The sequence below is a fragment of the Rhinoderma darwinii genome, chromosome 5, assembly GCF_050947455.1.
Source record: "Rhinoderma darwinii isolate aRhiDar2 chromosome 5, aRhiDar2.hap1, whole genome shotgun sequence".
In the NCBI taxonomy this organism is placed as follows: domain Eukaryota; kingdom Metazoa; phylum Chordata; class Amphibia; order Anura; family Rhinodermatidae; genus Rhinoderma; species Rhinoderma darwinii.
In genome coordinates, this window is record NC_134691.1 from 14,001,094 (window position 1) to 14,073,182 (window position 72,089).

Here is a 72,089-nt window from a genome sequence, read left to right on the forward strand (position 1 = left end):
AGTATTATAGTAGTTATATTCTTGTATATAGGGAGCAGTATTATAGTAGTTATATTCTTGTATATAGCGGGCAGTATTATAGTAGTTATAGTCTTGTACATAGGAGCAGTATTGTAGTAGTTATATTCTTGTGTATAGGAGGCAGTATTATAGTAGTTATATTCTTGTATATAGGGGCAGTATTATAGTAGTTATAGTCTTGTATATAGGAGCAGTATTATAGTAGTTATATTCTTGTATATAGGGGGCAGTATTATAGTAGTTATATTCTTGTATATAGTGGCAGTATTATAGTAGTTATATTCTTGTATATAGGGGGCAGTATTATAGTAGTTATATTCTTGTATATAGGGGGCAGTATTATAGTAGTTATATTCTTGTATATAGGGGGCAGTATTATAGTAGTTATATTCTTGTATATAGGGGCAGTATTATAGTAGTTATATTCTTGTATATAGGGGGCAGTATTATAGTAGTTATATTCTTGTATATAGGGAGCAGTATTATAGTAGGTATATTCTTGTATTTAGGGGCAGTATTATAGCAGTTATATTCTTGTATATAGGGGCAGTATTATAGTAGGTATATTCTTGTATTTAGGGGCAGTATTATAGTAGTTATATTCTTGTATATAGGGGCAGTATTATAGTAGTTATATTCTTGTATATAGGGGGCAGTATTATAGTAGTTATATTCTTGTATATAGGAGCAGTATTATAGTAGTTATATTCTTGTATATAGGGGGCAGTATTATAGTAGTTATATTCTTGTATATAGGGGGCAGTATTATAGTAGTTATATTCTTGTATATAGGAGCAGTATTATAGTAGTTATATTCTTGTATATAGGGGCCAGTATTATAGTAGTTATATTCTTGTATATAGGGGCAGTATTATAGTAGTTATATTCTTGTATACAGGGGGCAGTATTATAGTAGTTATATTCTTGTATATAGGGGCAGTATTATAGTAGTTATATTCTTGTATATAGGGGGCAGTATTATAGTAGTTATATTCTTGTATATAGGAGGCAGTATTATAGTAGTTATATTCTTGTATATAGGGGGCAGTATTATAGTAGTTATATTATTGTACATAGGAGGCAGTATTATAGTAGTTATATTCTTGTAGATAGGAGCAGTATTATAGTAGTTATATTCTTGTATATAGGAGGCAGTATTATAGTAGTTATATTCTTGTATATAGGGGCAGTATTATAGTAGTTATATTCTTGTATATAGGGGGCAATATTATAGTAGTTATATTCTTGTATATTGGAGCAGTATTATAGTAGTTATATTCTTGTATATAGGAGGCAGTATTATAGTAGTTATATTCTTGTATATAGGGGGCAGTATTATAGTAGTTATATTCTTGTATATAGGGGCAGTATTATAGTAGTTATATTCTTGTATATAGGAGCAGTATTATAGTAGTTATATTCTTGTATATAGGAGGCGGTATTATAGTAGTTATATTCTTGTATATAGGGGGCAGTATTATAGTAGTTACTTTCTTGTACATAGAGGGAAGTATTATAATAGTTATATTCTTGTATATAGGAGGCAGTATTTTAGTAGTTATGTATTTCTGTAAATAGTAGTATTATTATATTAGTTATTATAAAGAACTCGAAGAAATTACTTTTACTTCACCTTATTAATGCAAAAATATCCTGCAGAAAACATTTTAGAGTAGAATTTGTTAGTCAATATAATGATATATTCTCTCAAGAGTGTGAATAATTTTGCACAGCACTTTATGTGTTTACCAAAATATCTTGTCTACTAAGGGATCTAAATTATCTATCTCCTTCTGTTAAATCTCTATGACTATCGTTTGAGGCTTAGATTAATATTTTAAGGCTGTGAAAACTGAAGTTATGAGGGTATAACTATTATTATATTGTTAACGTTTTTGGAGAGGTCATTTTAAGGTCATTCTGGTCAAGAAATAATACATTTTAAAGACGAGATGTTTCTCTTTGAAATTGCCACTAAGACACAAGTTTTTTTAGGGTTACGATTTTTAGACACAGAATGGTTGGCCCTGGACAATTGCCCCTTGACCATAAATTGAATTGAATAGATGCACATACATAATTTCTTTACTAGGGGCTTATTTAACGACATCGTACCCAAGATGTTCCAGACTAGATCAGATCTAGCACACGGGTATTGTTAGACATCTCTGTTTTTCAATTATTATATCTACTTCGCATCCAAGAATATGAAGCAGTCGTTTATTTATATAGCACCAGCATATTCCATAGTGTTGTACAAAATGTCAGGACACTGGTGTACAGATGTAGCCATCTTTATCTTGACGCAACAAAAAGCATTGAAAAGTCATTGAAAAAGTAAAGTTAAAGTTTCTTGTGACTGTGTATTTAATGCGTTAAAAGTCAAGATAAAGATGGCTACATCTGTAAGTGCTTGAAATCTAAATGGAATTTGTAGAGTGATGAGAAATGTGTCCTAGACCACTGAGACCCCCACTAATCTGAAAGTGATGATATTTCCTAGTGGTATGCCATCGGTTTTTTTTGTGATGGGAATCACCCTTTTATTGATCTGGGGGCAGTGAGTTCCACGGAATAGGTGCAGCATGGGATAAGTCCTAAAGATGGAGTGAGAGGATGTAATGAGGGATGATAGTCATAGGTCATTGATGGAATTGGTAGACTGAGATGAGAGATATAGGAAGGTGCAGCATGGTGGACAGCTTTGCAGACTAGTGAAAAGGTTTTAAATATAATACTAGAAGAGACCGGTAACCAGAGAGCAGAGACATTAGTATAATCAATAGACAAAAATATCACCATGTCTGCTGTATTCAAGCACAAGCCGAAATAGTTAGTCAGTTACAGTAGTCTAGGCGAGAAATGGTTAGGGCCTGAAGGGCAAACATAGATTTTCCCCCTTTTTCTTAATGGTGCATTCTCCATAATGGGTCTTATAACAGAGATATTCTTGTGTTGCGTAGACTAAGTGTTCGACACCTGGGAGCTGGAAATACGGCTGTGGTAATGTATTGTGAGGTAAAGTGCGTCACCCTGTGACTAAACTGTGCCGCTCGCTCTCCCCAAAAAATCTGAGCTGGACTTCTTAGACATAAACCTGTTTATATTGACCAAAAATTACTTAGAAACAGGACACAGTGTGATTAGTGGCTCAGCTGTAGGGGGTGCAGAGTTTAGAAAATCCATTTCCATCCACCCTATTAGGGAATTCTGAGTTAATAGAGGGGGGGGTCTTCTGTTCAGGATCCTCATCTCTTGGCCAGAGTGGAGAGCGGTTAAAAAGAGTGTGTCTGGAGGATCTGTCCTGCATTACACAGACAACACATTGATAGGAATGGGCAATGTGTAATACTAAATTTCCCCTGTGGTGGCGCTGCAAGGAAATTGAACAGTTACTCCCACAGATTACAGCTGATCACTGGGGTCCCAGCCAGGGAAAACTTTGTGATCAGCTTATTGTCAAGAGACCCTTTTAACAAGTAGATTGTCCAAAGTGAAGAACCCGTTAAAATACACAAGACAAAATCTATACAGAGCTATAATGATTTAACCCTCTCCTGTCGCTAGATTGGCTATTTATGTCGGGAGAGGGTTTTTTATAAATGGCACCCACTCAGACACCGAGCGAACGCCACAGCCTCTGTTGTGTTACATCTCTAATCGCAAGCATTTAACCCCTCAGATGCCGTGGTCAAATGTAACTATTTTACTTTGGGGGCCAGTCACCGGCTCCTGTCCAGCAAGATCGCGGGAGCCGGTGTGTTCCTCTAGCAGCTGGGAGCCTTCTGAACACTCCCAGCCCTGCCATTGGAATATTGTGGCAGGTCTAAATAGCAATGCACTGATTTTACCATAGACTGTAATACTGTAATATTGCAGTCTATGGTATTAGCGATCGAATGATCGCAGGTTCAAGACCCCTCTGGGGGCTACAAAAACTGTAATTAAAAAATGTAAAAAATTTAAAAAATATATAAAAAAAATATTTTAAATCACCCCCCTTTCCCTAGATCACATATATATATATAAATAAATATACAAAAATAAACAAACACATTAGGTATCCCTTTGTCCGAACATGCCCGAACTATAAAAATATTTATCCAGTGAACGCCGTCAATTTTTAAAAGTTTGAAAAAAAACAAGCCACAATATACATTCATCACTGTGATCGTACTGACCCGCAGAATAAAGGTTACATGCCATTTTCACCGTACAGTGAACACCGTAAAAACTAAACCCATAATAAAATGGTGGAACTGGGAACTGCTGGTTTTTTCCAATTCCAATTCAACCCCATTCTGATTTTTTTTTTCCAGCTTCCCAGTACATCAAATATAATGTTAAATAGAGCCAATAGAAAGTACAATTTGTCCTGTAAAAATAAAACCCTAATTTACCTGTGTCAACGAAAAAAGAAAAAAAAGTTATGACTTCTTGAAAGCAGGGAGGAAAAAACAATAGCATTAAATTAAAAAAGAAAAGTAGTCTGGTCCTGAAAGGGTTAAACATAGCCTATACATTTGTCAGAGCAATACTGGTACATGTATACTTATTTTTACTTGTACAGTACCTCATTTAAAAATTACACTTAATAGAATGCAAGTCACCAGGGTATGTATTGTGCAGACACTAAGAAAGATGGGAATGAATGGAGATTTCATCTCTGAAGCTTGCAGAATTGTGACTAGAGCCTTGGAGTATAATACAGGATGTAACTCAGGATCAGTACAGGATAAGTAATGCAATGTATGTACACAGTGACCCCACCAGCAGAACAGTGAGTGCAGCTCTGGAGTATAAGACAGGATGTAACTCAGGATCAGTACAGGATAAGTAATGTAATGTATGTACACAGTGACTCCACCAGCAGAATAGTGAGTGCAGCTCTGGAGTATAATACAGGATATAACTCAGGATCAGTACAGGATAAGTAATGTAATGTATGTACACAGTGACTCCACCAGAAGAATAGTGAGTGCAGCTCTGGAGTATAATACAGGATGTAACTCAGGATCAGTACAGGAAAGGTAATGTAATGTATGTACTCAGTGACTCCATCAGCAGAATAGTGAGTACAGCTCTGGAGTATAATACAGAATATAACTCAGGATCAGTACAGGATAAGTAATGTAATGTATGTACACAGTGACTCCATCAGCAGAATAGTGAGTGCAGCTCTGGAGTATAATACAGGATGTAACTCAGGATCAGTGCAGGATAAGTAATGTAATGTATGTACACAGTGATTCCACCAGCAGAATAGTGAGTTCAGCTCTGGAGTATAATACGGGATGTAACTCAAGATCAGTACAGGATAAGTAATGTAATGTATGTACAGTGACTCCACCAGCAGAATAGTGAGTGCAGCTCTGGAGTATAATACAGGATGTAACTCAGGATCAGTACAGGATAAGTAATGTATGTACACAGCGACTCCACCAGCAGAATAGTGAGTGCAGCTCTGGAGTATAATACAGGATATAACTCAGGATCAGTACAGGATAAGTAATATAATGTATGTACATAGTGACTCCACCAGCAGAATAGTGAGTGCAGCTCTGGAGTATAAGACAGGATGTAACTCAGGATCAGTACAGGATAAGTAATGTAATGTATGTACACAGTGACTCCACCAGCAGAATAGTGAGTGCAGCTCTGGAGTATAATACAAGATGTAACTCAGGATCAGTGCAGGATAAGTAATGTAATGTATGTACACAGTGACTCCACCAGCAGAATAGTGAGTGCAGCTCTGGAGTATAATACAGGATGTAACTCAGGATCAGTACAGGATAAGTAATGTAATGTATGTACACAGTGACTCCACCAGCAGAATAGTGAGTGCAGCTCTGGAGTATAATACAGGATGTAACTCCGGATCAGTACAGGATAAGTAATGTAATGTATGTACACAGTGATTCCACCAGCAGAATAGTGAGTGCAGCTCTGGAGTATAATACAGGATGTAACTCACGATTAGTAAAATATAAGTTATGTATATACAAAGTGATTAGGAAATTTATATAAAATAGGATTTATATAGTTACATAGTTACATACTTACATAGTTAGTACGGTTGAAAAAAGACCCATGTCCATCAAGTTCAACCAAGAGATGGGAAAAGGGAAGGGAAAAATTTCTACACATTGACATAGGAGCTAATATTTTTTTGTTCGAGGAAATTATCTAAGCCTTTTTTGCAGCATCTACTGTCGCTGCTGTGACGGCTCCTGCGGTGACTATTCCATAGATTCACCGTTCTCACAGTAAAGTAGACTTGTCGCCTCTGCAGATTGAATATTTTTTTCTCCAGACGGAGGGAGTGCCCCTTTGTTTTTTGAGGGGTTTTACATGGAACAGGATTTCACCATATTTTTTGTGATCAGAGATGTAGCACAACAGAGACCCAGCGGCTGTGGCATCCGCTCGGCTTCTGAGTGGGCGCCATTTTTAAAATTCAATAAAAAGGAGTGAAACTTGCCGATGAAGAAGGGAGGGGGGATTGTGTGAGGACACTAGAGGAGACTGTGTCCACCCCAAATTTGCAGCATAAATGAATGAGGTTGCTTTACCACAGTGACCATGCTGCAATTTTGGGAACTGCTCCCTCTAGTGGCAATCACACAGAAATGTTATAAATTAGAATCTAATTTATAATATTTCCTGACTTGTGAAAAAATTAAAAAAAATTAAAACAATGTGTAATCACTTATATACTAATTGTTTAACTGAAAAAAATATATTAAAATTTCTAGCGACATATTCCCTTTAAGACAATGAAGACTTAGACAGGTTCCCTTTATGTTAGAAAAGTCCATAACAATAAGCTGATCACAGAATGTCCTGTTGCTGGGACCCTCAGTGATCCGCCATAGTGTGGAGGAACCTAGCAGCAAGTGTTCAATTTTCCTGCAGCGCCACCACAGGGGAATTCTAGTATTACACGGTACTCTTTGAAATCAATGGATATTTTGGGTCCTCCAGAACTACTGTCTGTAGCTGCTCTCCAATATGGCTATAAGATTAGGTCTTGGATGGGATCCCTTTCAGCCTCCGTTGTCTTTTTTGCGGGACTCAAGGTTATATAACAGGAGATTCGTTCATCAGAAATATGATCCTCTCCATAACAGCAAAGGACATCACATGCAATTATACTATCATATCAGTGATGGAGACCTCCAACTCGGAGCGAGAATCATGGACAGTCTAGTTACCCAGCTAATGCCCACTTCAAAACCCTATAATATAAACTCCCTCAGCGTCACTTCTGCTGGTGTAACCTAAGATGGTGCTGCCGGACTGTAATAAGAAACAGACGAGGTTTGATATGACAGCGGCCTACCACAGAGCGGCTGCACCTCTAATCTCCGTCCAATGCCTCCATCCACACAAGGCACGGGTTATCTGAAGCTACCAGATAAGTGGTAATATCTGTGCTCCTGTGATGTGCCGGGCAGAAGAGGGCACAGAAATGTTCTGCCAGGAACCCGTCCAGCACTGAGTAATCCCTAAGGAATGTAAATAATTGGCAAGTCCTGGATTTATGAGAGGAAAATAAGTCGTATTATAAACTGTATGGATAATTCTTCTCCAAAAATGTGCAAAATAGTCCGGTAATAGACAAAGCAAGGATTGTAAAAATAATATAATATAGAGATAATACAGAGAACATGGGATGCAAATATTAGTAATAAGTCATTTAAAGGAATCTTCCAGTTTTGTAGATAAAGCTCAATCTCTGTATACATGAAAAACTCTACAACTTTGTAATATACTTTGGGGGGAATTTATAAAGATTGGTTTTCCAGTCCTAAGAATGGATGGCCTATCCTCAGGATAAGCCATCAACAGCTGATCGGTCAGGGTCTGACTGCCGGGACCCCCGCCGATCAGTTGTTTTAAAGCGCTGCCTCCCCTTCATTCCGTTCACTACTCGGATTGTGAATCGCCGATACTGATGTAGCGGCGATCCATAGTATTACAACCTTCTCCCATTGAAGTGAATGGAAGAAGACTGTAATGCTGTGAACCGCCACTACTGCTGTGTCGGCGATTCACAGTACGAGCAGTGACTGAAATAAAGGGAAAGCAGCACGCGTACAAGCACTGTGGCCCCTTCTAAACAGCTGATTGGTGCGGTGACAGTCGGACCCCGACCGATCAGCTATTGATGGCCTATCCTGAGGATAGGCCATCAATTTTTAGGGACTGGAAAACCCCTTTATTCTAAATAGTGCTGGAGTGAGATACGCCTAATTTATTTACCCCTTCCCTCTTGCAGCCATTTTTTGGTTTTTCACTTTCACTTTTTCCTCGCCCAAAAGCCATAACTTTTTTTTATTTTTCCGTCGATCTATTCGCATGAGGTTTTTTTGGGGCGGGATGAGTTGACATTTTTTACGTCACCATTTATTGAACTATGTAATGCACTGGGAAAAACTATTTGTGGGGTGAAATTGGAAAATAACAGCGATTCCTTCATTGGTTTTTGGGTTTGTTTTTACGGCATTTAGCATGCGTTAAAAGCACCATGTTAACTTTATTCTGCGGGTCAATACGATTACAGCAATACATAATTTATATAATTCTAGTACTTTTACAAGGAAAAAAATAATTGTTAAAAATAATTTTGTGCCGCCATGTTCTGAGAGCCACAACTTTTATTTTTCCATCGATTCAACGGTGTCTGGGCTTATTTTTTGTGAGGCGAGCTGTCGTTTTTTTTGTACCGCTTTTGGGTAAATGCGACTTTTCAATCACTTTTTATTCCACTTTTGTGGGAGGTGAGGTAACCAAAAAAACAGCAATTTTAACGTTTTCATTTTTACAGCAATCTGTTATATTGTAATAGTTCAGACTTTTACGGACGCGTCCTTCATTAGGCCCCCAGGCTGCCATAACAACCATCGGCACGCCTCTTAATATATTAGGCACATCTCTGGCTATTTAGAGTAGATTTGCGCCATAACTTACGCCAGTTTCAGGCGTTAATTGTAGTAAATTTGTAGGCTGCGGAAGTATCAGAAAAGCCCTGCCGACTTTTTAATAAAGTGGCATGCACAGTACAAATGCCTCAAAAGTCACAACTTTCTTTAGCACAAATTGCGATTTTTTTTTTTTACATTTCTACGTCAGAAAAGTGATGTCAATTAATATATTCCCCCAGATAGTATAGACATCTCCATTAGGAATAGAGATGAGCAAACTGATTAGTCACAAATCAAATTCAGTCTGAATTTCACAAGTGTTTCGGATTTCCGAAATCCAAAACTTTTGGGGTTCGAAGCGCACAAATCATCCAAAATGGTATGACTGGCGAGCGCCAGCAATACTTTTGCAGATTATAGAAACAAGTTATAGAAAGGTTATAGAAAAAAAAGAGATTAAAAAAGAAAAAAAATTCCATACTCACCACTACTACCACCTCGCGAGATGACGCCGAATGAACTGTGTGAAGTGTAGAGAAGGCTGCTGTAGTTTTTCCCAGACCAAGATCTGGAGACCAGAGCGGGCTTGCTTTATGGCAGGAGGGCAGTGGAAGGCTGGAGACCGCAGCTTCTGAGGCTGGATACCAGAGGTTGACCCAGGTTTATGCGGAACTAAAGCAGAAACCACTGTGGGGTGGAGGAAAGCAAGAGGCCGGAGTCACGGAACAGACTACTTACATAAGATAGAACGGACAGAGGCAAGCTGTGGGAGAAGGTGGCCTGACGGGGTACAAGTGGGCCATTGCCAAAGTGATGCCGGTGGCAGAGTATTTGTTAGCCAGTGTGATAACTTTGAGGAGTCTGCTAGGGGTCGTAGGGTATGTCCGCTCTGGAGTGGGGACCAGGTAGGGAATGAGCGGTACTGTGCTCAAACCTGGGAGAAGACTGTAGTGGCTCTTTCTGGGGAATATAGATTCCTGGATTGTTGGGCCTGTAAGTAACACTACAATGGGGACTTGTAGGCTTGAAACGTGGCATAGTAATTGTAGTTCTGGGAAAGACTGGACTACTGTAATAGTTATTAGAGTAGGTAAGGGTAGGTGACCTAGGGGTCAGGGTCTTAGTGGATATGCTGCCGAGATCCTAGATTGACTAGAAGTGTGGGAGGGGACTTGGATAGGGTCCGGAGAACAGTAGATGCCGAACGGTTTAGATAGGCGTCCAGAGGGTGCGAATTAGAGGAAATTGACGACTGACAAAAAAGACGGGAAAGCTGTAGATGGAGAGGAAGGTTGTGTGATGTTACATGGCCTGGATGTGGTCTCTGGAAGATAGACGGACACCTGCAACAAGGAATAGTTTGGTGATGAAGTGTTTATCTGGTTAGATATTTGAGTAACATTCAAGAGACCGCACTACTAGAAGTGTTGTAACCATTAAGCCTGTTGTGCCTCATTGGGAGAAAGTAACCGCATGCTCGTGTGCCCCTGTAATATCAGTTGTGTCCAGTAAAGATAAATTGTTCAACATTCATTTGGCCAGTGATTGTGTTTTAATAAAGGGGAGCCACTCCAGTAACCCCACATCATACAGGCCACATCTTTAGGGCTGCATCTACTTATCCATTGTTTATTTCATCAATAAATATGTTTGGATGGAGTTGCTCCTAAGTTAGCACATTTCTTCCATTAATAATTACTGATGTCTGGGATCCTTCCTGTTCCTCTCATGTTCACATGTCCATTGGCAGTCACCGTGCAGCAGAACTTCTGATTAGAAACTTGTCTTTGATTATTTAATTAAATTAATATGTAAACTGTACATTTTTTACGGTAAAATCGTAAATCCATTCTTCCACAAATATCTAACTTTACTGTCAGATCGGCACGTCCTGATAAATTCACATTATAGAAGACTCTTCTACTCTTCTGCCGGTAGGAACTGGCCTTATATTTCATGTGGACTAAACCAAAAAACCCTATGCCTATCCTTATAGAAACAAAAATGAAACGTTTTCTTATAAAGTGCTCCTCCAAATTAAAGTACATTTTTGTTACTCACCCCTTCCCATTCCAGGGGGTGGTCCACGCTAGCGGCCTCAGCTCTAACCATCGGTTCATTTAGGTTACTAGCCAACCTGACTCGCCTCTCCCTGCTCCAGCGATGCCACTTGCTGTCAGTTGTCCGGTCTCCATGGCAACTGCTGCTCCTGAGTGACATCATCTCGGCGACCCAAAGTGGACTCCAGTCTCACATCGCTGCCTGCAGATTAGGGTACATCATAAGTGTGAATCTTCCTTCGTAACCCTGACCTTCACCTTAATTTTGACCTTGGCGCCGTTATTGGATTTCACATCTCTCTTGCTCCTTGTTTTAAGGAATTCTGAGTATACAGAGGAGGTCCCTTATTCAGGACTCTCATCTATTAACCAGAAACAGAGAGCGGTTGCAAAGATCATCTCTACCTGGAGGACCCAACACATCGTTGCATTGCATGCGAACTGTGTAATGCTTCATCTCTTCTGTGATGGCGCTGCAGGGAAATGTAACACTTTCTGCTTGGTTCCCTTAAAGATTATAGCTGATCGCTGGGGCTCAGAGCAGTTGGACAACCTGTGATTAGACTTTTGTTACAAGGGTCCCCCATCAATAGTCTTTTTCGAAGCATGTGTAGGAAGGGTGACCCAATTTGCCCCATCTGCAGCCTATGCACTGTGTACGGTACATATCCTTATTGTAAATAAGTTACCTTGCACTTTAAGAGATGGTCCGAACACCTGTTTATAAGGACTTGTGGATGCTTTGTTTGTCTTGATGTTTTTTCTTGCAGGTCCCTGGTGGAGTCGGGCTCTATGGCGCTGCCGATTGTAAGGTGCTGTCATCGGTGGAGAGGGAGGTTCCATGGGAGCGGTGACAGAGGAGGTGGGAGGGACTGACAGGCCCTTGAAGAGCCCAGTAATGGTAAGTAGGGTAGCATGGTGACGGGGTGAATCGCATGAAGTGTAGAGAAGGCTGCTGGAGTTTTTCATAGAGAAAGAGAGATATATCCGAAGACAGGAGACGCTTTGCCTTATTACAGGAGGGCAGTGAAGAGCTGGAAGCTGCGATTTCTGAGGGTGGATGCCGGAGGGTGACATAGGCCTATGTGGAACTGAAGCAGAGACTGCAATGATGTGGAGTAAAGAAAGAGACAAAAGTCATGGAGCACACGGTGAGCTATCAGACTTCTTATATAGTGGGAGTACTTGACAGTCAGATTGGTAACTCTGGGGAGTCTTCTGGGGCAATGGAGATAGTCAGCTCGGGGGATGAGGACCAGGGAGGAGATGACCAATACTATGCTCAAACTCGGGAAAACTCTTTATTGGGGGCTGATGTGGAATAGAGAGATATAAAAGAGTATCCGGCACACCAATTTAGAAAAAAAGGTATTTTTTATTTTGTTTTTGTTTTTAATGCCAGTGGCAGAGTGCGACGTTTCGGTCTAGGTGACCTTCATCAGGCACTGGAATAATTAAAGAACAGTAATCAATACGAGAATATATATCATACAATACAAGATATAGGGGAGGGGGGGAACAAAAGGGTATAAAACTAACTGCATAAATACATGTTACTCTGAACAAGTGTATAAAGACGTTACGTTTTATCAAACTCCAAAGGCAGAGAAAACAATAATAAGTGAAATAATAAATAAAAATAAACATAACTACAATCAGGAGTGGGTAGAAAACATCCAAATACAGCCTTCAGCTCCCTGCTCCAGCATTGGATTCAACTGTATTTGGATCCTGAAGACGCAGATACAGTTGAAACCGGGGCATGCCACCACTGGGGGACCATCTCAGTGGGCCCAGGCTCACTGCCCCCCCCCCCCCTGCATCCCTGCTAGCTGCGCTACTGCTTACAGGCAAAGCTTCCTGGGAGAAGTATAGTGTTACTATTAGCGCTATTATGTGATATTACTGTGGTACTATTCTACTACTTTTTGGAAACGGCAGGCAATTTCGTCTGAAATTATTGCTAAAATCCATCCTGGGCTTGATGGTAAGCAGTTTTAGTCTAAAACAAGCGATGTCTATAGATAATTTGCATTAGTTATATACATTGTCGACCTGGCAGAATAAATTAAAAATACAGATGCTGTTGATGTCTCAAAACAGTCACTCCTCACCTCAGAAATGACAAAAGTATTTTGATAAAATTTCCTTTGAAATTTTGAAATGATGCAATAAATCAGTCTAGCAGAAGTGGAAATGATGACAGGAGTTTGTGCTCCCGGCCAGAGGGTTATTTATGACGAATTCTGATGCTGTTTAACAGCCAGACAGAAAACTGTATTTGCCCATGTGCTGAATATAGACATTCTCTCAACTGTTTGCGAGGAGAAAGTCTTCCCCTAGAAGAGTAATAACGCTCTGATGGAATAAAGTGGTCGTCTACCTTCAGGTCATGAAGAGCCATGAGGCTTGACCGTCAAATCTCATGAAGATGTTAGATTGATGGATTTATTTATTTTTGAATCTACAATTATACACTATTTCACTGCTTGTATTACGTGAATAAAATATATACTGCTTGTGGTTGAATGAAAACAATGTGGTATAAAAACCACAGCAGCAGAAAATACCATATAATACCATAGATATAAGCTAACTACCAAGCAATTGTGGGAATTGCAGTCAAACTAAACCATACAGCTGGTAAACGCTAACAAATAGTAAATCTTCCCCAATGTATTCAGTAGCATGCTACTAAGACTGGCTACTAAGACCAAGACTACTAAGACTGGCTACTAAGACCAAGACTACTAAGACTGGCTACTAAGACCAAGACTACTAAGACTGGTTACTAAGACCAAGACTACTAAGACTGGCAACTAAGATCAAGACTACTAAGACTGGCTACTAAGACCGAGACTACTAAGACTGGCTACTAAGACCAAGACTACTAAGACTGGCTACTAAGACCAAGACTACTAAGACTGGTTACTAAGACCAAGACTACTAAGACTGGCTACTAAGATCAAGACTACTAAGACTGGCTACTAAAATCAAGACTATTAAGACTGGCTACTAAGACCAAGACTACTAAGACTGGCTACTAAGACCAAGACTACTAAGTCTGGCTACTAAGACCAAGACTACTAAGTCTGGCTACTAAGACTAAGACTGGCTACTAAGACCAAGACTACTAAGACTGGCTACTAAGACCAAGACTACTAAAACTGGCTACTAAGACCAAGACTACTAAGACTGGCTACTAAGACCAAGACTCCTAAGACTGGCTACTAAGACCAAGACTCCTAAGACTGGCTACTAAGACCAAGACTCCTAAGACTGGCTACTAAGACCAAGACTCCTAAGACTGGCTACTAAGACCAAGACTCCTAAGACTGGCTACTAAGACCAAGACTCCTAAGACTGGCTACTAAGACCAAGACTACTAAGACTGGCTACTAAGACCAAGACTACTAAGTGCTCTACACTGAGCGACAATATACGCCGGAGCTCAACGCTTACACATGTTGGGTCACAGAATGAGGTTGAGGCACCACATTTAGCGTCTCATCATCTCATCTTGTCTATTCGCTACCGTGCGGATCTCTGGGACATTAGCGCATGCCTACTCCCCCAATAGATGGAATTTGCTGAATTCAGATACACATTTTTAGCTATTCCAAGCTATGGAAGCGAAGACGTAGCTATCAGGGGAGACCAGTGCTGGAAATTATGTGTGATAGTTGGGGAGCTTCAGGTTACATCTAATTATGGAAGAGCCAAATTTTAGAAGTTAAATGTTATACTGGGGCATATAGAGGACGAGAACTAAAAACATAATTCCAGAGAGTGGTCAGGAAGACCAAGGACCACATTGGCTACAATATTCCCACAATGACTATACAAATTTTGAAGATACAACATGGATGAATATGGATAATTTTCAGAAAAAAAGTCCATTTATGATGTGTTTTCTAAAAGAAGCAAATCATAATTTATACAATAACGGTCAATCCATGATACAAGGACTACACAAAGGATGTCTACAGGAGAGGCATTTGAAATAGCGTTTTCAACCGTATTGGGAAACTTTAATGTCAAAGTGGTGAAGGCGAATGAATGAGGAGATAAGAGGACAGAAGAAGATGGAGAGGAGATGACCGGAGAAGATTAGAGGAGAAGGGAAGAGGATAGAAGGAGAAGAGGTGAAAAGAAAGTGAGAGGAGATAAAAAGAAGATAGGATAAAAGAAGAGAGGAAAGGAAAAGAGGAAAGGAAAAGAGGATCAGATAGAAGAGAAGAGGAGATGAGAGTAAAAGGGAGGAAAATTAAGAAAAAGAGAAGAGGAGATGATAGGTGAGGAGAAGAGGAGATGATAAGTGAGGAGAAGAGGAGATGATAGGTGAGGAGAAGAGGAGATGATAGGTGAGGAGAAGAGGAGATGATAGGTGAGGAGAGGAGGAGATGATAAGTGAGGAGAAGAGGAGATGATAGGTGAGGAGAAGAGGAGATGATAGGTGAGGAGAAGAGGAGATGATAGGTGAGGAGAAGAGGAGATGATAGGTGAGGAGAAGAGGAGATGATAAGTGAGGAGAAGAGGAGATGATAGGTGAGGAGAAGAGGAGATGATAGGTGAGGAGAAGAGGAGATGATAGGTGAGGAGAAGAGGAGATGATAGGTGAGGAGAAGAGGAGATGATAGGTGAGGAGAAGAGGAGATGATAAGTGAGGAGAAGAGGAGATGATAGGTGAGGAGAAGAGGAGATGATAGGTGAGGAGAAGAGGAGATGATAGGTGAGGAGAGGAGAGGAAAAGAGGATCGGATAGGAGGAGAGAAGGGGATAGAAAAAGAAGAGGGACAAAGGAAAGAGAAGAAAGGAAGGAAGTATAAAAGGAGAGGCAAAAAAGAAGAGGAGAAGAAGATCAGATAGAAGACGAGGGGATAAGGCAGGGGAACGGAGAGAGGAGAGGGGAGAAAAAGAATAAAGGAAATCGTAGGTAAGAAGGAAAAGGGAAAAGAATAGAAGAAGAGGAAAGGAGAATGGAGGAGAGAAAAAGAGGATCTGAGAGGATAGAGTAGAAAGGGATATGGGAGGAAAGTGCAGAAGAGAGGGATGATGAGGGGAGGGGAAGAGAAGACAGATAACAGAGTGGAGCTTGAATTTGGGTTGATATCTGGGAATTACTTATAGTGAGATTATGGAGGGGCCAGTGTTGAGGATTACTATCCTTTAAACTATTTAACCGTTTTCTGGCCAAGTCTCTCCCAAAAAAGCAGCGTTCTGTCCATCATACAAACCCTTCCTGATGCACCCAAAATGTCTCTCTTTCTGTAAGTATTGTAGGAGATTCCTGCTCTTATCCTCCGGTCATTCCCTCTTCCATGAATATCTCCAGACAGACCCAGCTGCATTATAATGATATATAGCACAGGCCTTCATTACTGGACAAACATAAACTAGATTTACGTCTTCTAACAAACTTTTGAAGCCTCTTCTGTAGAATGATGGATTGTAAGGTCGAGATTAAAATCCCTTAAACCATAACAAAGTTTAATCTTGTATTTGGACAAAACAGAAAAACTGAAACATCTTCCAAGAATGTGGATTAAATAATCATCTGTCTGCAAACTGTATCAGCAATCAACAACATGACTATTCCAAGGCTGGGTTACCAAGGTCTGAATGGTAATACGAGTGCAGGAGACTGCAAGGAAAGCTGTGGTTTATTCCTACATTGTATTAGTCACAAAGACGAATAATGCAGCGAGGAGTGGGAGAAAGTCTAGGAGGTTCATTAAAGAGCAATTGATGTTCACATCAGACATTCAGAATACAGAACTGGTAAAGACATTTTCTTGCATTCTGACTGTTTCCCCGTCATGTCTCATTGTCGCCCCCTACAGAGAAAAGCTTTTTTCTGGGGTAATAGAAAAAAAGCAGCAATTCCGCCATAGTTCTATGCATTTTAAATTTACGCCGTTTGCCGTGCGACGTAAACAACATGTTACCATTTTTCTATGGGTCGGTATGATTATGACGATACCTACGGTGTGGAGGTTTTTTATGTTTTACTACTTCTGCACAATAAAAACACTTTTGAACTACAATTATTTGTTTTTGCATCGCCGCTTTCCAAGAGCCGTAGCTTTTTTATTTTTCCGTCAATTTAGTTATATGTGGGCTTATTTTTTGTGGGGCGAGATGTAGTTTTCACTGGTACTTTTTGGGGTACATGGGACTTATTGATTAACTTTTATTATCACTTGTTTGGAGGGCAAAGGAAAAATATAGCAATTCCGCCATAAATTTGAAATGCTAATGTTTACATGTTAACTTTATTGTTTAGGTCATTACGGTCGCGGTGATACCATATATGTATACTTTTATTTCTTTTTTACACTTTTACTAAATAAAACCACTTTTTAACAGATCTGCATTGCATCAAAAGAACCCGAGACCAGGCCACAGATCAGGACCGATATCTATCATCAATTTGTTTTTTTAAGTTATGGGGTTTCCGTCAAGAACGACAACATTCACAGACTGACCATGGACGACAAGTCAATCAAAAAACGCCATCTGAAATCACTAATATATGGCCGGCTGTACTGGAGTCTTTAAGATTTAACCTCCAAAAACATCTGTTTTTCCCGATAATTGCCATCATTCACCCTCATTGTGATGTACCAAAAAGAACAAACAGATAATAAATTATATTCACAGCACGGCCGGGAGATTTTACAGCCTTTACCTCAACTCTAATCTTAAAGTTACTCAAGATCTCACTAAGATTCACAACCTGTGTTGACAAATGACAAAAAATCCAAAAAGAGGCGTAAATTTCACTCAACAAATTATGATGAGATGACAAATAAGTGTTCACAGATATACGTCATTTATAGAGCAGGTGACTATGATACTATTTATAGGCTGGGTTTTTATATACGTTATAGGCTGGGTTTTTACATACGTTATAGGCTGGGTTTTTATATACGTTATAGGCTGGGTTTTTCTATACGTTATAGGCTGGGTTTTTCTATACGTTATAGGCTGGGTTTTTATATACGTTATAGGCTGGGTTTTTACATACGTTATAGGCTGGGTTTTTATATACGTTATAGGCTGGGTTTTTACATACGTTATAGGCTGGGTTTATATAAATTTCTATGACTGTCTGATAAAATAATCCAGAATCCGGCACCTTTCCAGTCCCATTGATGCGGGATTAATGGAATTTTACCATACTTTGTGTCAGGATAAATGGGCCTAACAAATTATTTAAAAGAAAATCTGACATTTTTGCTCATAGGAACCAATCAGGACTTCCCATTCATATATTTAACCCCTTATCCACATGTGACGTAACTGTATATCATAGTCGGTAGGGGGGATTATGGAGCGGGCTCATGGGCTGAGCACGCTCAATACTCAGCAGGTGTCAGCATTTAAGCCATTGGAGCCCACTTTGTTACTTTATTGGCCCCTCAGCGACGCGATCAAGGGGTGCAGATGGCTGTCATGATAGCCTGGGGGCCTTATGAAGGAGATATTCTCCCTCTACGAAAGATTCATTTACAGCTCATGCACCCTGCTAAAGAATCTGGCACACGCTAGTCTGGGTGAATCTATCCAGAGGCGTAACTTGACACTCTTGGGCCACGGGGCAAGAGTTATAATTATGACGTGAATGGAGGACCCCGTCATTATCATAGCTACCCGCTCGGACTATTATACTCATGCATGTGGCGATTGGACACTTACTTCTGGCATCTTATTGGCCGCCGACAGTGTCGTTCATCTGGCGTTAAAGATGCCCGCTATATGACTATCACTCACTTTGACTGATACACGCGTGCGCATGACGCACGCGATGATTGGATACCTGGTCACAGTGTCTCATTGGCCGCCGGCTATGTCATTCAATTGGCTTGGAGGCTTGTCAAATGGGACCAGTTGATTGGCAGGAAGGAGAGATGACGCTACCACACGTGACAAACACAAGTCTATATAAGGAGCAGGAAACCAAACGCGAGCTTATTAGCCCCGAATTATCCCCTGAGGACGCTGCTTGTGCAGCGAAACATGTCGGGGGGGCTATCGCCATTTTAATATTCATCGACGGCCTGGTATCTCTCTTCACTCGTGTGGGACTGTACTAGCCTACGGCAGTCTGCAGCTGCCAAGTCAGCCTCTCTCACTGTGTTCAGCGACGTGCTGGATACACTTGCAAAATCCTCTATGACACACACTAGCCGTCCTTTGAAAACAATTGTAACCCTTACTTGTTGTTTGTCTCTATTTTGATACATTAATAAAAGTTATATTTTAACTGACATTATATTCGATGGTGGTTGGGAAATTGGGACCTTTTGTGCCTAGGCACATTATCTTTCATTGTTAATATATCCCTGCCAACCACTAGGGGTCTCCTCTTTATCTTTCTAGAGTTATAATTGGGGCCCCCACTTATCATGTGCCATTCATAATAGGAGTGTCTTCTTATGTACCAGAAGTTTCAGGCCCCGGGGCAAATGCTATCTCTGCACCCCCTATAGCTATGCCCCTGCATATTCCCCTATATGCTTCTTTTTTTCGGTGCAATTCGTGTGGAATCCACAGTGTGGATGTTTAGCACAACGGGTACAAAAGAAAGTGGAGCAGTTTCCCATTCTCAATAAAAGCAGTGGTTTGAATGGTTGCTATGGGTAACTGCTCCACTTTTCCCTTTGCACCAGTTTTGATAAATTGCCGCCATTTTGCTCAGTAAACGTTTCCCATTGGGGAAGCTTTATTAATGCAGCACCTCCTCTTATAAAATATAGACATTCTCATAAATGGACGGGAAGCACTGAGGCGGGAGGTTTGGGGAATTGAAACTGTTACCTTTCCAGGGTCCCGTGGGTATGACCATCGGCTCTACTAGGTCCCATACTAAATGGTACGATATACAGTACTTTATGTACGTCATTTCAGGAACACCCATTGGCTTCACATGCGAATGAGAGAATTTTTATCCAGATGCACGGAATTCCCGCCGGTTATCCTGTATACTCATGACTCATTTTTACCATGGAGTTTATATCTCAATTTAAATTCTCCATAGAGATTTTCTGGATCCCATCCCAGTTTAGGGGAGATAGCCATCACTGTGATATCTATTATTTGACAGCATCACTATTAACCCCTCCAGGTTATGAGATCCTCTGAATCGTTATGTCTGCTCAGCCAGTTTTACTCTGGACGTCTCCGACTTGTCTGTCACAAGGAGAAGCTACTTCCTGTCAGCCATATTAGCTCCCCTGTGGCTAATATCTCAGTCTCCCGGTCACAGAAAGCCTTTAAGTCTTTGTCTTTAGGTGAGTCTTTTCCTTCCCCTCATTCTGTCAACTCTCCCTGGCAACCAATCTCTGCGAGACTGTAACATGGGTACTGGGGTAGGAAAGACTTTGGACACAAATATGTTGTTTAAGTCTTGCCTTATTGCGGTGAAGGCAATCAATATACTACTTTTACACACAGGTGAAAAACTATAATTATCTTTCTCAGGTTTACATGAAACAGTCTCCATATCTTGTACATTGTTGTTAGCAAAAATAGAACGGGAGCCATAGTGCAAACAGTCTATATCCGATGTCACTACGCCATGTACTTCTGCAGAGCATTGTAACTTGTGTGTAATATGTGAACTGTATGCATTATACAGTATGGTGGCAGCTAGAGGACATTATACTGTGTGTGGGCAGCTATTTGGTATTTGTAACGCCCATGGCCACGGATTACGGGTGCAGCCATGGATCTGTGAGCGCTGGCCCGCATCTCCTCCTCAGGAGATGCCAGCGCTCACTTCTTCTTCGTTCTCCTGTGTCCTGTAGGGTGCGCGCACACATGAAGAAAATCAGTAATTAGTCCATACTCACCCTGGACTATATGAAGGGCCCTGCCCCTTCATTGCCTGAGCATTGTGTTTTCCCGTGTCAGTCCAGCAAATAGTCCCTTAGTGTTTTCCAGTTCCCAGTGTTCCCGTCCCTGCTACCTGTATCCTGTATCCCGTGCTACCTTGTTCCTGTGCCTTAAGAGAGTTGGAGTCGTGTTGTGTTACACCACGCCTGTTGTCTGCTGCCAAGGTCCCATCTGAGCCTAGTCATCGCTACTGTCTGTACTACCACAGGTAGCCTTGCTTGGACTGTAGACTTTACTTGGTACACAGTTTGGCCAGCTGCTATCCTGCTACGATGGTACAGCCCAATGGGTCCACATACCCCCAGATCGTGACAGTATTATACTGTGTGGGAGGCACTATGGGAGCATGATACTGTGTGGGCTGAACCAGGTGTGTATGGGTGGGGATTGGGTGGAATTAGAGGCGTGGCTTAAAAGAAAACAAAAATTGGCGCTGCATCGGTTGTCCCTCTTTGTGTTACTTGAAAGTTGGGAGGTATGTATTTATATGGTAAACTCATAAAAATGTAAATATATATAATTTTGTGAGCAAAATGTGAGGAGCAGTGAAAGCACTAATTAAATAATATATAAACATGAGTTCAGTTTCAGACTGGGATACCTACCATGGACCGGCCAGAGCAAATGATTCTGAGGGGCCGGTCCTATAGAAGTTTTTATAAGGACTAGAGGCATGACCTTGTGGCTCAGCCACGTTATAGTGTCAGAACCTGAGCCCCTGGTGGATCCTCATCCTCAAAGTGTTAGTGAAGACCTCAGGGCTGTGTTCATGTGGGGAACTATCATGCCATTTTTTTGAGTTGTATAGTACCGCAATTCTCCATGATCAGTCTTGCTTTGTAGGAATTCAACCAAGGTTTGTGGTGGACCTCAACCAGGTTAACATTTTTACACTTTTAATGTAATGCATGAAATACGATCCGTTTTTTTTGGTTTTTTTTTGCAAACCTCTTTTTATTGAGAGGAAATAAAAGTATAACAAAGAATGTCAATGCGGAAGACATGAGCTGGTTGTGCAACAAATAGAGCACGCAGGCCTCTGACAGAGACAATGAAAAAACATATGGCTTTCAATTATACATAAAAGGCAATATGAAGTCTTAAATACCAAGAACTATGTACACGGTTCCCAGAGAAATAAGCAATACAAGGAGAGGAGCACACAAATATTAATTAAAGACATGTTTAGTTAATGAGGTGTAGAAATAATGGAAAAAGGGGGGAAGAGGTGTTTTAGGATACCATGTGGTAGGGATCGTGTGTAACCCATATCTGACTGGATGGGAGGGTCCTATGTGGGGTCGACAACCATCCTACCTCCTATATGTGCTATTGGGATTAGCACCCACTGGAGTAACATATATAGCCTCATATAGTGTAGTAGAGACGGATGCATAACAGAAGTCTATAAGAGGAGTAGTAAGTGGGTATGCTACGCCTTATGTAGAGGTAATTAGGCGGGGGGCTAGAGAAGGCAAGGAGGATACTTGTCTCCTATAAATGAGCCACGGCCTCCAAATACGGTCTGTTTTTTTGCAGATGCAAAACGGACACGCTCGTCTGCATAAGGCCTTAAAGAGGCCCTGTCACCAGTTCATAACTTCCCTGTCTCCTTCCTAATCTAATAGGGGCTTTGGTGTAGATAACTACTGTTTGTTTGTTTGTTTGTTTGTTTGTTTGTTTGTTTTTTAAACTTTTATTATTGACCAAGTCAATTTGGCTTTTGCAAAATAGCAGAGTCGGGTTTGCGTTACAGTGGAATATCGAATAGAGTCAGGGAAAAAAAAATCAGGTTAAAACAATTTGAGACCGGGAGATACTAGTTAAACCATGTAGGGAAACATACAACTATAACTGGCCCAGAGGCCAGCGTGCCTTGCATTTTGACTTGTAGGACTGTCGTGCTCTCGGTGTCTTCCCTGCCAATCCACCTGAGACATTCGTTGCGGCGGTGGTCGGTGGGGAGGGGTGACGTTGGATCTCGGTGGGGTAAGTGTTACACATTGATAGGGTCAGTGCATTACAAGGTTACCTCTGAGTTAAAGGTTACTGGCCACATCCTTGATTCTTGTAGGACTGCAAGTTTCTCAAACAGAAGTCTGACCTCCACAAGTGTTTTCGATGGTGCTCCTCAGGCTATAAATTGCCCACGTGGTTTAATCCAAAAACTACATCTGAGTTTCATCAAGTGAATCAGCAAGAACACTACTTGGAGATTGGTTTTTGATTCATATTTGATTCGTTCTTCTTTGCAGGCAGCTGTTACCACTTATTGCTCTCCCACTGATTTAGTTTGTAAAGTTGTTAACACTTTTTTCTGAAGAGAAGCAGAGAAGTTTACACAGACCTTGTCAACTATATTCCTGGCTGCAAACAATAAGATAACCCAGTTACTTGGTGGGAATCGTAAGACGATGGATCTGAATGCAAGCGGCCATGAAGGTCCCCATCATGATCAGATCTATGTAATCCCCATCATCGTCAGTCGTATTGGGGGAAATGTATTAACTTGGCTTTCTCAAGACCATTTGGGCTTGAGAAAGGCCAATTTATGGTCAAAACTTCACCCTCACTGTATCTGCAAATTTACGGAGAAAATAATTGTAATGGCGGAAGGAGGTGAAGGGAACAAGTGAGCCCTAATCTACCCACCGCCCTGTCCCTGCCTACTTGCAACGACCCGCCCTAGGCGACGGGGTACAACTTGGCGGCGGTCCCTACGCTGACTAAGTGCAAGGGGATACAAACAGGGAACAAGCAAGGGAAGGGGCAGTAGCCCACGGAACACCGTGAGGGAACGGAGTGGTGAACGAGCAGTCAGGATCAGGATGTAATGAAGTATACAAACGCAGAGCACGGAGCAGGAAGCAAGCCGGGGGCAGAGCGAAGCAGGATAAGCGGGAACTGAAGCAAGGCTGAAGCACGGCAGAAGCAGGCTGGAGCAAGGCAGCAGTGGGGCCAGGAAATAAAGAAGAATCACAAGCAATGAGGAAGAGAGAACGGCAGGTATAAATGGACAGGGGGCGGAGCTAACTCCGACTGACCAGGCCGCGATAGGCTCTCCCACTCCTGAGCCTACCACCCTGATTGGTGGGAGCCGGTGTCAGTCTAAGAGGTCTGGCCTCAGGTGTCGGTTGATTAATCCTGGGAGTATCCACAGACGTAGTGCCTGGCAGATCCTTTACAATAATTATCTTTAATAATCTGGTGCAGTGGCTATCCAATTCTTCTTTTGGACTTTGATTTCTGGGATATGGCGGACACCGGAGCGATTTGATGCACAGAAGAAACCACAAGTGGTGCTGAGGGCCATTTTCAAACCTCTATAGTTTCTTGAAATATATTTTTTATCAAATAATGAAGTAAAATAGAATTTTCGTTTTAGAAATGATCTTTGCTGAGTCAGCAGAATCTTGATATGCGGCTGACATCATGAAGAACATTAGATGTTTATCACATTACCCTTGGGAGGGTTTTTGCCAGAAATAACCACAGCTTAGACATGAAATACGAACAAGCTCAGAACTCATATTTCCTAATAATGGAACGGAACATCTTACTATTATGTCATCTCTGAGGGATTAACCGTAAACCCACATTACACCGGGCTGAGTTATATGTCTGCGTTCCAGGAACCTATTAACTCTATGTTCTTCAGTGTTTGAAAATCAAGAATCTTTTTTTTGTGTGCTATAAATCCATTTTTGGGTTCTCATTAGCTCCCTGGGTTGTCCTATTACCCATGTTGTATTTGTTTGCATCATGCACATGGCAGAGCCCACCACCCTGTGCTGCCATATGAGGCAGAGTCTTGTTTACTTCTCTTCTTCCACCTTCCCCTGTATTCTGTAGTCTGCATTAGTCCAGGTTGTCCAGCAATCACTTGACTTCGCCTTTGGATGACCTTCATTCGATCATAGTAGTGATTACAGGATGTTTTATCTGCTATATAAGGGACTCCCTCCTAATGCTACACAGGATTGTTTTCGATTTCTACCAGTAGAGAAGACTATACAAGACATTGTGCAGCTTTTAGGGTTTTATTCATGACCATATTCAAAGGGTTGTCCAGGATTAGAAAACGTCACCAATATGACTGAGGACATATCAACCAAGCATTTCATCTAAGTCATATTGGTGACTCCCAACTATCCTAAGAACAGTAGAAAGCAATTCTTAATTTTCTCCTTCTATTGAAACCAACAGAAACACATGAGGTAACTTCTAGGGGGTATGTGGGATGTCAGGTGGGTGCCCCCAACTCAGTGTACGCTTGTATATTACTTCTTGAAAGAACAGAACACACAAAGGATGAATATCGGAGTAACATGGACCAACCAAGGAATCGCTTGTAGAGGGCAAGTAATAGTTCTGTAAATAGTTGTCGGTGACTGGGTAACCAAAGAATTCTCTCCATATACTCTAAAATGTGACTATGAAGGCTACTTCTTGTCTGCAGCAACAGTAAGAGGAGCAGCTCTGCAGCAAAAAACTGCTGTTCTTACAAGTGAAATACTGTGCAGACGGAGAGAATAAGAACATGGTTGTCCATTTGTTTTACTTGTGTGGAGATGCACTTTAAAAAGAACCATTGAATATCTATGTAATGACCAAATGCTCCTTTTATTTAGCACCGGATTCTTACAAAGTAAATGAATCTCACACTAACATTCCAGACAAGAACACATTTTGATACGCTATGTGTACTCTATAACATGTAAAGTACATTTTAGGAGATGGTATGTGTAGACATTAAAGTACAGGTATAGCAGAGCTCAAATTCCATATATGATTAGATTGGGACAGAACTTCACAATTTACATAACTCCAATGATGTTGTCTGGAAGGTCAAAGAGCATTTCCCCCAATAACATTGCGCGATATCCAGTTAAAGATAAATCCTATAATATGTAAAGGATCAATCAAATAGGATTATTTCAGGAGCTGTCAGGTCTACTATCTGGTTGCATGGAATAGAGGGGGAGATGCTGAGCCCAGGGACACATCGTTTTTAACTAAGGATTTTCATGTAAAAAGCTTTTTAGTTATTGCCAAGACTCACAAAGAAAGTGTCAGAATTTGAACCCAAAAACTCCTCCATCCCAGGCAGTAGCTCTTCTCACTGAGGCACTGATTCTGCTGGACAGCTCTACTGCTAAATCTATTGTCTCGGTTCTTTTGATTCTTGCCTCTCTGGATTCCTTACCTTGATTACCTAATTAGTCTCACTCTTTTGACTCCTATATAAGCCTGGCCCTTGCAATTCCTTCTGGACAGACTATTGAGCTTCCAGCCTCTAGTCTACTTCTTTGCTGCCTTTCTGCAAACTACTGCTGCTTATCTGTGTACCGAACTTGGATTGTTTCCTGACCACATCTTTGCCTTACTCTACAAACTGTTGCCGGTTATCAAGTAACAAACTTGCATTGTTTCCTGACCTTGTCTCTGCCTTACTCTACAAACTGTTGCTGCTTATCTGTGTACTGAACTTATATTGCTTCTGACCATGTCTTTGCCTCATGCTACAAACTGTTGCCTCTTATCTGTGTTACTTGACTACTCTTTCTATTATCACCCTCCTTCAAGATGGCTTCAGCCACTGGTCTCTGAATCAGCTACAGACCTTGTCACACTGGTGGGTAATTAGCATTGAGTTCATACTTGAAGCACACAGTGTATTAGGAGGGCATTTTTCTGGTCCAGTTGCCACCCACTAGCCTCTCTACATGAGGAAATGTTCTACTTTGCCTTATTTATCTTGCACTGACCTAGAGTTACTTCATGTCTTATGCTCCAGTCACAGCTAAAGCTGCATTCGACATTCAGCTAGTTGCTAATTGGAATTAGGCTTTGCTGACAGGAATTCTATGCAAACATGACAAGAACTTACAAACTCCACGCAGATGTTGCCCTTAGTCCTATTCGAACCATAGCCATTGAGCTGCACTTAAACACTACATTTTCCACAATGCATGACAACACAACATATTCCTAAGGCCCTGTTCACATCATCGTTGCCCTTCCGTTGGGGGTTCCTTCGGAGGTTTCTGTCGGGTTAACCCCTAAGCGGAAAGGCAAATGGAAACCACAACTTCCGTTTCCCTCATCATTGATATCAATGGCGACGGAAACCTAGCTAATGGTTTCCATTTGTCACCTTTGTGACAGGTTTCCGTCGTTTTGGTGGAATCAATAGTGCAGTCGACTGCACTATTGGTTCCGTCAAGAACAACGGAACCCTGTCACAATGGTGACAAACGGAAACCATTAGCTAGGTTTCCGTCACCATGGATGTCAATGATAAGGAAAACTATAGCTTAGGTTTCCGTTTGCCTTTAAGTTGATGGGTTAACCCGACAGAAACCTCCGATGGAACCCCCAACGGAAGGGCAACGGTGATGTGAACAGGGCCTTACAGATACAGACCCATCAGGGAGCCTCAGTCAAATGTGAGTTCCTGCAGATAAACAGTAACACATAGTACTTGCAAAAGACAAGATGTTTTAAAATGAAATTATGGAGTTTGCAAATCCAAAACAGACAAAACAAGGTAATATTGGGTTGTAATATGCTTAGATGCTTACACTGTTACCCTAACTTCATAGCTGCACATTGATATAGCAGGAGTTGTCTGTGCCAGAATATACCACCAGGTGGCTCTGCATTCTATTAAAATGACACCATCTAGTGGTCAAAATAGGAGAAGCTAAACAGGTGGAAGGAGACGCCAAAGGTTTCAGCCACAGATGTAGCATATCTGTCAGAATTCAGAAACAAATATTAACGAAATTTCTTGCTCACAATGCAAAATCTGTAACTGGGGTCCTCAACAACCATGAGCCATTTATAATACTGGTATTGTCTTATGTCTATAGCTATGCTCATTAATATTTGTTACTTGCTGAATTTTGTCCCCCAACAATTTAGACTTTTTGGAAAACAAAGATATTCACTACGTGAGGGAGAACCCCAACCCTTAACTCCTTCCCGACATTTGAAGTATCCATACGTCATAGTCGGGTAGGGGAAATATGGAGGGGGCTCACGGAGTGAACCCGCTCTATACGATGCGGGTTTCGGCTGTATATTACAGCCGACACTTCAGAGTAATGAGCGGGATCGCACTCGAGCACGATCCCGCTCGTTTAACCCGTTAACTGCCGCGGTCGATAGCGACCGCGGCATTTAAATCGTTAGAAAGGGGGGGTGACCCCTTCTAACAGCTCATCGCGCCCCGCGCAATGCAATCGCGGGGTGGCGATGGTTGCTATGGCTGTCTGCCAGTCAGAAAGACGATTACTGCAATGCAGTATATAGTGCAAGTGATCCAACGATGGTTGAAGTCCCCTACAAAAAGAAAAAGTTAGTAAAATAAAGTTGTTTTTTTTAATGAAAAAAATATCAAAAGTTTAAAAAAAAAACCTTTTCGCATTTTCCCCCTAGAGCATAGTAAAAAAATTCATAAATAAACATAATTGGTATCGCCGCATCCGTAAAAGTCTGAATTATTACAATGTATCATTATTTAACCCGCACGGTGAACGCCGTAGGAAAAAAAATGTCAACGCCAGAATCTCTATTTTTTGGTCACCTCATCTCATCTCCCACAAAAAATTAAATAAAAAGTGATCAAACCGTCGCATGTACCCCAAAATGGTATCATTAAAAACTACAGCTTATCCCGCAAAAAATAAGCCCTCATACCACTTAATCGACGGAACAACAAAAAAGTTATGGTGCTAAGAATTTGGCGACACAAAATAAATTTTCTTTTTTACACTCAGGTTTTTACTTGTAAAAGTAGTAAAATATAGAAAAAACTATATATATTTGGTATCGCCGTAGTCGTATTGACCCGCAGAATAAAGTTAACATGTTGTTTTAATTGCACAGTGAATTCCGTAAAAACGATGCGCAAAAAACATGGAGGAATCGCTGTTGTTTTCATTTTCTACCCCACAAATAATTTTTTTCCCGTTTCCTAGTACATTATATGGCACAATAAATGGTGTTACGACAAAATAAAACTCGTCCCGCAAAAGTCAAGCCCTCATAGGACTATATCGACGGAAAAATAAAAAAGTTATGGCTTTTGGAATTTGGGGAGGAAAAAACAAAAATTAAAATCTGAAAAATGGCTGCGGCGGGAAGGGGTTAAAGGGGGCTTTATTTATTTATAATGGCCAATAATTGTGGGATAGTTATATATTTTGTATCTATGCCAAAATATATGGTGCTTTTGTTATTCACTGTCTCTTTAACATGTGCTATTTTTGCTGCTTTTGTCCCCCTAGGTGGAGCTCTGCGGGAAGGGTGATGTGTGATTCACTGTAATGTTACTCTTGTATCGCTTGGTATGAAGGTTGGATTGCTGACCGGTCTAAATTGTTTGGCGTCAGGATGTACGGCCCAGACCCCCTCTTGACTATGTTGCTGTGCCATAACAGCACCAGGAGGGAGCAGCGTGGCTACGACGCGTCCTGATGCTGGGGGCTGCGCCTATTCTATAAAACGGCGGAGTTCCAGTCCAGCTGTGTTCAGTGTATCGGTGGAAGAGGATGAATCTGGGCTAGAGAGAGGGCTGCTGCAGAACCGTGTGAAGAGCGTGGAGCTGCTGTTAGAAACAATGGCACTTTCGGTCTGAGTCTGTTGTCCTGCAGCGAGTTGTGGGTGAGGGGCAGGAGCCTCCCTGTGATTGTGTAGGAGTGTCGTGTGAGTAGTGGTGGGTACAAGCGACACTAATTAAGCAGTAAGCCCGTTGTGGCCCACTACTGCATCAAAGACAGGGCCAATGGCACCCCCTGATACAAGGGTTAGTCTGGCAACAAAAGGCCAGGAGAAGCGTCAGCTCCAGGTGAGGAAGAGAGAAAGCTGTGCCCCTGTAGGGATAGTAGAGGTTGTGCCCTACTGCTTGCCCTGGAAGAGGCCTGGACTCCAGGTAAGTACTCGAAAGATTCGTCAGGTGAATACCGGTCCCTACCTGTATAGACTACACAGGTGGAGTCGGGTGAGACTGTCTTAGGCCCTATGCACACGACCGTGACCGTAATCATGGGCCATGATTACAGGCACGGCTGGCCGCGGACAGCCACCCATAAAGCTCCATAAAGTATGGGAGCACGGTCCGTAAAAAGCAAAAAATAGGACATGTCCTATCTTTTGCAGAGCCTTTCTACGGCACGGACACCTTCCCGTAAATATACGGGAAGGTGTCTGTTGGCCATCGAAATTGATGGGTCTGTAATTATGGACGAAATCTAAGGTCGTTTGCATGGGGCTTTACTGAGACAGAAGGAGGCCGCAATGTCTGTTGGTGGAAAAGATGGGATTGATCAGGTTACAACAGGCAGAATTGACCAGGTCGTAGCAAGCTGAAGCGGTATGGTTGGACAAGTTCCCACAACATGAGTCATTTCGCATTTGGCTGGAGCAGTTAATCTGGAGGAAGTTGATGGCCCCAGATAACCAAGACAAAAGAGAGCAGAGAGTGAAAGGTATGGTAGTGTGTTTCATCAGTCGGAGAGACTTCGGCTTCACCTTTAAATGCTACTAAGGAGGAGATGTTCATTCACCGGAGGTCCCTCCAGTGGGATGGCCTGTCTCAAAAACCTGCAAGCTGGTGAAGAGATAGAGTTTATCTTGACCGGTGGGACAAAAAATACTTGGGCTCCATGCATTACTAGGCCACAGCAGCCATTCGAGTTTGAAAGCCCGGCTGGTGCCTTTACCGGGGGGAGGCCTTCGGCACTACCAGAGGGATTGTGGGATGCTGAGGAGGAAGACGGAGCTGCCGCTTCTGTCATTACTGCTGTTTCGGAGAGAGGTCAACTACTCCTATCATGTGCTGTTTCATGTCCCATGACGTGCCTGTTTATGCCCAGCCAGTCGTCCACTTTTGTAGTGTATGACACCGGTTATCAGGCCTAGACTTCAGGATGATGCTGCTTTATTCTCCAGCTAGGCAATACACAGACTGAACCACATATACTACAACTCTGGACTGCGTTCTCTGAAGCGGAAAACCTAGAGGGACTTTGTCCTGTTATGTTATTGTGTCCCCTTGAAGATAAGAGGGACTGTTGCTGTTCTGTTGTTCCTGATAAGAAGGGACTGTTTCCGTTGTCCATCAGGGCTCTTTCAGTTGCTACTGCAAAGGGACGGTTCAGGAGTTGGCCCAGTTAGCCTTCCGGCCTACTTTCAGTTTGTTTCTGTGATGGGAACAGCACAGATTAAGCCTGCGGTAAGTAAGGGTGTGGGGGAGAACCCCAACCCTTAAATTAAACATTCTTTATTTAGAATAGCCAGAAATGGCAGGGTATTTTGTCGATTTTGGATATATGCCAAAATATATGGCCTATCATACACTGTCTTTTTATTATTGTTTTTATTTGCTATTGCTGCTATTTTTGTCCCCTCTGTAGCCAGTCTAGCCTTTGTATACTTCTGTTATGTTAGGCAGCGGATGTTTGATGCACTATAATGTTACACTTGTTTATTACGGGTGGATTTGCTAGCAGATCTGAATTGTTTGGCGCCGGAATATTCAGCCCGGATGCCATCCCTACTGTGTTGTCATGCCAGAATAGCGCCAGGACACAGTGTGGCTATGCTAATTCCTAAAGCTGGGGGCTGCGCCTTTTCTAAAAAACAGAGGTGTTCACCCAGCTGTGTACAGTGTTCGGGTAAAAGCGGTAGGACCTGGTCTGCGTGAGAGAGAGGGATAAAGAGTAAGTTGTGGGTGACAGGCAGGAGTCTGTCAGTGATTGTGTGCACAAGTGGTGTGAGCAGTGGCTGGTATGGTCAGGAACCTTCCCATGAGTGACAGTCAGCATAAATTGCACGACCAACCCCTGTATCAGAGAGGGGGCCCCCTTGGCCCTGCCTGCGACAGCAAGTAAAGTCAGCCAGCTATCATCCACCTGCCTGAGCCGTGTCTAAGACTTTGCCTGTTATGCGTGAGAAATGTTGCTGTTTTTCTGCTGTGGCCGCATGTACCGTCAACACCAACTAGTAAAGCTGATTTTGCCACAAATCTCATGTTTTCGTACCATCTTTGCTACGACATACCTGCAGTGGTCGTACACCCCCTAGGCCCACCTTACAACTGTAATCAGACAGACAGTCATATTAACAGACTGTCACTGTAATGTCTCACCATTTCCTCTAAAAGTGTGTTCCCCTTGCTTATTTCGTGTTATACTAAACAGGAAGGCGCTCCTCTGATGTTCCTCTTTAATATAAAACCACAGCCACATGAGCTGGTCACGTGTAATGCCCTCGACTGAGCCAGTGTAACTGTGCCAACCTGTGCTTGGCTGTTTTTCGAGTGTACATACATGGTCACCTGCAGGGGAGTAGGCAAGCTGTTCCTAGTAGCCGGAGTGCAGTGAGATCTGTGGGTCAGTCCCTCCGTGGCCGCAAAGCCAAGGAAAAGCCGCAGACAGGGGACAACGTGGAAGAAAGGTGAGCTAGGCTACTGGTTATGACCCTAACCTTAGCGACCACCTGATATGACGCCAGAAAGAAGCCAGTGACCTGGTATTGGGCACGACCAGTATGCCTGCAGCGAGATGAGAAAAGCGAGCCAAAAAAGCAAAATAAAATGGACATATGTCCAAAATATTTTCAATTAACAAAATACATAGTGAATGAATAGAAGAGAAATCTAATCAATATTTGGTGTGACCACCCTTTGCCTTCAAAACAGCATCAATTCTTCTAGGTATACTTGCACAAAGTCATGGAATTAGTAGAATTATAGTCAGGTGTATGATTAACAAATTATACCAAACAGGTGAAAATGATCATAATTTTTATATGTAGGTTGAAACACAATCATTAACTGTAACAGAAACAGCTGTGTAAGGGGCTTAAAACTGGGTGAGGAACAGCCAAATTCTGCTGCAAAGGTGAGGTTGTGGAAGACAGTTTCATGTCACAGGTCCACCATGGCAAGACTGAACACAGCTGCAAGACACAAGGTAGTTATACTGCATCAGCAAGGTCCCAAGATTTCAAAGCAGACTGGGGTTTCAAGATGTGCTGTTCAAGCTCTTTCGAAGAAGCACAAGAAACGGGCAACATTGAGGACCTTAGATGCTGTGGTTGGCAAAGAAAACTTAGTGAAGCAGGTGAAAGACACGTTATGCTTACTTCCCTTTGAAATCGGAAGATGTCCAGCAGTGCCATCAGCTCAGAACTGGCAGAAACCAGTGGGACCCAGGTACACCCATCTACTGTTCACAGAAGTCCGGACAGAAGTTGTCTTCATGGAAGTATTACAGCCAAAACGTCATACCTTCGACGTGGAAACAAGTCCAAGCAACTCAACTATGCACGAAAACATAGGAACTGGGGTGCAGAAAAATTTCAGCAGGTGCTCTGGACTGATGAGTCAAAATGTGAAATATTTGTCTGTAACAGAAGGCAGTTTCTTGATCCCGCAGCACTCCGTGTTTCAAGGGTGCATGAGTAGGCTTCCACGCCAACGTATAAAAAATGGGAACTGAGCACTCCAAGGTATATATGCAATAAGTGATATTTTATTTCACATATAGCGAAAAGTAGTAATCCAAAAATAGGTTTAACGTTTCGGTCTTTACAGCGCCATTGCCTAACAGTGACCGAGTTCACAAGCGCCGCATATCCTTATCCACGGACGTAAACCGTGTCTGAAGAAGGTCGAATGTATAGACCGAAACATTACACCTATTTTTGGATTACTACTTTTCGCTATATGTGAAATAAAATATCACTTATTGCATAAATATCTTGGAATGCTGAGTTCCCATTTTTTGTAACAGAAGGCAGTCTGTTTACCCAAGGGCTGGAGAGCGGTACAATAATGAGGGTCTGCAGGAAACAGTGAAGCATGGTGGAGGGTCCTGGAGAGCGGTACAATAATGAGGGTCTGCAGGAAACAGTGAAGCATGGTGGAGGGTCCTGGAGAGCGGTACAATAATGAGTCTGCAGGAAACAGTGAAGCATGGTGGAGGGTCCTGGAGAGCGGTACAATAATGAGTCTGCAGGAAACAGTGAAGCATGGTGGAGGGTCCTGGAGAGCGGTACAATAATGAGGGTCTGCAGGAAACAGTGAAGCATGGTGGAGGGTCCTGGAGAGTGGTACAATAATGAGTCTGCAGGAAACAGTGAAGCAGGGTGGAGGGTCCTGGAGAGCGGTACAATAATGAGGGTCTGCAGGAAACAGTGAAGCTTGGTGGAGGGTCCTGGAGAGCGATACAATAATGAGGGTCTGCAGGAAACAGTGAAGCATGGTGGAGGGTCCTGGAGAGCGGTACAATAATGAGTCTGCAGGAGACAGTGAATTATGGTGGAGGGTCCTGGACAGCGGTACAATAATGAGTCTGCAGGAAACAGTGAAGTTTGTTGCAGGGTCCTGGAGAGCGGTACAATAATGAGTCTGCAGGAAACAGTGAAGCATGGTGGAGGGTCCTGGAGAGCGGTACAATAATGAGGGTCTGCAGGAAACAGTGAAGCTTGGTGGAGGGTCCTGGAGAGCGATACAATAATGAGGGTCTGCAGGAAACAGTGAAGCATGGTGGAGAGTCCTGGAGAGCGGTACAATAATGAGTCTGCAGGAGACAGTGAATTATGGTGGAGGGTCCTGGACAGCGGTACAATAATGAGTCTGCAGGAAACAGTGAAGCATGGTGGAGGGTCCTGGAGAGCGGTACAATAATGAGTCTGCAGGAAACAGTGAAGCATGGTGGAGGGTCCTGGAGAGGGGTACAATAATGAGTCTGCAGGAAACAGTGAAGCATGGTGGAGGGTCCTGGAGAGCGGTACAATAATGAGGGTCTGCAGGAAACAGTGAAGCATGGTGGAGGGTCCTAGAGAGCGGTACAATAATGAGGGTCTGCAGGAAACAGTGAAGCTTGGTGGAGGGTCCTGGAGAGCGATACAATAATGAGGGTCTGCAGGAAACAGTGAAGCATGGTGGAGGGTCCTGGAGAGCGGTACAATAATGAGTCTGCAGGAGACAGTGAATTATGGTGGAGGGTCCTGGACAGCGGTACAATAATGAGTCTGCAGGAAACAGTGAAGCAGGGTGGAGGGTCCTGGAGAGCGGTACAATGATGAGTCTGCAGGAAACAGTGAAGCATGGTGGAGGGTCCTGGAGAGCGGTACAATAATGAGTCTGCAGGAAACAGTGAAGCATGGTGGAGGGTCCTGGAGAGCGGTACAATAATGAGTCTGCAGGAAACAGTGAAGCATGGTGGAGGGTCCTGGAGAGCGGTACAATAATGAGGGTCTGCAGGAATCAGTGAAGCATGGTGGAGGGTCCTGGAGGGCGGTACAATAATGAGGGTCTGCAGGAAACAGTGAAGCTTGGTGGAGGGTCCTGGAGAGCGATACAATAATGAGGGTCTGCAGGAAACAGTGAAGCATGGTGGAGGGTCCTGGAGAGCGGTACAATAATGAGTCTGCAGGAGACAGTGAATTATGGTGGAGGGTCCTGGACAGCGGTACAATAATGAGTCTGCAGGAAACAGTGAAGCATGGTGGAGGGTCCTGGAGAGCGGTACAATAATGAGTCTGCAGGAAACAGTGAAGCATGGTGGAGGGTCCTGGAGAGCGGAACAATAATGAGTCTGCAGGAAACAGTGAAGCATGGTGGAGGGTCCTGGAGAGCGGTACAATAATGAGGGTCTGCAGGAAACAGTGAAGCATGGTGGAGGGTCCTGGAGAGCGGTACAATAATGAGGGTCTGCAGGAAACAGTGAAGCTTGGTGGAGGGTCCTGGAGAGCGATACAATAATGAGGGTCTGCAGGAAACAGTGAAGCATGGTGGAGGGTCCTGGAGAGCGATACAATAATGAGGGTCTGCAGGAAACAGTGAAGCATGGTGGAGGGTCCTGGAGAGCGGTACAATAATGAGTCTGCAGGAGACAGTGAATTATGGTGGAGGGTCCTGGACAGCGGTACAATAATGAGTCTGCAGGAAACAGTGAAGCTTGGTGGAGGGTCCTGGAGAGCGGTACAATAATGAGTCTGCAGGAAACAGTGAAGCATGGTGGAGGGTCCTGGAGAGCGGTACAATAATGAGGGTCTGCAGGAAACAGTGAAGCTTGGTGGAGGGTCCTGGAGAGCGATACAATAATGAGGGTCTGCAGGACACAGTGAAGCATGGTGGAGAGTCCTGGAGAGCGGTACAATAATGAGTCTGCAGGAGACAGTGAATTATGGTGGAGGGTCCTGGACAGCGGTACAATAATGAGTCTGCAGGAAACAGTGAAGCATGGTGGAGGGTCCTGGAGAGCGGTACAATAATGAGTCTGCAGGAAACAGTGAAGCATGGTGGAGGGTCCTGGAGAGCGGTACAATAATGAGTCTGCAGGAAACAGTGAAGCATGGTGGAGGGTCCTGGAGAGCGGTACAATAATGAGGGTCTGCAGGAAACAGTGAAGCATGGTGGAGGGTCCTGGAGAGCGGTACAATAATGAGGGTCTGCAGGAAACAGTGAAGCTTGGTGGAGGGTCCTGGAGAGCGATACAATAATGAGGGCCTGCAGGACACAGTGAAGCATGGTGGAGAGTCCTGGAGAGCGGTACAATAATGAGTCTGCAGGAGACAGTGAATTATGGTGGAGGGTCCTGGACAGCGGTACAATAATGAGTCTGCAGGAAACAGTGAAGCATGGTGGAGGGTCCTGGAGAGCGGTACAATAATGAGTCTGCAGGAAACAGTGAAGCATGGTGGAGGGTCCTGGAGAGCGGTACAGTAATGAGGGTCTGCAGGAAACAGTGAAGCATGGTGGAGGGTCCTGGAGAGCGGTACAATAATGAGTCTGCAGGAAACAGTGAAGCATGGTGGAGGGTCCTGGAGAGCGGAACAATAATGAGTCTGCAGGAAACAGTGAAGCATGGTGGAGGGTCCTGGAGAGCGGTACAATAATGAGTCTGCAGGCAGCAGTGAAGCATGGTGGAGGTTCCTGGAGAGCGGTACAATAATGAGTCTGCAGGAAACAGTGAAGCATGGTGGAGGGTCCTGGAGAGCGGTACAATAATGAGTCTGCAGGAGACAGTGAATTATGGTGGAAGGTCCTGGAGAGTGGTACAATAATGAATGTCTGCAGGAAACAGTGAAGCATGGTGGAGGGTCCTGGAGAGCGGAACAATAATGAGTCTGCAGGAAACAGTGAAGCATGGTGGAAGGTCCTGGAGAGCGGTACAATAATGAGGGTCTGCAGGAAACAGTGAAGCTTGGTGGAGGGTCCTGGAGAGCGATACAATAATGAGGGTCTGCAGGAAACAGTGAAGCATGGTGGAGGGTCCTGGAGAGCGGTACAATGAGGGTCTGCAGGAAACAGTGAAGCATGGTGGAGGGTCCTGGAGAGCGGTACAATAATGAGTCTGCAGGAAACAGTGAAGCATGGTGGAGGGTCCTGGAGAGCGGTGCAATAATGATGGTCTGCAGGAAACAGTGAAGCATGGTGGAGGGTCCTGGAGAGCGGTACACAATAATGAGTCTGCAGGAAACAGTGAATTATGGTGGAGGGTCCTGGAGAGCGGTACACAATAATGAGTCTGCAGGAAACAGTGAAGCATGGTGGAGGGTTCTGGAGAGCCTCTGGCACGTCCTAATAGGCATATGCCATGGGCAGAGCAGGGGGCTAGTATCAGGCCCCCGGATGCCATGACACCCCATTGGCGGCCTGCGATTGTATTTGTGGGCCGGCGATGGGTGAGAGAGGAAGCTCCCTCCCTTTGTAAACAAGTTAAATGTGGTGGTCGCTATTGACCGCAGCATTTAACGGGTTAAACGGCCGCGATCGAAGCAAATTTCGATTGCAGTCATTGGAGCAGGAGCCCGGCTGTCATCAAGAAATACATGGTGACACTGAGTCCGACAGTCCCCTTTTTTTAATGGCTCTCTGCTCTGGCTTATGATGACAGGGTCCTGAGACTGGCACCACCTTTTATGACTTCCATATGGTTTTTATAGGGCATACCGTATGAAAAGTGGTTGTCCATATAGGCAACACAACAAACCCTTTTTAAAGGCTTATGAAAACCCCCGCTGATACAACTTTAAGAAGTGGTGGCCAGCTGGACCCACATTATCCCTTCAGCGGGCGCTACAGGAGTAATTTAGTATTGTAATGATTTCAGATTTATGGTGACCATGTGATACATGGCTCAGTTGAATCCACCATTGTGGGAGGTGCTCTCCAATGGGTCTCCACGCTGGCTAATAATGGGGCACCCACTTCTTTGACTTCTAGTAAGCTCTAATAGTTTAGACCAGACCCCCTAAAAAAATGGAGACCATAGAACAGACCCTCTAAATAAAATACAGATCCCAGAACAGAGCAAAAAAAAAAATTCAAAGCCTACATCATACTACACCATTTACTTACCGCACCTTGCTCCCGGGTGCTGTTCACCTCCAAGTGCCGCTGCAATAGACCCTGACGACAGAACTTCATAAAATCTTTAGGACAATTTCGGGGGTTAAGACCTGTCGGACCCCCATATGTGCACCACTGCTAATACAGATGTGTCCTTACTTACCTTTCATCGTATCTCAACATTTCCTGAGATGTATGGTGACATTATTTCGCGATACTCTGTCACGAGATGTCCATACTATATGTGTCTATGTGTGGCCACCCAGTAGTTTGTGATGTGATTTGCAGCCTGTCAAGGGTTTTGCTAGCATGTCGCGATATTGTATTGGATTTGTAAAGTCCAGGGTGGACACATCTGTAGAACATATGGAAGGTAATCATCCAGATGGGACGACCCCTTTAACAAGACCCTATGAACTAGCTCAGACATTAAAAACATCTCCCACCTTGCTGTCCTAGGCCTATTTGTGTACGAAAGACTGCACTTATTATTTCATGCCAATGATTGGATTTTTTTGTAACAATCTTTTTACAATCCGATTGAAACAAATTTCGAACTTCAAAAATATATAGCGCTCGTAAAGTCTTGATATGTTTGGGGAAATTCGTATTTTTGTGGCATGGGCTCTGTGATCTGTGAACTCCACAAGGCGTGTACTTACTTAAAGCTAAAAAATGCAACATTCTGTAACAATCCTATTTATACTCGGAGCACTCGGTGGTGAAGAACCAGACTCTGCTCAACGCGGACCTGTTCCCAGTAGTGTAGAGATATTCTGGAAGGAAACCAACTCCTAATGAGAACCACACACACAACTGTTCTTTCTTGGCCGCTTCTTCCGTTTCCTTTAGTCCTATCATTTACTGAAACTTTGGAAAGAGACGGCGTTCTTAGGTATTTTCAACCCTCACAACCTGCAGCTTCACAATGACACCGCTCCAACTGGTCAGGATTAAAATTGATCCATAGACTAAGCAACATTACGGGGGAACCGGGGTTTTATGATGGCTTCCACTTACTAAATAAACCACTTGGGGAAAGATACAATTCCTTTAAGTGTTCTGCAAAATGGCAGAAGATCATGAGAAAACAATGTAGCGGGAAATCCGCCGAGAGGATGAAGATACGTGATAGGACTCTAGAAACAGCAGGGCTTGGTAAGGTATTGGGGGAGATTGTCTTATTTCATGGACAGATGAAGCAGAGTTGGTCATTGCTTATAATGTAGTGTGATATTAAAAATGGAAGGCCCCCCTTCCCGCCGCAGCCCTTTTTCAGATTTTCATTTTCGTTTTTTCTTCCCCACATTCCAAAAGCCATAACGCCTTTATTTTTCCGTCGATATAGTTCTATGAGGGCTTTATTTTTGCGGGACGATTTGTCGTTTTTGTAGCTCTATTTATTGTGCCATATAATGTAATAGGAAACGGGAAAAAAAATATTTGTGGGGTAGAAAATGAAAAAAAAACAGCAATTCCTCCATGGTTTTTTGCGCGTCATTTTTACGGAATTCACTGTGCAGTTAAAACATCATGTTAACTTTATTCTGTGGGTAAATACAATTACGGCGATACCAAATATATATAGTGTTTTCTATATTTTACTACTTTTACATGTAAAAACCTAAGTGTAAAAAAGAACATTTATTTTGTGTCGCCAAATTTCGAGAGCCGTAACTTTTTTATTTTTCCGTTGATCAAGTGGCATGAAGGATTATTTTTTGCGGGATAAGCTGTAGTTTTTAATGATACCATTTTGGGGAACATGCGACGGTTTGATCACTTTTTATTTCATTTTTTGTGGGAGATTAGGTGACCAAAAAATAAAGATTCTGGCGTTTACAATTTTTTTTTTTACGGCGTTCACCGTGCGGGTTAAATAATGATATATTGTAATAGTCCAGACTTTTACGGACGCAGCGATACCAATTATGTTTATTTATTTATTTATTTTTACTATGCTCTAGGGGGAAAAGTGTTTTTTTTTTAACTTTTAATTTATTTTTTTTGACATAAAAAAAACACTTTATTTTACAAATTGTAACTTTTTTTATTAGTCCCCCTAGGGGACTTCAACCAGGGATCGTTAGATCGCTTGCACGATATACTGCAATACTAATGTTAATTCTGGGGGGCATTCAAAAGCTTGCTATAGGGTCCAGCACTTTCTAGTTACGCCCCCGCAGATAGGAAATTTAGATTGGGAGCCCCTCTGGGCAAAGTGAACGATGACAACTTGTGTACAGCGGTGAAGAATAAGTTGTCGCTATATAAGCAACAGAAATAAATAATTATTAACTTTGGCAAAGTGCACTGGGCCATTGCATTTATTTATCTCAAGCTGCAAACCACAAAAAAAAATTTGGATTTTTCTTTCTTGATCTAAATGTTTGTTTTTTCATTTTATTTTTTAGCCAGACAGGATCCAAATGGATGGCAGAAAGGAAAAATAAATAAAAGCTGAGGCCAGTAGTTCTCCCAGCTTACACACAGTTCAAATGAGCTATTCCTGGTCATCAATATTTTTGCAGTTTTTTTATTTCTGAAATCCAAATTTTTGTACCTCATTCGAAGGATCATCACAGGAGTAACTTTTTGTAAAAAAAAAAAAAAAAAAAAAAATCACATATCTCAGTTGGCAGCTATGATTGTCTTTGTAAATGGAATAAAAGATGTAAAACTTGCTTCTCCTGCTGCGCGGACTCTCAACCTCAGTTGGCGAAAGGTAGAAGTGCGGTGCGCCTAAGGGTATGTTCACACGGCTTATTTTCGGCCGTTTTTCGGAAGCAGAACGCCTCCACACATCTGCCCATTGTTTTTAATGGGAAAACGGCGTTCTGTTCAGACGGGGCGTTTTTTACGCGGCCGTTTTGGAAAATAGCCGCCTTAAAAAACGCCCGTGAAAAAGAAGTGCATTGTACTTCTTGAGCCGTTTTTCATCGACAGCTCCAAAGACGGCCAAAAAAAAACGCAGCGTAAAACGCTAGTTAATTAAAAAACGTCTGAAAATCAGGTGCTGTTTTCCCTTAAAAACAGCTCCGTATTTTCAGAAGATTTTTTGCTAAGCGTGTGAACATACCCTAAAGGTAAGTAGCCCAGAGCTAAATCCAGCCACCTCTCATATGTGCTTCTTTATGCAATGTTGAAGATGCTCCAAGAGGAAGATGTGACAATTTAAAAAAAATAAATAAATATTAAATTAGACAAAAAAAATAGAAAAAAAAAATGGAATTTGAATATAGAACTGGTTATTGGCGTTCACGTGCGGATTTTTCAACTGTGACTGCATTTTGTTTTTAATTTTTTTATTCACATTTTGCATTTTTAAACATCTTGTTTGTAGGACATGTTATTTTTTGTTTTATTTGCATTTTTTGTGATGTTTTTTCCCCATAGACTTAGAGGGAAAAACCACATGTAAACATTGATGATACTAAGCTCAGTAAAATCATCAACAAATAGGAGGATAATATAATATTACAGGGGGATTTGGGGAAGCTGGAGGCGTGGGTGGAAAAATGGCAAATTAAGTCTAATGTGGATAAATGTAAGGTTATGTACTTGGGCCTAGAAAACAAATTTTATAATTAAGCATTAAATAGTAAAACACTGGGTAAAACTGTTAAAAGACTTGGGGTGTAAAGGATCTGCCAGACACAACTTCTGTGTCGACGCCCATAGGTAATCAGTCTGCACCTGCTTCTATGTCTGTGAGACTGACTCCATCTTCCACCACCCAGGATGGCAGGCTTAGGAGTGGGAGAGCCTATCACAGCCTGGCCAGACAAAGCTAGCTCCCGCCCTCTGTCTATTTATACCTGCCTTTCCTGTGCCTCCTTTGCTTGTGATTCTTCTCTGTTTGTTTCCTGTCCCTGCTGCAGCTTCTTGAACTACTGATCCTCTGCTTGTGATTGACCTTGGCTTTTCTGACCACTCTTCTGCTCTGCGTTTTTGTACCTCGCTCATCTCCTGGTTTGACTCGGCTCGTTCACCTCGCTTGTTGCTCACGGTGTTCCCGTGGGCAACTTCCCCATTTCCCTGGCTTCTTTGTACCCTTGTCTGTTTGTCTGTCGTGCACCTATTGAGTGTAGGGACCGTCGCCCAGTTGTACCCCGTCGCCTAGGGCGGGTCGTTGCAAGTAGGCAGGGACTGAGGTAGATTAGGGCTCACTTGTCTGTTTCCCTACCCCGACATTACATAATCACAAGCCCATATACCTAGTCTACCCTGGTCCCTGACACTACTATGGACCCCCTTGAGACCCTGGCTCAGCAAATGCAGGGCCTCTCCCTACAGGGCCAGGCCCTGGCTCAGAGGGACAACCAGCCTGATGCTACCCTGGTAGTGCCCCTCACCTCACCTCTTGAACCCCACCTCAAGGTGCCTGACCGGTTCTCAGGGGACCGGAAGACTTTTTTCTCCTTTCGGGAGAGTTGTAGGCTCTATTTTCGCTTAAAGCCCCACTCCTCTGGTTCTGAGAGCCAGCGGGTGGGTATAATTATGTCCCGGCTCCAGGACGGGCCCCAAGAATGGGCCTTCTCCTTGGCTCCTGACGCCCCTGAACTTTCCTCCGTTGATCTTTTCTTTTATGCTCACGGGCTCATTTATGACGAGACTGACAAGACTGCCTTTGCCGAGAGTCAGCTGGTGACCTTACGTCAGGGTAAGAGACCTGTTGAGGAGTATTGTTCTGACTTTAGGAAGTGGTGCGTAGCTTCTCGGTGGAATGACCCTGCCTTAAGGTGCCAGTTTAGATTGGGTCTGTCGAACGCCCTGAAAGACCTGCTAGTTAGCTATCCCTCTTCTCACTCCCTAGATCAGGTTATGGCTTTAGCGGTACGACTTGACCGACGTCTCAGGGAACGACGACTTGAACGTGTTTGTGTTTTCTCCTCTGACTCCCCCATGATGCCTCCCGAGGTTCCGTTGCTTCGTTCTTCCACGGAAGACTCGGAGGTACCTATGCAACTCGGGGCCTCCGTGTCCCCCCAACAGCGTAGAGAGTTCCGCAGGAAGAATGGTCTCTGCTTCTACTGTGGGGATGACAAGCATCAAGTGAACAACTGTCCTAGGTGTAAGAATAAGCAGCCGGAAGAACTTCCGCGCCTAAGTGACCATCGGGGAGGTCACTTGGGCGCACAGGTATTTCCCGTAAATATGAAACGTAATAAAATCTTGCTTCCCTTTCAGGTCTCTTTTGGTGGTAGGTCTGCTACCGGCAGTGCCTTCGTGGATTCAGGGTCTTCTGCTAATATTATGTCTGTGGAATTTGCTATGTCTCTAGCTATGCCATTGATTGATTTGCCTAAACCTGTCCCGGTAGTGGGTATCGACTCCACTCCTCTTGCTAATGGTTATTTTACACCGCATACCCCTGTTTTTGAATTCCTTGTTGGCTCCATGCATTTGGAGCAGTGCTCTGTACTGGTGATGCAGGGATTATCGTCCGATTTGGTTTTAGGCCTTCCCTGGTTGCAGTTGCATAATCCCACTTTTGACTGGAATACTGGGGATCTTACCAAATGGGGTAATGAATGCATGACGTCATGTTTTCCTGTTAATTCTATTTCTCTCCCTGAGGAGGTGAACACTCTACCTGAGTTTGTTCAGGACTTCGCTGATGTTTTCTTTAAAGAGGCCTCCGAAGTGTTACCACCTCATAGAGAATATGATTGCGCAATTGAATTGGTACCAGGAGCTAAGCTCCCTAAGGGTAGGATATTTAATCTCTCTTGTCCCGAACGTGAAGCCATGAGAGAGTATATCCAGGAATGCCTGGCCAAGGTTTACATTCGCCACTCTACTTCTCCAGTAGGTGCTGTCTTCTTCTTCGTAGGGAAGAAGGATGGTGGTCTTAGGCCATGCATTGACTACCGAAACTTGAATAAGGTCACTGTAAGGAACCACTATCCCCTTCCTTTGATTCCTGATCTCTTCAATCAGGTTCAGGGGGCCCAATGGTTCTCTAAGTTTGATCTACGGGGGGCTTATAACCTTATCCGCATCAAAGAGAGGGATGAGTGGAAGACTGCGTTTAACACGCCTGAAGGTCATTTCGAATACCTCGTCATGCCCTTTGGGTTGTGTAATGCTCCCGCGGTCTTCCAGAATTTCATAAATGAGGTTTTAAGAGACTACCTGGGGGTATTTCTTGTAGTGTACCTTGATGACATACTTGTGTTTTCCAAGGACTGGTCCTCCCACATTGAGCATGTCAGGAAGGTGCTCCAGGCCCTTCGGGAAAACAAACTGTTTGCTAAGACCGAAAAATGTGTGTTTGGGGTGCAGGAGATACAGTTTTTGGGTCAAATCCTCACTCCTCATGAATTCCGCATGGACCCCGCCAAGGTCCAGGCTGTGGCGGAATGGGTCCAACCTGCCTCCCTGAAGGCGTTACAGTGCTTCCTGGGGTTCGCTAATTATTACAGGAGATTTATTGCTAACTTCTCGGTCATCGCTAAGCCTCTTACGGATCTCACTCGCAAAGGTGCTTATCTCCTCCACTGGCCTCCTGAGGCTGTCCAGGCTTTTGAGGTCCTTAAGAAGTGCTTTATCTCGGCCCCAGTGCTGGTTCAGCCCAACCAAATGGAGCCATTTATCGTGGAGGTTGACGCGTCCGAGGTGGGAGTGGGGGTTGTCTTGTCCCAGGGTACCAGGTCCCTCACCCATCTCCGCCCCTGTGCCTAGTTCTCCAGGAAGTTTTCGCCCACTGAGAGTAACTATGATATTGGCAACCGCAAACTCTTAGCCATTAAATGGGCATTTGAAGAGTGGCGCCACTTCCTGGAGGGGGCTAGGCACCAGGTTACGGTCCTTACCGACCACAAGAATCTGGTTTTCCTAGAATCTGCCCGGAGGCTAAACCCGAGACAAGCTCGATGGGCGTTATTTTTTACCAGATTCAACTTTTTGGTCACCTATAGGGCTGGGTCTAAAAATATTAAGGCTGATGCACTGTCGCATAGCTTCATGGCCAGCCCTTCTTCTGAGAAAGACCCTGCTTGTGTTTTGCCTCCAGGTATAATCATTTCCTCTATTGATTCTGATTTAGTCTCTGAAATTGCGGCTGATCAAGGTTCAGCTCCCGGGAACCTTCCTGAGAACAAGCTGTTTGTTCCCCTGCAATTCCGGCTAAGGGTACTTAGGGAAAATCATGACTCTGCACTATCTGGTCATCCAGGCATCCTGGGTACCAAGCACCTCATTGCCAGAAACTATTGGTGGCCTGGATTGCTCAGAAGACGTTAAGGCCTACGTCGCCGCTTGTGAAGTTTGTGCTAGGTCCAAGACTCCCAGGTCCCGACCAGCGGGCTTACTATGTTCTTTGCCCGTTCCCCAGAGACCTTGGACCCATATCGCCATGGATTTCATCACCGATTTGCCTCCATCTCAAGGCAAGTCGGTGGTGTGGGTTGTAGTAGACCGCTTCAGTAAGATGTGCCACTTTGTGCCCCTCAAGAAACTACCCAATGCTAAGACGTTAGCTACCTTGTTTGTCAAACACATCCTGTGTCTCCATGGGGTCCCTGTCAATATTGTTTCTGACAGAGGGGTACAATTTGTTTCATTGTTTTGGAGAGCCTTCTGTAAAAAGTTAGAGATTGATCTGTCCTTCTCCTCTGCCTTCCATCCTGAAACTAATGGCCAAACTGAGAGGACTAATCAGTCTCTAGAACAATATTTAAGGTGTTTTATCTCTGACTGTCAATATGATTGGGTCTCATTCATTCCCCTCGCCGAATTTTCCCTTAATAACCGGGTCAGTAACTCGTCAGGGGTCTCCCCCTTTTTCTGTAATTTTGGGTTTAATCCACGGTTCTCCTCCATTTCACCTGGTAGTTCCAACAATCCCGAGGTAGATGTCGTTCATCGGGAACTGTGCACAGTCTGGGCCCAGGTTCAGAAGAACCTAGAGGCGTCACAGAGCGTACAAAAACTCAGGCAGATAGAAGACGTTCTGCTAACCCCTTGTTTGTGGTCGGGGATCTGGTGTGGCTATCGTCAAAGAATTTGCGCCTTAAAGTCCCGTCCAAGAAGTTTGCTCCCCGGTTTATAGGGCCATACAAGGTCATTGAAGTCCTTAACCCTGTCTCCTTCCGACTGGAGTTGCCCCCGTCTTTTCGAGTACACGATGTGTTTCATGCCTCCCTCCTTAAACGCTGCTCCCCGTCCTTGGCTCCCTCGAGGAAACCTCCGGTCCCTGTTCTCACCCCTGAGGGGGGTAGAATTCGAGGTGGCCAAGATTGTGAACAGCAGGATGGTCCAAGGCTCCCTCCAGTACCTGGTCCATTGGAGGGGATACGGGCCTGAGGAGAGGACTTGGGTACCTGCCCGGGATGTTCACGCTGGGGTATTGCTCAGGAGGTTCCACCTTCGTTTCCCCAATAAACCAGGTCCACCTAGAAAGGGTCCGGTGGCCCCTCATAAAAGGGGGGGGGGGGTACTGTAAAGGATCTGCCAGACACAACTTCTGTGTCGACGCCCATAGGTAATCAGTCTGCACCTGCTTCTATGTCTGTGAGACTGACTCCATCTTCCACCACCCAGGATAGCAGGCTTAGGAGTGGGAGAGCCTATCACAGCCTGGCCAGACGGAGCTAGCTCCCGCCCTCTGCCTATTTATACCTGCCTTTCCTGTTCCTCCTTTGCTTGTGATTCTTCTCTGTTTGTTTCCTGGCCCTGCGGCAGCTTCTTGAACTACTGATCCTCTGCTTGTGATTGACCTTGGCTTTTCTGACCACTCTTCTGCTCTGCGTTTTTGTACCTCACTCATCTCCTGGTTTGACTCGGCTCGTTCACCTCGCTTGTTGCTCACGGTGTTCCCGTGGGCAACTTTCCCATTTCCCTGGCTTCTTTGTACCCTTGTCTGTTTGTCTGTCGTGCACCTATTGAGTGTAGGGACCGTCGCCCAGTTGTACCCCGTCGCCTAGGGCGGGTCGTTGCAAGTAGGCAGGGACTGAGTGGCGGGTAGATTAGGGCTCACTTGTCTGTTTCCCTACCCCGACATTACATGGGGATATTAGTAAACTAATTTTTACTTTAGCAACTAGTGTCAGGCAGCTGCTGCCAAGGCAAATACATTTATGTAATCCATCAAAAGAGGCCTAGATGCGCATGACAAGAACATAGTTTTGCCTCTATACAAATCATTAGACAGACCACATATGAAATATTATGTACAATTTTGGGCACCTGTGTATAAGAACATGGCTGAACTAGAACAGGTGCAAAGGAGGACGACTAAGATAATTAAGGAAACGGGTGGATTGCAGTACCAAGAAAGGTTATCAAACCTGGGGCTATTCAGTTTAGAAAAAAGACGACTTGGGGGTTGGGGGGGGGCGATCTAATTATAATGTACAAATATATAGTTGGACTGTACAGAGATTATTCTAATGATCTTTTTACACCTAGGCCTGTAACAAGGACGAGGGGGCATCCTCTACGTCTAGAGGAGAAAAGGTTTCACCACCATCACAGACGAGGATTCTTTACTGTAAGAGCAGTGACACTATTAAACTCTCTGCCACAGGATGTTGTGATGGTTGGTTCTTTGATCAAGTTCAGGAAGGGCATTGATATCTTTCTTGAAAATAATAATATTACAGGTTATGAGTCCTAGATTCTGGAGATGGGACGTTGATCCAGGGATTTATTCTGATCGCCATATGTGGAGAGTAATTTTTTCCCTAATTGGTATCCGCGTCAATGGAGTTTTCGCCTTCCCCTGGATCCACAAGGTAGGATTAAAGTTTGGACTTGTTTGACCTGCGTCTTTTTCAAACTTATGAACTATGTAACTATGTGGTTGATCCTCCATGTCACCATGGATTTGCTGAACTGAGAAAAAGGGACTTGAACTTTTGGCCTCATGCACACAGCTGTATTATGGTTGGCCTTACTGGACCTCTTTATGCCGACCATTACATGGAGACATAAAGAGGTTTTGCGTTTACACATATTGTTGAATGCTCCATCGAATGGCGTAACGTATCACAGAGGTATTCTCCTCCAGATGCATAGTGTTGGGAGGAGAATAGTTTCGTAGATATGGCACCTGAACGAGCATGGTCATAGTCATTAAACAAATGTGAAAACTTTGGCTAACTTAAGGGTCAATGTCCATCTAAAGGACAAAATAAATCCATGCCAATGTTGGGGTCTCAGAAACAATTCTAATGGGGTTATACACGTGCAGAAGGCTTTATATAGAGTCTATCATACAGTAGCCAGGTGACCGCTATGAATAGTAGATCTCCTATCAGGAAGAAAGGCATGTGTACACGTGGCCATACAGGACGAGTGGGGGCAGTGGCCAAAAGACCCAAAATTTATCACGCCAAGTGCAGGATCATGATTAGGAATCGAGTTAGTGGTCAGATGAAGAAAAGAGGTTACAAATATCTTCAGGTATCATAGGTGGTAGCAGTGAAGAGCAAAAGTTCTCAATGCTAAGTACATGTGTGGCGGCAGATGGCGAAGGACACAATGTGAGGGGCAAGTGCCCCTAAGGATAGTCGGGCAGTCAGAGATATTTGCACGGACCAGACAGCAATAATAACCTAAAAATGTTGCATTATTTACCTGGTGGCAGTGAATTGATCTTGATACCTTGACATGTAGTTTGATCTTTCAGGTTAGAACCCAATAGTGATGGCAAAGTGAGAAATTACCCAAGACGAGAGTCACTACGGTAAATACAAGCGCAGGTAATCTATTAATCTGTCGTTTAAAATTATTTAATATGGATAACTACTCCTCTCCTCCGTCTTCCTGATGAAAGGTTCCTTATTTAAACTATTGGGGGGAAGGTGAGGGTTAGGCTTGGTCTATCCGGTTAACCCTATAGCCTGGGTGCCATAACTACACCCCTGCCCAATGCATAACAAAATTCTCATGTCTGACCCATGCAAATATTTTATTATTAAGCTCTCCATTAGGCGAGGTTGTGGCAACCGGCGTGGCCATCCCTGCTGATTAACTCTTAGCCTGCTGGCTCTCCTTCGTAGACTAAACAAACCTCATTCTTTCTTTTTTGCTCTCATAAACCGGGGAGGATATGTAAACATGTAAAATAAAGGGGTAAGAATCTAGGTCTGCTTCACACATTCATATGACAGCCGCCAAGGTGTGAATAATTTCCTGACAATACAGCTGTGCAGGAGGAACACAGCGACGTTCACCGATCTGTATAATACATTGCATAAAGAATAAGCTGCACCGGTAAGAAGAGGACAACGTTCGCCAGGTGCTGAATCTCGGTAATGTAGGACAGGCGCTATACACCGCAGAGACTTCCTGCCATACACCGGTTTCTACAAGTTGTAGATTGTTTGAATGATATGTTGACCTGGAAATGATGAACACAAGGGTGAAACTACAGTGCAGAACTAAATAGATATGAGATCCCATAATATCCAAACATTACTACCATATGAAGCATGGCCAAATAATGCTGCCATACAGTGCACAAATCATTGGTTTATTGATACCAACATACAGTGCCCGATTAAAAGCACTATGCAGTGGTTTAATAATACCCCCATACAGTGCCCAGGTGATAAAACCCTATAGTGGACAAATTATTACTCACATAGTGCCCAAATAATACCCCATACAATGCCCAGGCGATAAAACCATATATTTGACATATAATACAGTGCCCAAGTTATAGCACCACACAGTAGACAAATAGTACTCTAATATAGTGCTCAAATATCTTCATACAGTGCCCAAATAGTAGCACCAACAGTATCCAAAAAGCACCTCAATAGAGTAGCCAAATGGTACTATCATACTCACTCAACTAATACCACCGTATATTGCTGACATAACATTGCCATACAGCACCCAAATAGCAGTGCTCTGGCCTCAGGCACCAGTTCTGTTGATTCTGACACAGCAGGGACCACTGCCTTGAATTGTAATGAGGGTGTTATATAGTGCTAGAAGCTCCTAGGCCCCAATCCAAAATCTGTAAAAGGGCCCCACCAACCAAGTGACATTTATAATACTGGTGTCTTCTCATGTGGCTGAAAGCCTTTTAGGCTCCAGGGCCCTGGTGTGACTACTACATCTGCACCCACTATAGTTACACCCCTGCTTGTTGCCCCTTAATGGTGGAGGGGTAAGAGTATTTGCCCATTTCCCATCCGATAATCTATTGCACAGTATCACTTGTTATGGTCCATTGAAGGCAATTCAAATGGCATTCACCCAAAAAATTTAAAAAAAAACTCTTCCAATTTACCTCACACCCAAAGACGAGCGCAGAATTAACTATCTTTACAGAACCTTTGTAATGACAGGGTAGGGAGACAGACAGGTGAGCCCTAATCTACCCGCCACTCAGTCCCTGCCGACTTGCAACGACCCGTCCTAAGCGACGGGGTACAACTGGGCGACGGTCCCTACGCTCAGTAAGTGCAAGACAGACAAACAGACAAGGGTACATAGAAGCTAGGGAAACGGGGCAGCTGCCCACGGAGACACCGTGAGCAACAAGAGTGGTGAACGAGCCGAGTCAAACCAGGAGAGAACGAGGTACAAAACGCTGAGCAGGAGAGTGGTCAGAAAGCCAAGGTCAATAACAAGCAGAGGATGAGTAGTACAAGCAGCAGCAGCAAGCCAGGAAACAAGCATAGAAGAATCACAGGCAAAGGAGGAACAGGAAAGGCAGGTATAAATAGACAGTGGGTGGGAACTAGCTCCGTCTGACCAGGCTGTGATAGGCTCTCCCACTCCTAAGCCTGCCATCCTGAGTGATGGAAGATGGAGTCAGTCTCACAGACATAGGAGCAGGTGCAGACTGATTGACCACGTGCGTCGACACAGAAGCTGTGTCTGGCAAATCCTTTACAACCTTTATCTGGGGCGGGAAAAGATCCAGAATAGCCTATATCATCCTACAACAGCCCAGGGGTAATGGGGGTATTAACTTTCCCAATATTAAGCACTACAATCTAGCTGCTTTATATCGGTATATCTCTGATTGGATCCACAACACCTCCGTATACACCTCCTCACCTCTAGACTCGGCATTGTTCATGGGAAATGCTTTATCAGGACTCTTGCATCTTCCTTATGGGAGCTTAACAAGGGAAACAAGGGCCAACCCCTTACTTTTTACTACATGGAAGGCATGGCAGAGGATGAGATCTCTTTTTTATCTTTCTCCTCTGATATCTCTTCATATGCCCTTGGTATGTAACCCTGGCTTTCAGAATGGGAACCCTGATGCCGTCTTTCACAGGTGGTACAGGCTGGGGCTCACTTCTGTGGGGCAATTTGTGAAGATAGAAGAGCGTAGGATGTTTTCCTTTACGGAGCTATGTTCTAAATTCCCAGATCATCAGATTTATCTCTTTAGCTATCTGCAAGTTAAAAGCTACTTAACAAAGATACTACCACAGCTACCTGATCAAGAATGGAACCCATACTTACGACATAACTTCTCAAAACAAAATTACCTCAGGGGTCAAATCACTCGTAATTACCAATTTATCCATGTTCCCTTAGATTATTCTCAAACCCAAACCCTCCTAACCAAATGGCAAACAGACGACCAAACGCTCACCTACACAACCATTCTAGCGGCCTTGACGCAGGCACACAAATTTCTCCCTTGGGCACGTTTCCTGGAGATGAGATTGAAGGTCTCCCATAGGTCATACCTAACACTGCATATAGGGCACAAAATTGGCATCTATCCCACCTCGCAGTGCTTCAAATGTCACACACCGGAAGCTAACCTATATCACTGTCTATGGCCCTGCCCAAATATCCAAACTTTTTGGTCCAGAATACAAGTATTCACCTCTGAACACCTCACAAACTTTGTTCCTAATACAGCGTTATGGGCAATCTTTGGGTACCTGGACCCTGATACACACCACTGTTCCCCCGGGGCACACGGACTACTGCATTATGTGGCGGCAGCGGGGGTAAAGGCTATCCTACAAACCTGGCTTCACGATCAGGCCCCACCTTTCAAAATGTTTCTTGACAAACTTTCCTATCTGATGAAGATGGATTGGATGGAGGCATCTCTCCATAAAGAGCAAAAGGTCAAGCAATTTTTTGATACCTGGGAATCCTTTATATCACTCCTCCCGTGGAATGTGCAAATGAAAATAAAACACTGCTTTGACTCCACTATATGGTTTCACGAACAGGTACTCATGGGGGAAGCACCTATATTGTAACGTGTGTTCACTACGAGTTGAGTTGTCGGGGATTCGGATTCTTACGATGCCTGCGGGGGTCACGCCTCTGATCTGCTTAGTGGCAATCTCCTTCCTCGGAGAAAACTTTTGGATAACATATCGGTGGGACTGTATTTGGCTGGTTCCATGCCCATGCTATCGTCACACTGGGGTTGAAAACCCGACGAGGAGGGGAGAGCCTGCATTTGCCTAATATGAAGATCCCCTCACCTGACTTATTGGATCTATGGATATAGCGAGCTTAATAGTAATGGTTATGACTGTTATGTTTTTGTTCTCTTCCCCCCCCCCCCCATTTTTATTTACTTCTCATTTATTTTACTTTTATTTATTTATTTATTTTTTATTTTATCCCCTTAGTTTATCTTTATTGATGTCTTGGATATTTCTCATCCCCCATCCTCCCCTTTTTACTTTTTGTACCCCTTATTGGAAAATGTTAATAAAAAAAATTTGGAAAAAAAAAATAAAATTTAAAAAAGACCTGAGTCTTTTCCTTGTGCAAAGTCTTTTTATGTACTTTTTAGCCATTGAGCATGTTCTGTATGTCGGTAGATACATTTATTATGGTTGATTGTACAGTTCCACTTCCCATCTTTTGGATATTAGGGGAGATTCCCAAATGGAACGATACATGAGAATGAATGCTGTCTCTTGGATGTGATTCTTTGTCAATTGTCTTCCTCTGTTGTGCACAGTATTGTGGTTATCAATCATATATACAAGATAGTATCTGCTTCTCCTTAACTGTTACTGAAGAAGTTAAGAAGATGGTTAATTTTAGCATAAGGGAAATATACTGATCATTATCAAGTGATAACGATCGGCCGCACAACTGGCAGTGTAATGAGAGTCATGAAAAGGGGCACAATGGGACTTTTACTGGACATTATAGTTAATTGAATATGTTGAAGCTGCTCTGTAACAATTTAAAAGGAATGTATCATCAGAAATGTACATATTATTTCAATTCTGTTCTCCTAAAAAAAAACTTCTGAAATATTCCACACTGGCCACTAGAGCACACACAATAAGCGGCCATTTCCGGTTTTCTGCAGCTGTTTTCAGCTTTGCTGTGTAGACTATGACAGAGTCAGCAGAGTCTTCTCATTACCATTAGAGGATGGTTTAATGACAGCTCTATTGTACTTCTAGATGCCTAGATAAGGCAGGAATACTATTCACTATATACGCAGATAAGGCTTGTTATGCAGCTTCCATGTCACTCTTAAGGCAGCACTCTATCACCTACGGGAGACTGCATTAGTCTATGGACACTTTTCTGACCATTGACTCCCATTTATTTCAGCTACCGTAAAGCACACAAACCCTGCTGCACTATCTATATAAAACAGGAAGGAAATGTGTGCCTCCAATATGGCCACCCCAGAGAAGTTTTAGATCTAAAAATATATATCTAAAACATTAAAAACTAAAAAAAAAAGGACACCAAGTTACTGAGGCATAGAGTCCGTTGACCATGTCTCTACTCAGGATGGGAGAAAGAAGGAGGGTCTTTTAACTGTGATTGACTTCAAAAGAGAGCGGAGAGAGATGGGTCAACATATTGATGACCAGACATCAGCCCTATGAAAGCTAATATGGCTGACACTGGTATCTGTCAGACAGCTACTTCCTGTTCCAGAAACTGAAGCTAGGAAAAGTCTGTAGCACACATGGCCGAGCTATCAAGAGACAGACAGCACAAAGCTATAATCATATATTGTATGTCAGGCTTTTGTATATATGTGTGTGTGTGTATATATATATATATATATATATATATATATATACACACATATATATCTTTTACGTAAATAAACATCAACCAGTGTAATAAAATTTGTGTTTCCATTCCTCATTATTATAAATATCTCTGTTTGCTATCAGCGAGTGGAAACATTCTCATTTGCATTGAGAGGTTTTTGTTTTTTTAAACTTTCTTACTTAGACCCACTTACAGCCAAGGGTTTGTTACAATGTATCAGTGTAGGTAAGAACTATCCACCTGGAGTCCAAGACAGAAGTGCCATTTTTTTATTGATGCTGTTGTAACAAAAAGACAGATTTTACGGCCTATGCCTGTTTTCTTTCAATGGCAGCAAGCAGAGCTCTTGAAAATTAGAATCTATTAGAAAGCCGCAGAACATTTAATTACATAATGATTCGCTTTATCTACATATGACTGGACAAATCCTTTAAGATCCTTTGTTTGTACTATGGGAAAAGGTCAGAACGTCCATCACTCAATAACGAGGCAGTAAAAATAATATATTCTGAATAACTTTATTATAATTAAAGACAAAAACAAGAATCTCATTGTAGGTGAAGACACAGCTCAACAAGACGGGGGGGGGGGGGGGTTATTTTTTACAAATTGTGTATCCCGGCCAGAGACCGGGGTATGTAATAGGATGTGGGATCACGTCCCGGCTGTCAGGCGTAAGAGCCTTGGTCTTCCTTCCGGCCGGCGGCGGTCACTGCAGATGGTGATCCACTTTCACTGCTGTTTCTGCTTCTCACAGTTCCAGCTTGTAAACCTATGGGACAAAGTAAAACCCATAAGGCCAGAATGACTAGAATAGGCAACATGGCTAAGGCTGCATTCACACAGGACGGAAATGCTGCAGATTTTCCGCAACGTTTCTAGAGCAAAATACGAACATTTAATGTGAGAATTTTGCTGCAAATTTCACCTTTTCTACATTGAAAAGGCTCAAATCCGCAGAACAGAATGAGCATGCTGGGTTTTAAAAATCTGCGGCATGCTCGGGTTCTGTCCGGAAAACGTTCAGCTGCCTGCGTACAAATCTCCTCCACGACGTGGCCAGGACTGTAATCCGCTGGGGATTTTCCACACAGAAAACATGCACAGAAAATCTGCAGCATTTCCATTCCGTGTGAATCCAGCCTAAGGCTCTGTTCACACTGCTCCCGACACGTGCGCTAAACTTATCAGTAGGGCCCTATAGACCCAATGGATTCTAGAAGAGTTACTTATGGCCGGAATGTGTACGTTGGTATACCATTTTTTCAACTGTATAGGAACGTAAAGTCTACTGGAAAAAAATATATACCGCACTGTATACTTTCCTTTTAGCATGGAGCCTATGGATGACGTATACCACTATATGACATACAGAGGCATACGTCAGAGCTTTATGTTCAGTGAGATTTACCCGGCATACGCGCCAAGTGTAAAGCCTGAGCGTAATGTGAAAAGAGTTACTGTTACTGTAAATCATAGGTTCTTATCACACCTCAGCTGCTGCAGAACATCATAATACACACCTCAGCTGCTGCAGGACATCATAATACACACCTCAGGCTGCTGCAGAACATCATAATACACACCTCAGCTGCTGCAGAACATCATAATACACACCTCAGCTGCTGCAGAACATCATAATACACACCTCAGCTGCTGCAGAACATCATAATACACACCTCAGCTGCTGCAGAACATCATAATACACACCTCAGCTGCTGCAGAACATCATAATACACCCCTCAGCTGCTGCAGAACATCATAATACAACCCTCAGCTGCTGCAGAACATCATAATACACACCTCAGCTGCTGCAGAACATCATAATACAACCCTCAGCTGCTGCAGAACATCATAATACACACCTCAGCTGCTGCAGAACATCATAATACACCCCTCAGCTGCTGCAGACCTTCAGTTTGAAAAGGATAAGGGAGTTTCATATCAATCTCCCCTCAGGCGATGTTCACACGCTTAACAAAAAACGGCTGAAAATACGGAGCTGTTTTCAAGGGAAATCAGCCTCTGATTTTCAGCCGTTTATTAAGCAACTTCCGTTTTTTGCAGTGTTTTTCGTCGTTTTTGGAGCTGTTTTTCTATTGAGTCAATGAAAAACGGCTCCAAAAACAGCTCAAGAAGTGACATGCACTGCTTTTTTGTGGGGCGTGTTTTTACGGCGTTTTTATAAACGGCGCGTAAAAAACGCCCTGTGGAAACAGAACGCCGTTTTCCCCATTGAAATGAATGGGCAGATGTTTGGAGTTGTCCAAAATACGCTGAAAATAGGCCGTGTGAACGTGCCCTTATTCGTCAAATAGAGATTCTGCAGCAGCTGAGGTGTGTAGTGTGAGGAGTAACGTCCCGGCCATACATTATGAGGATATTAGGAGTTCTGTATTATTGACTATTTATATAATGTATGGGGGGGGCTTATATTATATATATTATAATAGCATCGTGTCTTTTACTTCCCTTACACCGGCCGTCTTGACGTTTTCTTGCACATCTGTCGCTCTGTTTGATCTTTTACCACTTACTAGGAGATGATTTCAGGGCTGGGATGAGATGATTCCAGAATGAACATTCGGCTTTCTTCAGTCCTTGATGATTTGGTAAGAGTTCAGTCAATTCTTTATATCTATCTCCACTGCTGTGAGCCCGGTGCTCCGGCCATGATGGTAAAGCCACGCTCCTTTTTCTTGAAAAACTGTATAAAAAATTGGGGTTTCTGGGGAAAAAAAACTAGAAATTAAATTTTTCAATATAATCATCTCTGGAATAGGAGGTAAGAATTGTATCTGAGGTTGCACGATGGACGCTTAGAGAGGAATTCTGGTAGAAGGGATTCATCATGGGGTCTTTCATACTCGGCTCGAAGGTATATGATTTACAAGCAGTGTGTTCGGTAGTCAGGGTTGTTTCCTAGCAACAAGCTCTGCAGCTGCTGGGTGACTACTCTGCCTAGCAACAAGCTCTGCAGCTGCTGGGTGACTACTCCGCCTAGCAACGAGCTCTGCAGCTGCTGGGTGACTACTCCGCCTAGCAACAAGCTCTGCAGCTGCTGGGTGACTACTCCGCCTAGCAACAAGCTCTGCAGCTGCTGGGTAACTACTCTGCCTAGCAACAAGCTCTGCAGCTGCTGGGTGACTACTCCGCTTAGCAACAAGCTCTGAAGAAGCTGGGTGACTACTCCGCCTAGCAACAAGCTCTGCAGCTGCTGGGTGACTACTCCGCCTAGCAACAAGCTCTGCAGCTGCTGGGTGACTACTCCGCCTAGCAACAAGCTTTGCAGCTGCTGGGTGACTACTCCACTTAGCAACAAGCTCTGAAGCAGCTGGGTGACTACTCCGCCTAGCAACAAGCTCTGCAGCTGCTGGGTGACTACTCCGCCTAGCAACAAGCTCTGCAGCTACTGGGTAACTGCTCCGCCTAGCAACAAGCTCTGCAGCTGCTGGGTGACTACTCCGCCTAGCAGCATGGTCTCCTGCAGAAGTAATATGCGCTGATGTTATGCAGCCAACGTATAGCCACCAGTCCTACAAACTGGGTAGATGAAGATTGGGCAATATATTTATTTAATTTACTACCACGGCTCACGTGTGTACAGCGGAGACCAGCAGGAGAGATCTCATCTTGGTTGCCTGATCTTCCCCCTCATGTGTTCACATTAATGACAGATAATATGTTCTGTATTGTACCTCTTACATATAGACATGTGTGGTTATATCCGGGGCCACGTGGTACCTGTGAGGCCACAATTCATGCGGTCCATACTGAACTTCTTTGTAAGAGGGAGCCAAGACCTGCTCCCACGGCCTTGGTGATTTGCGGGTGCTGTATGTGTGCTATGTGAGACTGTACATGTGATATATGTGTGATATAAATGCTGTATGGGACTTGTATGTATTCCGTGTGGGGGCTATATGAGCTCTGTATATGTGCTGTGTATATACTGTACATGTGATGTATGTATACTACATGGGTGCTGTATCTGTATTGTATGTATACCATGTAGGTGCTGTATGAGCACTGTATATGTGCTGTGTAGGTACTGTACATGTGATGTATGTATACTACATGGGTGCTGTATCTGTATTGTATGTATACCATGTAGGTGCTGTATGAGCACTGTATATGTGCTGTGTAGGTACTGTACATGTGATGTATGTATACTACATGGGTGCTGTATCTGTATTGTATGTATACCATGTAGGTGCTGTATGAGCTCTGTATATGTGCTGTGTAGGTACTGTACATGACATGTGATGTATGTATACTACATGGGTGCTGCATGTTTGCTCTGTAGGTGCTGCATGTTTACTGTATGTGTGCTATGTGACTACTGTATAAAACATAACTTGGACTCTTGTGTTGGTAATTTACAGCAGTAATAAAGATGTATGTGTAATGTGTGGCAGCTGTGTGTGTACGGTGTGAACAATGCAGGAGTGATGTATTTGTGCTGGTGGAAATTGTTTGTGTGTATGTTGTATGTGTTCTCTGTAGGTGATGTACGTAAGGTGTGTATTAAATATGTACACTGTATGTGTACGGTTTGTGTACTGTAATATATGTGTACTGTGAGATGTGTATGCACTGTGTATGTTTACTGTATGTGTGATGTATGAGTACTGTATGTGTGCTGTGTATACAATGTATGTGTACTGTATGTGTGATGTATGTGTACTTTATGTGATGTGTGTGTGTGTGTGTGTGTGTGTGTGTGTGTGTGTGTGTGTGTGTGTACTATGTGTGAGGTGTGTGCTGTGTATACAATGTATGTGTACTGTATGTGTGATGTATGTGTACTTTGTGATGTGTTTGTGTGTGTGTGTGTGTGTGTGTGTGTGTGTGTACTATGTGTGAGGTGTATGCTGTGTATGCAATGTATGTGTACTGTATGTGTGTGTGTACTATGTGTGTGAGGTGTATGCTGTGTATGCAATGTATGTGTACTGTATGCGTGAGGAGGTGTATGCAATATATGTGCACTATATGTGTGTGTACTGTGTACTGTATGTGAGGTGTATGCTGTGTATGCAATGTATGTGTACTGTATGTGATGTGTGTGTGTGTGTGTGTGTGTGTGTGTGTGTGTGTGTGTGTGTGTGTACTATATGTGTGATGTGTATACTGTGTATGCAATGTATGTATACTGTATGTGTGATGTTTGTGTACTGTATGTGTGAGGTGTATGCTGTGTATGCAATGTATGTGGAATGTGTCTGTGATATGTGTGTACTATGTGTGATGTATATGCTGTGTATGCAATGTATGTGTGACGTGTGTGTACTGTATGTGTGATATGTGCTGTTTATGCAATGCATGTGTATGTGATGTGTGTGTACTGTATGTGTGATGTGTGTGTACTGTATGTGTGATGTGTGTGTGTGTGTGTGTGTGTGTGTGTGTGTGTGTGTGTGTGTGTGTGTGTGTGTGTGTACTGTATGTATGATGTGTGCTGTATGCAATGTATGTGTACTGTATGGCATCTATGCTGTATAGGGAAGTCCCAAAATACAGTACATATTCACACTGGCTAAAAACATCTCTGACTATTGGTCAAGTTTCTAGTTCCAGAGCACAGTTCCTGGGTGCTAGATCTGCTGTATACACTTTATGCTATAGCAGAGGCTTAGTAGTCAATATATCCATACAGTATGATTACTACTCGTGTATACCACATGCTGCTCAGCACTTACCCCGTTCTCACAAAGTTGGCCAAGTATTGCATAACTTGTACGGAAAGATTTTGTTCTTCCATAGAAAACTGATTTCTATAATTGGGGTGAAAGGGAATTCCAAAAGCGTACATGATATCTTCAGGAAGATCCAGGCTGGAGCGGAAAATATAGACGGACATTATCAACAATGCAAAGACACGAAGATAATAAAATGAAAAACATTCCATGCTTGGAGGATATTTATGTAGGTTTAGACCTGAATACAGATGTAGCAGAGCTGAATTTGCTATTCTCCTTTTGTAAACTGTGATAACTAATTAAGTTAATTATTTATTTCCCATTGCCTATATAGCACCAACATATACCGCAGCACTGTACAGAAATGATCACAATTTACTCCCTATCCCACACAATCTACTTTTCCAATCTTAGACACACTAGATCCAATTTCATAGGAAGCAAATTAACCATTTACTGCACAGACCATGGGCCCTCCTCATGTATAGATGTCTGTACGGGGCCTATGATTCCTGATACAGGCCCCAGTGATGACGTCATCACACCAGTCTGTGTCATAATATGCAGAAAGTGGGGTGGGATCTAGTTTCCTAATGTAGGACATATTATAGTGAAAAGTTTGTTTTGTGTGAAATACAGGATTTACTGGGACAGGCCCCTTTAAATTAGGGCATCTAACCAATGTCCAAATAATGCAGAACTACAGGGTGCAACTGGGCCCCCTACATGGCCTACTAAAATGCCTATTATAGTTGGTTACATACGTGCTCCTTCTCTATATGACACTATTTTTATTAGCTCTGAATTCTGGGATACTCTTTTTCAGGAGTCAAGCTAATTTTTCCTGGCCACTTGACTTCAGGCTCCTTTTAAGCAAATTCTGATTGGCTAGGTCTTTCCATGTGGCATCAAAACATGGCATTCAGTTATAGACCATAGTCAATGAAGCCAGATCAATAGACCTACAATGCCATAAAGGGAAAAGCTTGTCATAGCCCATAGTTAATGAAGTCAGCTACGTAGACCTAAATGTCACGGATGGAAAAACTTGTCATAGCACCCAGTCAATGAAGCCGTATATGTAGATTTATAATGTCATGGATGGACAAAAATGTCATAGCACCCAGTCAATGAAGCCATCTATGTAGATTTATAATGTCATGGATGGACAAAAATTTCATACCCCTTAGCTAATGAAGCCAGATACATGGTAAATAGATCTGCAATGTCATGGATGGAAAAACTTGTCATTGCCCATAGTCAATGATCCAGCTACATAGTCCTAAAGTGTCATGGATGGAAAAACTTGTCATCGCCGATAGTAAATAAAGCCAACTACATAAACCTACAGTGTCACGGATGGAAAAATGTGTCATAGAGCATAGTCAATAAAGCCAGCTATGTAGAGCTATAATGTCATGGATGGAAATACTTGTCATAGTGCGAAGTCAATAAAGCTAGCTACATAGATGTGCAATGTCAAGGATGGAAAAACTTGCCATAGCCTCTAGTCAATGAAGACAGCTACATAGACTTTCAATGTCACGGATGGAAAAACTTGAAGCATGACAGGTTGACTGATCTACTACAATCTCATATGAGGCCAAATAGCATTAGGTATTTGAAATGTGGGCGGAAACTGGAAAACCTAGAGGAGAACATCCATACTGCATGCAGATGTTGCCCTTGGTTGGATTTGAAGCAAGGAGCTCAAGGCTACAAGGAAACAGTGTTTACCACTGAACCACCATGCTACCCTTTCTCGAAAGTGTCTATATAGCTTAATCCCAAGGTCTAGGACATAACTATGCACTGCCTTATCCTCTGCATCTGGTCTCACATTTCCTTGTCCTTTCATATCACTTGCACTGTGGTGTCATCTGGAGATGTAACTTGAAGCTCCTGGGCCCTAATGTAAAATCCATACCAGTGCCACCCACCATGTGCCTTTTATAATACTGGTGTCTTCTTACATGGCATGGGGACCTCTGGGCCCCCTCAGACACCAGTGTCCAAGGGGCGACTGCTACATCTGCTCCTACTGTAGCTGCGCCCCTGCCTTCATCCTTATCTATTTTTTTGGTAGGGCTGGCACCGGATGCAGTGGAGAGGACACGGGCAAGTAGATCCTTGTCTGGGAAGAATTTAAAACCAGACACAAGCTCCTCTCAAGAAGAATGATTTTAGGTATTTTTACACTTTCACTTGGCGAAATAAAAGGAAGTAAAACAGACGTTACTCTCATGCAAAGTCCTTCATCGTATTATTTTTGGATGAGGGGCAGACACGTTTGGCACTGGAGACCATTGGCTTGGTAAGAGGTTCTCATAGATGTTCAGCGCTGTATATCTGTCATGTTTTATTACACGGAATCGGTGCCGTTTTCTCTTTGATAACATCAGTGAATAATTAAATTCTTTTATGGTATAGGCCGGTAGGACTTCATAATTCATATCAACCGCTATACAGTATAGAGAACATTCCTGATCTATATCCTTTTATCCTGCATCGTATACTTCTCCAGCTGTGGTGAGACTACAATTCCCAGCCTGCTGCAGGACCACTCATTGTAGACGACTTCTATAGCATATTAACATAAATTATTTTATCCTTAAAGCCGATGCTCTTTATTATTTCAGTGTAGGCTGCTTTTTATCTCCACTCCATTAATGATCAGTGACTCCAGCTTAGCTGCACTCTCTATTGGAGTCTGAGGTAGTCTGAAGTCCACTTCCTTTGCTGCAGCTCAGCTTTTTCTGGTTGGCTTCCGTGCATAAGCACAAGCCCACCACGAAATCACCAGTGCATGGAGATCTAATTTCCATTAAACCACCAGTAATAAAATGAATATTGTTAGACAACAGCTACCTAAATACTGAGGAAAATGAGCCTTGCTTTTATTAACTCCCATAATTCTAGTCAAGAGGCACATTTTGATTAAAGGGACACTCCGGACAATATTGATACACTGTGCTATGCCTAGTGAAGGGACTGAGGGGGCGGGGCATGACACAGTCTGTTGGTCTTTGATTGCATGTGTCATGCACCGCCCCTCTCAAGCCATGAAACTAGGCATAACACAGTGTATCGGATTGTACCAGAATGTTCCTTTAACTATTCTTTGCTTCAGTCAAACTTTTTATATTCCAAAGCAAAAAATAATAATTCTTAATTTTATATAGTGCAGATTAGAATATAGCCTGCGGTGGAGGGGGGAGTCTTGCTACATGATGACACAGATATGTTGATCAGGATTCTGGGAAAGATGAAACAACCCCTATCAGAGATTTAATGGCAGTCACGATGGTAATCACTTGGTTTACTGAAACTAGGAAGTGGTTTAATATAATTTTTTAACAATTTAGGACAGGGGGATGACTCGCAGATTCTTAATTCCTCATTGTGGATTTTTCACAGTATACTATCAGTATTAGAAAAAATTTAGGCGCTTTACACTTAAAGGGGACCTGACACCTTTACTGACGTGTCTATTTTAATAAGTACTTGTATTCCCCATGAAATAACAATTCTTGAATTTATTTTCTTAGAACGCTGCGTAGTACCGTTCCTCTGTTATTCCTCCTAGAAATGTATGAATGTATGGACGACTAGATGTTACCATTTTCCGTGTCACAGGGGCGTGTCCCTACACAGTCTCACCCTGTCAGCACTGATAGGATATTGTCAATTTGTAATGCCCAGTTACTAATTTATTCATACATTTCTAGGAGGAATAACAGAGGAATGGCACAAGGTAGAGTGCTAAGAAAAGATGTTCCAGAATTGTTATTTCATGGGGGGTACAATTATTTACTAAAATAGACATGTCAGGAGAGGTGTCAGGTCCTCTTAAAAGCACCTAAAACCCCATTAAATATTGTAGGTTCTCCTCCCATATGCTGATCTCAGGGATTTATCTACTGGAGACGGAAGTGGCCCTAAGGGACGGACCCCTTAAATTATCTATACATTTTTGAGTCTTATAGCTGCAGACCACTGGTCTAAAAGATCAGAACCTAACCATCAATGATGTCATATCCTGTAGGCTCCAGATACACTAGAAAAATAGCATAGCCTTAATGCGATGATGTCATCAATGATTCATTAGCATAAAACATTGAAACTCCCATTTCTAAAGGGGAGCTGGTGGCACCAACATCCCCTGGCATAGGAACCAGGATGTGATTGCAACCTCTATTGGCCCATGGCCACCTAATCTCCAGTTCCATTGCTATCCCTAACAGTGGTCGTTCAGACCTCAGATTGGTTTTCAAGGTTTGAACTGTATGAAGATACTAGTTTTGCCCATGGATCTGGCCACTTGAGGTTATTGTCTATCTGTAGCAGGAGGTTTGCCCATTAGGTGGTGATCACCTGTGACCAACATAGCGCTGGTTGTACTATAGGGGGTGCCGAGTTGGCCACACTGCTACATAAGAGGTATCATAAAGTGGCAGTGTCCCCTCAGGGTAGTGAACAGGGGTGATGGCAGAAGGGGCAGACTGACCATTCGGGCAATTAGACAGGGCTGAAAATACAGAGCACTAGGGGGTCCAATGCCCTCACCATATATCATTATGGGGGTCAACGCTCCGCTCCTATAGCTCTGGAAGTAAAGTGCCCTATACCCGGTTTGGCCCAGAACATTCTCCACCCTTGGATAACAGATCATGGTAACTACACAATAGATGTAGAAAGTGCGATCCATAGATCCTAAGCAATAGGACGTCATTGAAAACAATAACATTTTACAATTTAGTGGCCCTGGGGTAAATTGTGGGGGATGGGAAGCCTGATCCAAAATTTGCAATGGGACCCAAGAGCTTCAAGCTACTCCTCTGCTACTGTAGTCCCTGGCGAGTGGGATAACCACGAGGGCAAGATCAGGACCTGGGAGTCGAAATCCCGGGCCGTAATTTCACAAAGCAGCGTGGGAGACCAATGGTGGATTTCCACGGAAGCCAGGAGCGAATGGGGTGAGAGGGGCAGAGCTGAGCAGGCTGGTACAGCCCACCAAGTGAGCGGGGCACATTTTACACTGGGAGGTGAGAACGTGCCCATGCTGCAGTAAGAGCATTGTTGGTGGCCATGCAGAGGAGGTCAGAGACACCTGGACCTGGCGGGCAGGGCAACCTGCCAAGTGGACACGGGATATAAGCCTGCGCCGTGGTGCCAGTTGAGTGAGCGCCATCCGGTCAATTAAACACCACCCTCTTAAATTAAATATCCAGGTTTACCTGGTGTCTCCTCTTTCATTACATAACAGCAGTCTACATTCACAATTTTCACCCCCAAAAGTTGAACATTCCTCTAAAAACTGCCAGGATGGCCGCCAGCTATTACTGGGAACAAGAATTCCAAATTCTGCCAAAAGAAACGCACATGTTTTCCTTGGGAGACGATAATCTAAATACATTTGCATAGACGGCTGAGCTCGTTTTTTTTGGCCCCCGTACAGGAATGGACAATGTGGTTCTCAAAAATCCATTATCATTTATGTTTTTCAAGTTTTGAAAATGACCTATTGTTTAAATCCAATTTTTATGATAAGAATATTATATTTAGATTGATACCTCCTGTTAATTACTATTCAGCGTGTGCTGTGTACACTGCGATCAGGATCAGCAGTGACCTCATCATCCTCAATCATCACAGGATGGGTGTTACACCTCTATTATAAAGCTGGAGGTAAATAACTCACACCATTGCAGACAGCTCCTCCTCCCTCCCTGCACAGCGACCTCTGCACCTGACACAGAGCATGCCCACTACACTCTCAATAGATCGTTTTCAGACTGTCCAGGTGACTGCTGTAAAGCAAATCTCCGTAGTTACTGTCGCAGAAACTCCATTTACATGCATCGGAAGTGTAGTGTCTTCGGATTAGACATGGATTTTGGTGCAGAATTGGCGCCAAAATCTGTGTCAGATCCAAAACGTGTGAACAGGCCCTAAATTGGATAGCTAGGTAGACAGAACTATGTACGTACAGTATGTGATTGGTGACTTACGTGGTCTGGGAGTAGGTCTCAGGAACATAGTACATGTATACATGGCCCTTCCCATTCTTAGACCAGTGTTCGGCCATCTTGACCACAGGACAAATTATGAAATGGTCTCTGGAAAATTAATGAAATAACATAGGTTATATTTCAGAATTAGATAGATAGATAGATAGATAGATAGATAGATAGATAGATAGATAGATAGATAGATAGATAGATAGATAGATAGATATGAGATAGATAGATATGAGATAGATAGATATGAGATAGATAGATATGAGATAGATAGATATTAGATAGATAGATATGAGATAGATAGATAGATATGAGATAGATAGATATGAGATAGATAGATATGAGATAGATAGATATGAGATAGATAGATATGAGATAGATAGATATGAGATAGATAGATATGAGATAGATAGATATTAGATAGATAGATATGAGATAGATAGATAGATAGATAGATAGATAGATAGATAGATAGATAGATAGATAGATAGATAGATAGATAGATATGAGATAGATAGATATGAGATAGATAGATATGAGATAGATAGATATTAGATAGATAGATAGATAGATAGATAGATAGATAGATAGATAGATAGATAGATAGATAGATAGATAGATAGATAGATATGAGATAGATAGATATGAGATAGATAGATATGAGATAGATAGATATGAGATAGATAGATAGATAGATAGATAGATAGATAGATAGATAGATAGATAGATAGATAGATAGATAGATAGATAGATAGATAGATATGAGATAGATAGATATGAGATAGATAGATATGAGATAGATAGATATGAGATAGATAGATATTAGATAGATAGATATGAGATAGATAGATAGATATGAGATAGATAGATATGAGATAGATAGATATGAGATAGATAGATATGAGATAGATAGATATGAGATAGATAGATATGAGATAGATAGATATGAGATAGATAGATATTAGATAGATAGATATGAGATAGATAGATAGATAGATAGATAGATAGATAGATAGATAGATAGATAGATAGATAGATAGATAGATAGATATGAGATAGATAGATATGAGATAGATAGATATGAGATAGATAGATATTAGATAGATAGATAGATAGATAGATAGATAGATAGATAGATAGATAGATAGATATGAGATAGATAGATATGAGATAGATAGATATGAGATAGATAGATATGAGATAGATAGATAGATAGATAGATAGATAGATAGATAGATAGATAGATAGATAGATAGATAGATAGATAGATAGATAGATAGATAGATAGATATGAGATAGATAGATAGATAGATAGATAGATAGATAGATAGATAGATAGATAGATAGATAGATAGATAGATAGATAGATAGATAGATATGAGATAGATAGATATGAGATAGATAGATATGAGATAGATAGATATGAGATAGATAGATAGATATGAGATAGATAGATATGAGATAGATAGATAGATATGAGATAGATAGATATGAGATAGATAGATATGAGATAGATAGATATGAGATAGATAGATATGAGATAGATAGATATGAGATAGATAGATATGAGATAGATAGATATGAGATAGATAGATATGAGATAGATAGATAGATAGATAGATATGAGATAGATAGATAGATATGAGATAGATAGATAGATAGATAGATATGAGATAGATAGATAGATAGATAGATATGAGATAGATAGATAGATATGAGATAGATAGATAGATAGATAGATAGATAGATAGATAGATAGATAGATAGATAGATAGATAGATAGATAGATAGATAGATAGATAGATATGAGATAGATAGATAGATAGATAGATAGATAGATAGATAGATAGATAGATAGATAGATAGATAGATAGATAGATAGATAGATAGATAGATAGATAGATATGAGATAGATAGATATGAGATAGATAGATATGAGATAGATAGATAGATAGATAGATAGATAGATAGATAGATAGATAGATAGATAGATAGATAGATAGATAGATAGATAGATAGATAGATAGATAGATATGAGATAGATAGATATGAGATAGATAGATATGAGATAGATAGATAGATAGATATGAGATAGATAGATAGATATGAGATAGATAGATATGAGATAGATAGATAGATAGATAGATAGATAGATAGATAGATAGATAGATAGATAGATAGATAGATAGATAGATAGATAGATATGAGATAGATAGATAGATAGATAGATAGATAGATAGATAGATAGATAGATAGATAGATAGATAGATAGATAGATAGATAGATAGATATGCGATAGATAGATATTAGATAGATAGATATGAGATAGATAGATATGAGATAGATAGATAGATAGATAGATAGATAGATAGATAGATAGATAGATAGATAGATAGATAGATAGATAGATAGATAGATAGATAGATAGATAGATAGATATGAGATAGATAGATATGAGATAGATAGATATGAGATAGATAGATAGATAGATAGATAGATAGATAGATAGATAGATAGATAGATAGATAGATAGATAGATAGATAGATAGATAGATAGATAGATAGATAGATAGATATGAGATAGATAGATAGATAGATAGATAGATAGATAGATAGATAGATAGATAGATAGATAGATAGATAGATAGATAGATAGATAGATAGATAGATAGATAGATAGATATGAGATAGATAGATATGAGATAGATAGATATTAGATAGATAGATAGATAGATATGAGATAGATAGATATGAGATAGATAGATATGAGATAGATAGATAGATAGATAGATAGATAGATAGATAGATAGATAGATAGATAGATAGATAGATAGATAGATAGATAGATAGATAGATAGATATGAGATAGATAGATATGCGATAGATAGATATGCGATAGATAGATAGATAGATAGATAGATAGATAGATAGATAGATAGATAGATAGATAGATAGATAGATAGATAGATAGATAGATAGATATGAGATAGATAGATATGCGATAGATAGATATTAGATAGATAGATATGAGATAGATAGATAGATAGATAGATAGATAGATAGATAGATATGAGATAGATAGATATGAGATAGATAGATAGATAGATATGAGATAGATAGATAGATAGATAGATAGATAGATAGATAGATAGATAGATAGATAGATAGATAGATAGATAGATAGATAGATAGATAGATAGATATGCGATAGATAGATATTAGATAGATGATAGATAGATAGATAGATAGATAGATAGATAGATAGATAGATAGATAGATAGATAGATAGATAGATAGATAGATAGATAGATATGAGATAGATAGATAGATATGAGATAGATAGATAGATATGAGATAGATAGATAGATATGAGATAGATAGATATGAGATAGATAGATATGAGATAGATAGATATGAGATAGATAGATATGAGATAGATAGATATGAGATAGATAGATAGATAGATAGATAGATAGATAGATAGATAGATAGATAGATAGATAGATAGATAGATAGATAGATAGATAGATAGATAGATAGATAGATAGATATGAGATAGATAGATAGATAGATATGAGATAGATAGATATGAGATAGATAGATAGATAGATATGAGATAGATAGATATGAGATAGATAGATAGATAGATAGATAGATAGATAGATAGATAGATAGATAGATAGATAGATAGATAGATAGATAGATAGATAGATAGATAGATAGATAGATAGATATGCGATAGATAGATAGATAGATAGATAGATAGATAGATAGATAGATAGATAGATAGATAGATAGATAGATAGATAGATAGATAGATAGATAGATAGATAGATATGAGATAGATAGATAGATATGAGATAGATAGATAGATAGATAGATAGATAGATATGAGATAGATAGATAGATAGATAGATAGATAGATAGATAGATAGATAGATAGATAGATAGATAGATAGATAGATAGATAGATAGATAGATAGATAGATAGATCACATTTAGATTGTTCATATAGAACATTATTATGATTGTTATTTTGGATGTTAGAATTCAGGGTTTCTCAATCTTTATCTACTATGGCCGTGCCTACTAGGACATGGTGATTCCTCTATATGATGGGCCTCCCCATTGGTCAAAGTCCATGCCATCATTAATAAGGTATCTCAATTTATATTTAATTTGTCTCTTGAACATTATCTGTCTCTTATACAATTATCCAGGAAAAAAAAAGTCGCTGTTTTCCTATCCACTTACACATATTGTTTATACCCGGATGAAATGTTTCTTTTTTTGTTTCTTATTTTTCACTTAATCCATGTAAACATCTTGTATATTATTATTATTATTATTATTATTATTATTATTATTATTATTATTAATGTTATTTTTATATTCATTTAAAAAAAATACACATCTTCAGTCATAATACTCCCGGCATCCCGAAAATATTCCTACAGCATGATACATCCACTATACATTACATTGAGTCTTCTCGGGTGGACGTTGTGCTCCTCCGGTATTCCCTAGGGCAGTGTATATACATATAATAATCCGCTGCTTATGTCCGTACATGAGATCAGACATTCCTGCGGAGCTTGAGGGCGCGCATTTCTATGTATAGACCACACTGTATAATGTCATTTCATGGACATACAGGGATCATCTGACACGTGGGAGCAGCTCATAAGTTGTGCTTCTGGTTGATTCTGGTACATATGATATATAGTATATACTGTAGAGTAAACCCATTATTATAGACCGTGTGGCGACCAAACATGTTCAGCAAACAGTAAAGATGACAAGATCTAATAAGTTCATAATTTATAACTAGAATTGCATTATATTTCCTTATGTGGCAACCAGATGGCGACTATCTATCTATCTATCTATCTATCTATCTCATATCTATCTCATATCTATCTCATATCTATCTCATATCTATCTATCTATCTATCTATCTAATATCTATCTATCTAATATCTATCTATCTATCTATCTATCTATCTATCTATCTCATATCTATCTATCTCATATCTATCTATCTCATATCTATCTATCTCATATCTATCTATCTCATATCTATCTATCTCATATCTATCTATCTATCTATCTATCTATCTATCTATCTATCTATCTATCTATCTATCTATCTATCTATCTATCTATCTATCTCATATCTATCTATCTATCTCATATCTATCTATCTATCTCATATCTATCTATCTATCTCATATCTATCTATCTATCTCATATCTATCTATCTATCTCATATCTATCTATCTATCTATCTATCTCATATCTATCTATCTATCTATCTATCTATCTATCTATCTCTCATATCTATCTATCTCATATCTATCTATCTATCTATCTATCTATCTATCTATCTATCTATCTATCTATCTATCTATCTATCTATCTCATATCTATCTATCTATCTATCTATCTATCTATCTATCTATCTATCTATCTATCTATCTATCTCATATCTATCTATCTATCTATCTATCTATCTCTATCTATCTATCTCATATCTATCTATCTATCTATCTATCTATCTATCTATCTATCTATCTATCTATCTATCTATCTATCTATCTATCTATCTATCTCATATCTATCTATCTCATATCTATCTATCTATCTATCTATCTATCTATCTATCTATCTATCTATCTATCTATCTATCTATCTATCTATCTATCTATCTATCTATCTATCTATCTCATATCTATCTATCTATCTCATATCTATCTATCTATCTCATATCTATCTATCTCATATCTATCTATCTCTCTCTATCTATCTATCTATCTATCTATCTATCTATCTATCTATCTATCTATCTATCTATCTATCTATCTAATATCTATCTATCTCATATCTATCTATCTATCTATCTATCTATCTATCTATCTCATATCTATCTATCTCATATCTATCTATCTATCTATCTATCTATCTATCTATCTATCTATCTATCTATCTATCTATCTATCTATCTATCTATCTATCTATCTATCTCATATCTATCTATCTCATATCTATCTATCTCATATCTATCTATCTATCTATCTCATATCTATCTATCT

General features: G+C 41.8%; 1 protein-coding gene and 1 long non-coding RNA gene across 2 annotated transcripts in view; one reads left to right on the forward strand and one right to left on the reverse strand.

Moving 5' to 3' along the window:
* The first annotated feature begins 11,794 nt into the window (after positions 1–11,794).
* LOC142652317 (uncharacterized) lies at positions 11,795–17,668 on the forward strand. Its single transcript, XR_012847805.1, has 3 exons — positions 11,795–11,912; positions 12,031–12,162; positions 17,381–17,668. It is a non-coding gene; the product is annotated as an uncharacterized LOC142652317 (long non-coding RNA).
* A 37,179-nt stretch (positions 17,669–54,847) lies between these two features.
* Positions 54,848–72,089, reverse strand: part of TG (thyroglobulin) — a 224,689-nt gene continuing 207,447 nt past the window's right edge. Inside the window, exons 45-49 of the mRNA XM_075827934.1 lie at positions 65,989–66,096; positions 65,088–65,093; positions 59,978–60,112; positions 56,813–57,003; positions 54,848–55,047 (exon numbers count right to left, since the gene is read on the reverse strand). Coding sequence (XP_075684049.1) covers positions 54,944–55,047; positions 56,813–57,003; positions 59,978–60,112; positions 65,088–65,093; positions 65,989–66,096 — 544 coding nt within the window. The 3' untranslated portion in view covers positions 54,848–54,943. The remainder of the gene's footprint in view (positions 55,048–56,812; positions 57,004–59,977; positions 60,113–65,087; positions 65,094–65,988; positions 66,097–72,089) is intronic.